A 51,465-nucleotide genomic window follows, 5' to 3' on the forward strand; every position below is an offset into this window, starting at 1 on the left:
CTGGGTCTTATTTTCCTCTTATGTGAAATGCGATGATAATTGTTTCAGGGAAGATAATAATTAGCTAAAAGATTGTAAGAGACTTACATGAAGTGAATGTAGCTCAACACCCCACAAATCCCTTGAGGCCAGATGAGCTTAGGAACTCAGAATTCACAATTAATAGAGGTAATAGGGTACATGTAACATATGTTACAGAATCCTCATCAGGGTCTGGGACAGTCTCCTAGGCTCAAACACAGTATTTCTGTACCACAAATAGGAAGATTTATACTGAGCAGGTAAATCCCACAAAAAAGTTTTAATTCAGTGTTGTAAATAAAGGATCGGGGCCCAGAGAAGTTAAGCAACTTCACACGTCAGGATTTGAACCCTGGAAACCAGCAAAGGGCCCTGTTCTAACCACTACACTGCACTCCCTTCAGTGATGAAACCTTCTCACCGGAATGAATGAAGGCATTAAGGGCCTGATATCTGATTTGCAAGGAAGCGAGAGATGCTGTTTGTTAATATCAGCATTGCATTTATACAGATTATTTCTCACAGAAGTAAAATTAAAGATACATTCATATTTGAAATACTAATGCCACAAATTATCTACCTGCAAAACAATAATACCTACTATTTCTTGAAAGTGTGCTGAATAGTTTAAATATATTCATCTCATTTAATCCCCACAAGAGCCCTTATACCAATCAGGTGGTTTTACTAGTATCAGCCTCTTTTATAGATGAGAATAGATAAGTGGCAGAGCAGGAGGTCCAATCTGGGTCTGTTGAAGCATGTGCCCCTCTGGCTAAACCACCCTGCCTCCATAGGGCAGTGTCTGCCACTGATGACCATCATGAGGTTCAACCAAGGTCATAGGCAAAGCCAGTGTCCAGCACCCAGTACCTGCGCCTCATGACCTTAGAAGACCTTGCAGTGATTGACTTCCCCTCTGGAAAGCTCCATAACTCAATATCATTTCTTTTAGCTGCCCACTCTTTGCACTCTGAGAAAAGAAGAGTGCCTAGTGTTCATGAGAAGATGCAACAAAATTGATCGGAAAGAAAATTTTATCTTATCCCAGTCCTGTCTATAGTGTTATACCAGTCTATATTTAGATAAATGCTCTGCACAGCCAAAGGGGCAATAAAATCAAGTTAAAAAGGTACTAGGCTTATTCCAGTAAACAATAAGAAGCTGCAAGTTCTTGTTCTTTGCCCAAGAAATGACTATTTATTTTTTATTTTTTATTTTTTTGCCGGGGCTAGGTTTGAACCCACCACCTCCAGCATATGGGACCGGCGCACTACTCCTTGATCCACAGGTGCCGCCCAGAAATGACTATTTAAAAAGCAAGAGAGGGCTGCTGTGCCTGAGCAAGCACCAGCCATCCCTTAATAAATCATTCATTTCATCTGCAGTGTCTGCCTCCGTGTCCACCCCAGGGTATGGCTGACCGAACCTGGTCGACTGTCTACTGAATCTCTCCAGTCTCAGACCTTAAGGATTACTAACACAAGAATCTGCCTTTATTGAATGGTGTTTTTTACCTCATAAAGCTACCAAGAAATTGCAGACTTATGTCCAAAAGATTGCTAGTCTAATTATCCAAGGTCGCCATTGACTTCGTCAATTAGTTGGACAAGATCCTGAAAATAGGATCAGTGCCCGCCTGGACCTCTGTAAGAGCTACATGGACCTCCGTAAGAGTTGCACCGCGACTGTGATCAGTGCCTGCCTGGACCTCCATCAGAGCTGTGCCATGACCATGATCGGCACCCGCAGGGACCTCAGTAAGAGCTGCGCCACGACCCACACCCACTGGACCTCCACACACCCTGACAGGAACAGCAGGAGCTGCGCAACCACACGTCCTCCCTCCTGTACCCTCCCTGCCTCCACACCGCCCTGCTCGTCTGGCCAGGAGCCCTCCCTGCCTCTGTGCGGAGCCCTTCTCCTGGCCAGAGACTGCTGGAGCCTTGGGCCCTCTGTGCCAAAGTCACTGGGCGCCAGGCACTCACAGAACCGTGTGCACCACCCCCCGCCCTGTTGCTGGATCCGAGTGTGTCACACTCCAGAGCTGCTTCCACAACCAGAACTCCCTGGCTAGGGCAGCCCCAGAGAAACTACACAGATCACTCCCTACAAAGATCCAGCAACAATAGAGTGATCTTCTGGCCCCAGAGAAACTACACAGATCACTCCCTACAAAGATCCAGCAACAACGGAGTGATCTTCTGGGGTGTAATCTTGGAGAGACACCTCCACAACTCTGAGGACAGCCAAAGGCAATGGTGAAAAACAATCATGAGGTGAAATCAACAGAAAAACTCTGGCAATATGAATAATCAGAGTAGATCAACTCCCCCAAGGATCAATGGGGCAGACATAGCACAAGATCTCATGCAAGAACAAATAGCTGAGATGTCAGAATTCGAATTCAGAATCTGGACAGCAAATAAGATTGAATTGGAATTCCAAGCAGTAATCCAAAAGATATCTCAAGAATTCAATGAATTCAAAGACCAAATGACCAAAGATTTTGACACATTGAGACAAGAAGTTGCAGCCCTCAAAGATCTGAGAAACACCGTAGAATCCCTTAGTAACAGAATGGAGCAAGCAGAAGAAAGGATTTCTGACACTGAAGACAAAACCTTCAAACGCTTCCAAACTCTCAAAGAGGAAAAGAAATGGAGGGCAAAAACAGATCACTCTCTCAGAGAGCTCTGGGATAATTCGAAGAAAACCAATATTCGTCTTATAGGGATCCCCGAAAGCGATGAAGTGGCTTCACAAGGCACAGTCTCTTCTCCAAGAGATTATAAAGGAGAACTTTCCAGACATGCCAAGAGATTCTGAAATTCAGATAGCAGACAGTCTCAGAACTCCAGCATGACTCAACCCAAATAAGACATCCCCTAGACACATCATAATCACTTTCACTAAAGTAAATATGAAGGAGAAAATTCTGAAAGCAGCCAGATGAAAGAAAACCATCACCTACAAGGGGAAGAATATTAGAATAACTGCAGATCTCTCTACTCAAACCTTTCAAGCTAGAAGAGGATGGTCATCAACTTTTAATCTCCTAAAACAAAATAAATTTCAACCCAGGATCCTGTATCCAGCTAAACTGAGTTTCATTTATGATGGAGAAATTAAATACTTTAATGACATTCACATGTTGAAGAAATTTGCCATAACTAAACCAGCTCTCCAGGATATTCTCAGACCTATCCTTCATAAAGACCAGCATAATCCTCCACCACAAAAGTAAACCCACCCAGAAAATTTTGATCAAATTCCAACTTCCACAGTCACAAAAGGATTAAAAATGTCCACCGGCTTATCAATATTCTCAATTAATGTGAATGGTTTAAATTATCCTCTAAAGAGGCAGAGGTTGGCTGACTGGATACAAAAACTCAAGCCAGATATCTGCTGCATACAAGAATCTCATCTTACATTAAAAGACAAATATAGACTCAAGGTGAAGGGATGGTCATCTATACTCCAGGCAAATGGAAAGCAGAAAAAAGCAGGCATTGCAATCCTATTCGCAGACACAATAGGCTTTAAACCAACCAAAATAAGGAAGGATAAAGATGGACACTTCATATTTGTTAAAGGTAATACTCAATATGATGAGATTTCAATTATTAATATTTATGCACCCAACCAGAATGCACCTCATTTTATAAGAAAAACTCTAACAGACATGAACAACTTGATTTCCTCCTGTTCCATAGTAGTTGGAGATTTTAACACCCCTTTAGCAGTGCTGGATAGATCCTCCAAAAAGAAGCTAAGAAAATAAATTTTAGATTTAAACTTAACCATTCAACATCTGGACTTAACAGACATCTACAGAACATTTCATCCCAACAAAACTGAATACACATTCTTCTCATCAGCCCATGGAACATACTCCAAAATCGACCACATCCTAGGCCACAAATCTAACCTCAGCAAATTTTAAAAAATAGAAATTATTCCTTGCATCTTCTCAGACCATCATGGAATAAAAGTTGAACTCAATAACAACAGTAATCTGCATACCCATACAAAAACATGGAAGCTAAACAACCTTATGCTGAAGGATAGAAGGGTTATAGACGAGATTAAGAAGGAAATCACCAAATTTTTGGAACAAAACAACAATGAAGACACGAATTATCAGAACCTCTGGGATATGGCAAAGGTAGTCCTAAGAGGGAGATTTATAGCATTGCAAGCCCTCCTCAAGAAAACAGAAAGAGAGGAAGTTAATAACTTAATGGGACATCTCAAGCAACTGGAGAAGGAAGAACATTCCAACCCCAAACCCAGCAGAAGAAAAGAAATAACCAAAATCAGAGCAGAATTAATTGAAATTGAAAAAAAAAAAAGAATTATACAATAGATCAATCAATCCAAAAGTTGGTTTTTTGAAAAGATCAATAAAATAGACAAACCTTTGGCCAACCTAACCAGGAAAAAAAGAGTAAAATCTCTAATTTCATCAATCAGAAATGGTAACGATGAAATAACAACAGACCCCTCAGAAATTCAAAAAATGCTTAATGAATACTACAAGAAACTCTAGTCTCAGAAATATGAAAATCTGAAAGAAATCGACCAATACCTGGATGTATGCCACCCACCAAGACTTAGCCAAAATGAAGTGGAAATGTTGAACAGGGCTATATCAAGTTCTGAAATAGCATCAACTATACAAAATCTCCCTAAAAAGAAAAGCCCAGGACCAGATGGCTTTACATCAGAATTCTACCAAACCTTTAAAGAAGAACTAGTATCTATATTACTAAACCTCTTCCAAAATATAGAAAAAAAAGGAATATTACCCAACACATACTACGAACCAAACATCACCTTGATCCCCAAACCAGGGAAAGACCCAACAAGAAAAGAAAATTATAGACCAATATCACTAATGAATATTGATGCAAAAATACTCAATAAGATCCTAACAAACAGAATCCAACAACACATCAAAAAAATTATACACCATGACCAAGTGGGATTTATCCCAGGTTCTCAAGGCTGGTTCAGTATATGTAAATCTATAAATGTATTTCAGCACATAAACAAACTAAAAAATAAAGACCATATGATTCTCTCAATTGATGCAGAAAAAGCTTTTGATAATATCCAGCACCCTTTCATGGTCAGAACACTTAAGAAAATTGGTATAGAAGGGACATTTCTTAAACTAATAGAGGCCATCTACAGCAAACCCCGGCCAATATCATATTGAAAGGAGTTAAATTGAAATAATTTCCACTTAGATCAGGAACCAGGCAAGGTTACCCATTGTCTCCATTGCTCTTTAACATTGTAATGGAAGTTTTAGCCTTTGCAATTAGGGAAGAAAAGGCGAGCAAGGGTATCCAATAGGGTCAGAAGAGATCAAACTTTCACTCTTCGCAGATGACATGATCGTATATCTGGAAAACACTAGGGATTCTACTACAAAACTTTTAGAAGTGATCAAGGAATACAGCAATGTCTCAGGCTACAAAATCAACACCCATAAAACTGTAGCCTTTATATATATCAACAATAGCCAAGCCGAAAAAACAGTCAAGGACTCTATTCCTTTCACAGTAGTGTCAAAGAAGATGAAATTTTGGGAGTATACCTAACAAAGGACGTGAAAGATCTCTATAAAGAGAACTATGAAACTTTAAGAAAAGAAGTAGCTGAAGATGTTAACAAATGGAAAAACATACCATGCTCATGGCTGGGAAGAATCAACATTGTTAAAATGTCTATACTACCCAAAGCAATATATAAATTTAATGCAATTCCTATTAAAGCTCCATTGTCATATTTTAAAGATCTAGAAAAAATAATACTTCATTTTATATGGAATCAGAAAAACCTCGAATAGCCAAAACATTACTCAGCAATAAAAACAAAGCTGGAGGAATCATGCTACCAGACCTGAGACTGTACTATAAATCAATAGTGATCAAAGCAGCATGGTACTGGTCCAAAAACAGAGAAGTAGATGTCTGGAAAAGAATAGAGAACCAAGAGATGAATCCAGTTATTACCGGATATTTGATCTTTGACAAGCTGATTAAAAACATTCAGTGGGGAAGATTCCCTATTTAGCAAATGGTGCTGGGTGAACTGGCTGGCGATCTGTAAAAGACTGAAACTGGATCCACACCTTTCACCATTAACTAAGATAGACTCTCACTGGATAAAAGATTTAAACTTAAGACATGAAACTATAAAAATACTTGAAGAAAGTGCAGGGAAAACTCTTGAAGGAATCGGCCTGGGTGAATATTTTATGAGGACTTCCCAGGCAATTGAAGCAGTATCAAAAATACATTACTGGGACCTGATCAAACTAAAAAGCTTCTGCTCAACCAAAAAGATAGTAAGTAAAGCAAGCAGACAGCCCTCAGAATGGGAGAAAATATTTGCAGGTTATACCTCCGATAAAGATTTAATAACCAGAATCCACGGAGAACTCAAACATATTAGCAAGAAAAGAACAAGTGATCCCATCTCAGGGTGGGCAAGGGACTTGAAGAGAAACTTTTCTAAAGAAGACAGACGCAAGATCTACAAACACATGAAAAAAAGCTCATCATCCTTAATCATCAGAGAAATGCAAATCAAAACTAAGATATCACTTAACCCCAGTAAGAGTAGCCTACATAACAAAATCCCAAAACCAGAGATGTTGGCGTGGATGTGGAGGAAAGGGCACACTTCTACACTGCTGGTGGGAATGCCCACTAATACGTTCCTTCTGGAAGGATGTTTGGAGAATACTTAGAGACCTAAAAATAGACCTGCCATTCGATCCTATAATTCCTTTACTAGGTTTATACCCAGAAGACCAAAAATCACAATATAACAAAGACATCTGTACCAGAATGTTTATTGCAGCCTAATTCATAATTGCTAAGTCATGGAAGAAGCCCAGTGCCCATCGACCCATGAATGGACTAGCAAATTGTGGTACATGTATACCATGGAATATTATGCAGCCTTAAAGAAAGATGGAGACTTTACCTCTTTCATGTTTACATGGATGGAGCTGGAACATATTCTTCTTAGCAAAGTATCTCAAGAATGGAAGAAAAAGTATCCAATGTACTCAGTCCTACTATGAAGCTAATTTATAGCTTTCACATGAAGGCTATAACCCAACTATAGCACAAGAATATGGGGAAGGGCCAGGGAAGGGAAAGGGAGGGGGGAGGTTCGGATGGAGGGAGGATAATGGGTGGGGCCACACCTACTGTGCATCTTAGAATGGGTACAGGCAAAACTTACTAAATGCAGAATACAAATGTCTACATACAATAACTAAGAAAATGCCATGAAGGCTACATTGAACAGTTTGATGAGAATATTTCAGATTGTATATGAAACCAGCACATTGTACCCCTTGATTGCACTAATGTACACAGCTATGATTTAACAATAAAAAATAAATAAATAAAAAGCAAGAGAGAATAAAAACAACCTCAGCAAACGCAATAGTCTCTTAGGTCTCAGGCATCTCATAATCTCAGGGCCATTGGAGAGGATAAGGATAGCAGGGCCCTCTTTTGTAATTACAGAAATGAGAGCCCCAGGGGCAGCCCATAGAGGCCTCCATGTAAGCCATTTCTAGAATCAGGGAAGAACCTGAGAAGGAAATCCTGCTCTGGCTTAAAGGGTTGGTCAGTGCCCGAGGGTCAGCAGGTGCTTCACATGCCACAATTGACCCTGGTGTTTCAGAACTGAGGTTCATTCATTCATGGGTTTGAAGGCTTAATGAGAAACCAAGGTCCAAGCTCCCCCCATCCTCTCAAGAACTCCTATCCTGGACTTTGCCAGAATATTGTAATTCTAGCATTATTTATAGCAATATGTTTCAATCATTCCCTGTCTTCCACTATAGTTATTCCTATACATACATTAGCATTTCTACTAAATTATAGCCTAAATTCTTGCAGGGCAGAGAATACAATGGTGTTGCTAGTTATTTTGTATCTACATATAGAAACTAATGTGGTATCTACTAAATTGAGGGGGTTTTTTTGTCTGTTTTTTTTTTTTTTTGCCAGGGCGGGTTTTGAATCCACCACCTCCGGTATATGGGGCTGGCGCCCTACTCCTTGAGCCACAGGAGCCACCCAAAATTGACTTTTTTTAAAATGGACCTATGCTACTTAAAGCATACACACAAACACATCTATCTATCTGGGGCTCAGAGAGGATAAATAACTTGATCAAAGTCACCCACTCAGTAGGCAGCCAGTCAATATGTGAGCCAGACTTGCGTCACACTTATGCCCCCTTCCCCTCTTTTTTCTTTTATTTTTTTGAGACAGAGCCTCACTCTTGTCTCCCTGCATAGAGTGCTGTAGTGTCATAGCTCATAGCAACTTGAAACTCTTGGCAATCCTTTTGCCTCAGCCTCCTGAGTAGCTGGAGCTACGCCATGTCATTCAGCTAGTTTTTAGTAGAGACAGGGTCTCACTCTTGCTCAGGCTGGTCTCCAACTTGTGAGCTCAAGCAATCCACCCACCTTGGCCTCCCAGAGTGCTAGGATTACAGGCGTGAGCCTCCATGCCTGGCCCCCCTTTCTTTTGCACCATGGAGCAGGAGATACATAGATGTGCTTTGAGACTGAATGTGGGAAAAATTTGGGACAATGAATCATGATGTATTTTTAAAAGTTATTATCTGACTAGCAAAGAAGAATTGAGATTCGATAATGGCATTCCTGGTTAAAGAACCATGTATACACATGTATAAGGGCAATGAAACCTGAATGTGCATAGTATGCCTACTGAAGACTCATAAATAATTATGATATTTATTTTTTTGTTAGATCATAACTGTGTACATTACTGTATTTATGGGGTTCAATGTGCTGATTTTATACACAATTTGGAATGCTTACATCAAACTGGCTAACACAGCCTTCACCTTACTTATTTGTGTTTAGACATTTATACTCTACTCTTAATATATTGACATGTACCCTTGCAATATGCACAATAAGTGAGGTCCCACCAATTACCCTTCCTCTACCTGGTCACCTCCTTCCTCTCCTCTCACCTTCCTCTTCTCTCTGTCATTCTAGGCTATATTTGTGTTTTATCATTTGTATGAAAGTGTGTGTGATTATATATTGGTTTCATAATAGTACTGAGTACACTGGATACTTTTTCTTCCATTCTTGAGATACTTTACCAGCTCCATACATGTAAACATAAAAGAGGTAAAATCTGCATCTTTTTAATGGCTGCATAATATTCCATGGTATACATATACCACAATTTGTTAATCCATTCATGGGTTGAGGGACTTTATCTAACTAAGGACATAAAAGATCTTTATAAAGAGAACTATGAAACTCTGAGAAAGGAAATAGCTAAAGATGTTAACAAATGAAAAAACATACCATGCTCATGGCTGCGAAGAATCAACATTGTTAAAATGTCCATACTACACAAAGCAATATACAAATTTAATGCGATTCCTATTAAGGCACCACTGTTATACTTTAAATATCTGGAAAAAATAGTACTTAGTTTCATATGGAATCAGAAAAAAACTTTGAATAGCCAAGACATCACTCAAAAATAAAAACGAAGCAGGAGGAATCATGCTACCAGACTTCAGGCTATACTATAAATCTATAGTGATCAAAACAGCATGGTACTGGCACGAAAACAGAGAGGTAGATGTAAGAAACAGAATAGAGAACTAAGAGATAAACCCAGCTACTTATCATCATTTGATCTTTGATAAGCCTATCAAAAACATGAATTGAGGGAAAGATTCCCTACTTAAATGGTGCTGGGTGAATTGGCTGGTGACCCGTAGAAGACTGAAACTGGACCTTCACCTTTCACCATTAATAAAAATTGATTCTCACTGATAAAAGATTTAAACTTAAGACATGAAACTATAATGATACTAGAAGAGAGTGCAGGGAAAACCCTTGAAGAAATTGGCCTGGGAGAGTATTCTATGAGGAAGACCCCTCCCCCCCACACACACCCCCACCCCAGCAAATGAAGCAACGTCAAAAATATATTACTGGGATCTGATTAAACTAAAAAGCAGCCAATTATGATATTTAGATGGTATTAACCCAAGGTTCTTAGGAATTCCTAAACCTAAACCTCAGCCACCCCTCTCCAAAATGTTCCTGAGGAAGCTATCACAGAACAATGATAAAGGAAAGCCAAGAAAATGTCCCATGTTCAGCTAAAGTTTGTCCCCTGCCCTTAATGGGGAGACCTTGTAAGCTGGCCTGGAACATGTAAGCAAGCCCAAGGCTCAGAGAGGGAACACCTTCTGTTCCCACAAGTCCAAACCCAACTTTAAGATTTCACCACACCTCATCTGCCATTAAGACAGAAAATCAAACAGATGGAAATATTTGATCATGCAAGGTAAGAGCAAAATGTTGGCTGGGCATGTCCAAAGCAGGAAGGCCCTGGTTTTTCTCCCCATTCAGGCCACATGGAAGCAGAAAGGAGAAGGAAAGAGAGCCAGGTCTATTGACATCTTCTGCAATACGGAAGAAAGAGAGAATCCACCATTGTATTTGACTTTTTGGTTTACATCAGCTCTACTAAGGTATATACATAAAATTAGATGCATCTATTTTAAGTTTGATGAGTTTGAGTTTTGAAATGATAGCCACATATGAAACCAACATCATAATCAAGATATGTATCATTTCCATCATCTCTCCTCCCCCCAAATTTCTTTATGCCATTTTTATTTCATGCTTCTACCCCTATGCCTCAAGCAACTTCTAATCTGTTTTGCCACCATAGATTAGATTTGCTTTCTTCCAGAGTTTCATATAAATTTGCATAGCATGACAGCACTGGGCTCAGACTTCCCTTGTTTTGCAGTGTTTTGTGATCCCTCATGGTGTGACACAGATCAGTAGCGTGTTCTTTTTATTACTGAGTAGTAGTGCATTGTGTGGATATTCTACAGCTTTTTTATCCCTTCACCCATTTATGGGCACTCAAGTTGTTTCCAGTCTGGCTATTATGAATACAATTGCTATAAACTTCATGTACAAGTCTTAGGGCGGACACTGTGCATGACCTTTTAGTGGGCAGTGACCTATCTATTTGCACTGTCCAATGTCCTATAATAGCACCCTGGCCCACCGATGGGAAAGTGAGAGGAGGACTGAGAGACAAGATAAGGAAGTGTCACCAGCCTTCCTAAGACTAGAGCTCCACATCATCCATGGGACACATGATGTGTTTCATTCCATGCGTTTCCCCCCTATTTTCCCTTCCCAGTGTTCTTGCATTTTCTCTCATCTCATTCCTTCTTCATTTTTTAAAAAAATGTTTAATTTTGAGCAGTGGAAAGAGTAACTTTTTTTTTCCTTTGTGAATCCTAATACCCTCATGAACAACTTAGTTGTTTCGTTCTGCTGTTACATATGGGATGTGCATTAAGTAACCTGGCAGCTGAGTAGAGGAGTCACCACCACAACACACTCAGTTGCATTATGGTGACTTCTCTCCTACCACAACTGTGAGCCTGAACCTGGCAAGACAATATGCCATTTTCTGTATGGTCTGCTGTTTTAAGTGCCTAAAACAGAAAAGGGTCTCAGCCCCTCACATAGCTCTGCTCATCTTCCAAACAAGAGATCAGTCAACAAATAGGCCTTACTCATTATATTTTCTCTCAGAGGACAAAAACAAGCACGCAAGCAAACAAAACCCAACATGGACACTGGAGGCAATGGCAGGAAACATAAGTACAATAACACGGTTAACCCTGACCTGTACGGTGACGTAAATGAAGCTTTCAGAATGATCAAAAACTGGTAGACTGTGGGCCGATTAGAGCCACAAACATGTTTTGTTTAGTTTGCAGTGGTTTAAATAAAATTGACTTTTTGTGAAGCTAAAAGTATTCCTATTTCACCAAAAAATTTCACATGCAAAAAAATTTGTATGCAAAAAAATTCACATACAAAAATAAAAATATCTGGCAAGTAGATCTGGGTTGCCCCTTCACAGGAAGCTACTGGAGCTGAGCAACAGCGGGTCCCTTTGACCAGGCGCGCGTACCGTGTGCGCTCATGGACGCCTGTGAACTGTCTGCCGGGCCCTTGCGTTATGACGTCACTTCTACTAATGAAGAGGAAGAGTCAAATGCCAGGCAGGGAATTCTGAACAACTTCTTCTTCTTCCCCTTGTTCTTCTTTCTCTTCCTCTTCTCCTACTCCTTCCTCTTTCCCCTCTTTCTCTTCTTCTTTAGTAGCAGCAGCAGCAAAAGATTCAGCTCATTAAACATGTTACAGGAGAGAGTTAGTCAAAAAGACCAAGGCCCATGTCATCACAGGGCTCCTTAGACTATTCAGACCTTTCTTTCTTCTCCTAGTCCCTTCAGTGAGGCAGCCCAGGGCTCTCTGGCTTTCCCGGCCAAGCCACCGACTCCTGCCTTGCTCTAAGATGCCTGCTTGGTGTAGTTCCTCTGACATTTCTCCTGCTCCTAAATACTCTGTTCATTCCGGGCAGGGAAAGCAGGACTCCCAGGCCTGTGCCCACTGCTCAGAGACTTCTCCCTGAGGTGGCCCTGAGCTCTCCTCCTCAGCGAATTCTGCCTCTACAAAGAGCAACTGGGCAGGCTGGAACTGTCCACAGCATCCTGTGGTTTCACAGCAATATTACATAAAAGAAATCAGCTTTGTGATTATTCTACCAGGAGCTTACATCTCTCCCCTAAGCTCCAGATTTATCCACCTAACTATCCGTTACATTTCTTCCACCTCATCCCCCACAGATCTCTCAACCAAAACTTTTTCAAATCTACAGTTGTAACTTTATGTTGTCACTTTGTCAAAACAAAATGTTCTATCTCCTGTATTTTCTTTTTATATCCTTTCAATAACTCAAGCCAGAAGCCTTTAGAATCATTCCATGATTCTCTATCTCCTGACCATCTACTTCCCCACCTCCACTCAGTAACTGGACCTGGTACAAACCACCTCCTTACTATCCCTCTTACCCTCCTCTCCATCTTTAGTTTAACCAACACTATTCAATTCCTGCATGGAATATCCCAACAGTCTTCTGATTATGTGTGTACATCTAGTGTTGCCCACTCCATCCCGTTCCATCCTACACCACACACAATCAGAGTGAACTGTAAAACAGAAGTCTCATCACTGTACTCTTCAGCTTAAGCCTTTATTGTGCCCACTATCTGCATGATGGATATTTTCTTAGCTTCAAGCCTAGCTATCTAGACCTGCCCTGTCAAATGCAGGGACCACAAGCCACATGTAGCTACGGAACTCATGAAGTGGTACCAGTCTGAATTGAGGGGTGCTAAAAACACACCAAATTTCAAAGAGATAGTTCAAAGAAAAAGCATGTAAGACATCTCTTCAATAATATGTATATTGGTTATATATTGAAATAGAGGTATTTTGCATATCTTGAGCTAAATATACATTATTAAATTACAAATATTGCTTACATATTTTAATGTAGTTACTAGAAAATTTTAAGTTATATATATGGATTGCATTACATTCCAAATATTTTCCTCATCACATCTCCTTACCCTCCATCTTCCCCATGCTGTAACCTGCTAATAATGGCAGGCATGTTGAATAATTGACAGTTTTGTAAAAGCAAGCCCTGGTATTTAATACTCTTACCTAGTCTCCTTTAAATAAAAATTAAAATGCCTTCAACTATCACACCCCATCCCACCTGTGATGATTGTTTTTTTAAATACCTACAGGGATACAATTATAAGAGGGACTTTACCTAACAAATGCAAGCAGTATAACCTAATTCTTTGTACCCTTGATGAATCCCAAACAATAAAAATAAATAAATAAATACATAAATAGTCATGGTGTATGGCACATCTCTTTGGAAAAGGAGACAATTATAAGAGAGCTTTATCTAACAACTGTAATCAGTATAACCTAATTCTTTGCACCCTCTATGAATCCTGAACAATAAAAAATAAAAGGCCTGATTAAAAAAAAAAAAAAAAAGTAGATTCTGGGCAGCGCCTGTGGCTCAGTGAGTAGGGTGCCAGCCCCATATGCTGAAGGTGGCGAGTTCAAACCCAGCCCCGGCCAAACTGCAACAAAAACAAAAAAATAGCCGGGCGTTGTGGTGGGCGCCTGTAGTCCCAGCTGCTCGGGAGGCTGAGGCAAGAGAATCGCGGAGGCCCAAGAGCTGGAGTTTGCTGTGAGCCATGTGATGCCACGGCACTCTACCAAGGGCAGTAATTTAGACTCTGTCTCTACCAAAAAAAAAAAAAAAAAGGTAGATTCTAATTCCTCTCCCCTTGTTATAAGAACTATACTTAAAGACTTGCTTCCAATGAATAGAATAAAGCAGAAGTGCCAGTTGCCAGTGGCATTGAAGTATTATCTTTCACTCTCTCTCTTTCTCTCTCTTCTCAGCCCTTTTTTCTTTCTTAGGTGATTCACACTGAGCTTGATAGGAATCCAGCTGTCCTATCATGAGGTAGCTTAAGCAGCCATGTGAAGAGGCCCATGTGACAAGGAACTGAGGCCTCCTGCCAAGAGCCATGTGAGTGAGCCATCTTGGAAGCAGGTTCTGGAGCCCAGTCAGCCTTCACATGATGGCAGACCTGGCTGATGTCATTACAGCAACCTTGTAAGAGACCCTGAGCCATAACCACCCAGCTAAACTGTTTCCAAATTCTGAACCACAGAAAGTGTTGTTTTAAGTAGCTGAGTTTTGAAATAATTTATTACCCAGCAAAAGTCAGCTAACATGCCATCCATACTCCACATTCTTCCCCACTTCCACCTGAGGACAGAGAGAAGAGAGAAGAGCAACTGTGAAGAGCTAAAACTTAAGTTTTTCTACTTGATGTCAAGATTTGATTCAAAATTATTCCCTTTAAGAAGCCTTTCCAAACAAATCCCAACCAGTTCCCATATGTCTATAGAATTTTTTAAAATCTAGAAATGGTTTTTATGCATTTTGAACTCAATGTCTTAACTGAAAACATATTTCCTATTTTTAAATAAACTTTTCAAAAATATTTTTTTCTGAATATAAAAGTGATAAATACACATGGTAGAAACTTTGGGACAGTGTAAAAGGAAGAGGATGTTTTCCTTTTTTGAATTTTATGTCAGAATATGACAGGGGTATAAACGTTTTGGTTACACAAATTGCTTTTGTGCTATTTAAGTCAAAGTTGTACGTATGCCCATCATCCAGATAGCGTGCATTATACCTGTTAGGTATGAATTTACTCAACCCCCCTCCCCTCCCGACTGCCTTGATTTCTGGTGAGTGTTATTTTCATGTGTGCACATAAATGCTGATCTAGTCACTCTAATTTAATAGTGGGCACAGGTGGTGTTTGTTTTTCCATTCTTACAATCTTTCACTTAGAAGAATGGTCTCCAGTTCCATCTGGGCTGTTGTAAAAGGTATTAGTTCACCATTTTAACTCAAAACTCTGCCTTTCCAGTCTCCCGAGCCTCAAAAGTCAAAGGAGCATAATTCTAATGGTGGATTAACAAAGTCCACGATTGAAAGGACTTTTTTTTTTTTTTTTTTCAAATAAGGGTAGAGATGGGAAGAGGGCAACAAGAGTGATGGTGAGAAGGAAATATCCATATGGCAAGATCCTTCAAACATAGGCTCACCAAAATTTAGAGCTGGAAAGGATCTCAATATCTGTACCAATCCCTTCATTTTATAGAATTGGGACATTAAGGCCCAAAGAGGATGAATTATGTTCATTTATATCTAAAGGACTGATATCCTACAATCCTGAAAAAGCAGGCCTATTTGATTAATTTACAGGAACCAAATTTTCTAATGCTCTTACTTGGGATGGGCAAACAGATGACCAATCTTTCACCCAATTTTCAAAACAACAATGTTCTTGTCTATGGTCATGAACAGAACCACCACCATGATTTTATAATTATGTGGGGGAAATGACCATTTCTACATAGAGTCTCCAAATTTAGCAGTGTTCACATCTTTATTCCCCCCAAAAATGTGGGATAAATGAATGCATTGTTTTTGCATAGGAAAGGATGTACAAAGAAATAGTAAATTATCGGGCAGATACAGGAGTCAGTACTGAAACCGACTATGCAGTGGTCTGTTATTTCACTTCCAAGAAACACAGTCCACAGCATCCTGATTCACCCATGCAAGTTCCAACTTGCTTGCTTATCAGTATTGCTAGGAGGGCTTCATTTGTTTCCATCCATGCCAATTTTATGTTTCTTGATTTTTATGTATCTCAAAACTTTTGTAAATACCTAAGCATATTTTGTTTAGGAATCCCTGCTTTGGTTTCTCAAAATGACTAAGACAAAGGATCAAAATATAACAGATCTCATAGAATAAGCATGCTTATAAGAGCATAAAGATATGATTTCTGCCATGGCCCAAGGAACACAGGGCTCTGCTTTCTGTATGAGGTGGACAGAGTCCAAAGGCAGCTGGTCCTTGCCCCATCCTTGGAATGACGGGGGTCGGGCTGGGTGAGGAGTGGTCCATTCATGACTGCAATCAAATAAAACATTCACTGAGCTCTTCCTCTGTGTCAAGTACTGTATTACCATTAGGTAGGAGGCAGTCTGATAGGTTAGATAAAACGTACACTCAAAGAATTAAATAGTTTTGGTGAGTATAAATACGCATGTTAATGGTAATTAACACCTTCTGTTTGCAAATGTAGCAGGGTAATATTTTGATATAGTAAGTGAAGTTTTCCCTTCTCAGTAATTCTTGTTACCTGTGAACTCCCCCTCCACCTCTTATAGGCTTTCTTGGCACACTGCCTCGGGAACGGGATTATACTACAGAGCAAAAGAGGCAAACTCTTGGCTTTTGAATTTCAAAACCTGAAATCTTGGCAAAAACAGCATGTTTGGAAAGAAAATAGATCTGGAAATGGCCAAAATTAGTTTTTTTCAAACTGGAGGGAAAAGGGAACAAAAGCAGAAGAGTTAACCCCTGAATGGGTCACAGAGCAGACACCCATGGGCTGTCCCCTCTGCCCTGACCCCGTGTGACTGAGCTCCTGGTAGAAGTAGAGACAACAGACACACCAGGGAAAACGGAGGAAATGCAAGGGGGGGTCTGTGGCCAGCACGCCTGCCACCCCTCACCTCCTGCTGCTGCCTTCAGCGCAGGTAAAGCTCCACAGACCCCAGGCTCTCAGGGTCTTTCACCCAGTGTGCTGCGGAGACAGCAGAGAACATCTGGCCATGAAGCATTATCCATGTGAGAGGACCCCAAACTGCCTGAAAGTTCCCCCACATGCCCAGGAGTTCAGAACAAATATCTTCCAAATGCCCAAGACAAACAGCCAAGAGAGACACAGATCTGAAAGCACGTGTGGCTGAGAATTAGGTGGTCTCGGAGTGCTTTATGCAGAGCTAAGGCACTGCAGGGGGATGGCAGTTCAGTCGATGCCAGTGTGACTGGGTCTGTCCCCCAACTCTCTTGCCCTCATCCTATGCTAATGCACCTGAAGCCCCCTAGATCTATATGAACACTCCAGGCTCATGATCCCACAGGGATCCTCATCCATCCCAAAACAGATCAGGCTTCTCATCAACCCAGCCCCATCCACATATCCTGTTTAACCAACTTCTTCATGAAAATTCTCTCAGGACCCAACTAAATACCCTAACTGTAGGCACATGTGATTTCTTTTTCCATTCTTGGGAAGCAAAGACCAGGACAACCTAGTCTGTGTAATAACTCCTGCTGCGTCAGGAGAGGGAGAACAAAGCCTCCAGGGACCCAAGGCCTCCTGATACACACAAGATCCCCCTTCGCAGTGCAGACAAATCCAGAACCTGAGCAGGGAAGTGGGGAAGACTCTCCTCTCCTCCCCTCCTCAGCCCCTGGGCTGGCCCTTTCCCCACCTCTATGGTGCTTGGGGCTCTTTTTGCCTTATACCGTCTTCTGACTATCTTCCCCCTGCAGCCTGACACTCACTCCCATCAAAGTGACCCAGAATAGCATGAAGTTTAACAACTCCTCTGTTCTCAAGGCTAGTAGGTCATTAAATATATCCTCTGGCTCTCTCCCCTCCCTTTCCATTATCTGGAAATGCAATTCTCTGAAGGTCCCTTCTCCTCAATCTGGGAACATGGTAGAATTGTATTTCCCCTCCTTCTTAATGTTCATCGTGGCCAGCCCTGTCACTCACTGGCCAGTGAATCGTAGGCAGGAGTGGCATATGTTGCTTCTGGTGGACGAGTTTAGTTGCCTTATGTGACGCTGAGCTCCATCTGCCTCCTGCCACTGGAACCAACAACATTCCAGATGGTGGAGGCTCTGTTGACCTGGTTCCCGGAGAAGAACCACACTTGATGTGCAAAGGACATGTAATGACAGCAAGAAAACAAACATTCATTAAACTAATTCACTTACCACATCATCCTCTGGCCCTGACTAACACACCTGGGCTACTGTTGAAGTACTCTCATCACTTCTCAGATGAGCTCTTAGCACCTGCTACTCAAAGAAGGGTCCACACCCAGGTGTCCTTCCATAAACTATCGCTAGTCTGCAATGAAAAATAAGGATAGAAATAGAGAATAAACATTTAAAATTACTTACAACAATTAAACCGATTAATTAAACATATTGAGTTTGATAATATTTGGGCTTACAATCCCCCAAATCTTAGTATTGTACCTTGCCCATCAGGGTGATAAAAAATATTTGTCAAATTAAATTGGATCATTGTTTCACGATTCAGAAGTAGAACAGCAGTTGGATTTCAAGCAATAGCAAGCATATTTAGGGGATATTTAAGGTGAAATCATTATTTGTAAGTTCCTGGAATCTCCCTTTGTGACATGACAAACTTTATTTCCGACAAGCAGAGAAACTTTATCAGCTCTTCCTCATTTGCTATTAAATGTTGTTTTAGGTTTACCTCCATAAGAGTATAGACATGAGTGTATTTATCCCCTGGACTAAAACTCTGTAAATATATTGCCTATGAATATGGTTTTCAGACTTACCCATAAACTGCTTGACATTTTGATACATTTGTTGGCGAGAACAAAAGGATAATATAACAGATCCCTAAATCACTTCCTAATTCCCTCCAGGACTGAGTAATTTTTTTTTCCTCTCAAAGACTCTTTGGCACACATTAATATATTTCGATGCTTCCTCATATAAGAAACAGGCAATATAACATTTTGAAAAGCACAGTGCAGAAGGTGTCAGGAGATCTGATTCTAATCCTTATTACCCACTCCACTCACTGCTTACTACAGGAAGCCATTATTTAACCACATGGTACCCTATTTTTTTTTTTATCTTATGAGGATATTAAGTTAATAACAAGTAACATCAACTCCATCTTGAGAATCAAGATAAAGGGTTCTGAAGGAAATAGTGAATAGAAGGCAACATAATTAAAATTTAGCCTTTACATACATTACTGTTTTGTAATGCCCTCAAATTATTTTATAAATAGATTTTCTCCTCTCTAGCCAGACAATAACCTCCTTAGAAGTGCATTGTGTTGTTTTTCTTTGTATCTTCTCCAATGTTGAGTCTTTTGGGACAAATACCACATATATGATGAGTATTTGAAAACTACTTAATTTTTCTAAAGTTGTTGAACCCCTTCCCTTCACCCTTAAGTAAACTACATGTACTTCATACATCGCAGGACAAGTGTTCCTCCATTCATGATGACAAGATGCTCTGAGCCTGTGGCTAAGGAGAATGGTAATTAGCTGAGTTCCTTGAGGGCAGAGGTCATGTCTCATCAATCTTGGTGTCCCCTAGTATCTGAGCATTTAGAAGCAGCCCAGTTGTTAGGGACTACATTATGTACTCCTAATTCATATGTTGAAGCCTTAACTCATGACATGACTGGATTTGGAAACAGGGCCTTTAGGGAGTAATTAAGTTTAAATGATAGGACTCTTGTTTTCCTAAGAAGACAAGAGCCCCCCGAGATCATGCTGGCACTGGACTTCTCTCTCTCACACACACACACTCTCTGTTACCTCTCTGTGCGCCACAGAGGAAAGGTGTGAGAACACAGCCAGGCTTCCATCTGCAAGCCAAGAAAAGAGCCCTCAAGAGCCCCCTGGCACCTTAATCTGGAACTTCCAACCTCCAGAATTGTGAGAAAATAAATTTTTAAGCTACCATTAGCATATGGTATTTTGTTACAGCTGCTTAAGTTAACTAAGACATCAGTTAATGTCTGAAGAGGAATTCATAAATAAATGGACTTTCATAAAATATTTTTAATATTACTTCCACTCAGTATCCTGAAACCCCAAAAGCCAATCTTTGACCTTGCTTAAACTGATTTGTGAAAAATTTCCAGAATCATCTAAACATTATAATAGCACACCTACTCAACAGACATATGATTTTTCCATTCTCTTTTCCTTAGTGAGCACAAGCAGTGCTTATTCGAAGATCATTAAGAGGATTAGGCTGTGGGAATGAGGGTGGTAAGAAACAGAACAGTTATTTCCAAAAAGAAGGAAAATTGTACTATTAATTGTTCAGAGGATAGCACGTTATTCTACCCATGTAAACGGTCAAGGCAAAATGCAGCAGATGAATAAAGAGGTTCTGTAGAGAGCTAGGAAGTTTGGCAGGAGCCTCTGTGCTGCAGTGGTAAAAAGGCCTCCTGCTGGGAGCTGCAATGGAAAAAGTGACCTCAAAGAGAAACGCAGAACAGAAATGCTCAGAAAGAGATGAAACACCACAAAGATTGTGTTAAGTCATTTGGTTCCAGGCTTATACAAGTATAAGGCTTATATTTAAGCCCCCAAATGCAGATTATTCGAAACTTTGTAGATTACTTTCCTATTCTAGTAGAAACTTTGAATTCCAAAGAGGCTCTACCCACAGATTCCTTACAAGAGATCTATAATGTTCAGAAACACTTTCTTCTAAAGAGGTCTGGGCAGGAGAAGAAAAATACCTAGTCTGAAGCCACCGGGCTTAGATTCCTCAGGGTTCCACTGAGCTGTCCCAGCACAGAGGGCATACTGATTAGGGACTCCAAAAGAGGGAGCACCAAAAAGAAACCCTTGCATGCCGTTTACTTCTCTTGTTTCCCCTGCTAGAGGGGGTGCTGCTTTTACAGAAACTTTTGTACAGACATACCTGGGGGATACTGTGGGTTCGGTTCCAGGCCACAGCAATGAAGCAAACATTGTAATAAAGCAAGTCACATAAATGTTTTTGCTTCCCGGTGTATATAAAAGTTACATTTACGTTATACTGTGGCCTATTTAATTTGCAATCTCATTTTGTACATACCTTAACTTAAAAATGCGTTCTTGCTAAAAATGCTAATGATCATCTGAGCCTTCAGCGAGCTGTAATATTTTTGCTAGTGGAGAATCATGCCTTGATGGTTGATGGCTACTGGCTGATCAGGTTGGTGTTTGCTAAAGGTTGGGGTTGCTGTGGTAATTTCTTAAAATAAGACAACAGTGAAGTTTACCATGTTTATCGACTTTGCTTTCACAAAAGAGCTCTCTGTGGCCCATGATGCTGTTAGATAACATGTTACCCATCGTGAACATTCTTCCAAAATTAGAGTCAGTCTTCTCAAATCCTGCTGCTGCTTTATCAACTAAGTTTATGTAAAATTCTAAATCCTTTCTTGTCATTAATACAATGTCTGCAGCATCCTTACCAAGAATAGAGTCCATCTTAAGAAACCATTCTTTGCTCATCCATGAAATGCAACTCCTTATCCATTCAAGTTTTATCATGAGATCATGGCAATTCAGTCACATCTTCAGGCTCCAATTATAATTCTAGCTTTTTGCTATTTCCACCACATCTGCAATTACTTCTTCCACTGAATTCTTTAACCCTCAAAGCCATCCATGAGGATTGGAATCAACTTCTTCCAAACTCCTTTTAATTTTGCTATTTTGACGTCCAATCATGATGGCATCTAGAATGGTGAATCCTTTCCAAATGATTTGCAATCTACTTTGAACAGATCTATCAGAGGATTTAATATCTATGGCAGCTAATGCCTTACAAAATGTATTTCTTAAATAATAAGACTTGAAAGAAAAATTACTCCTTGATATATGGGCTAAAGAATGAATGTTGTGTTAGCAGGGATGAAAATAACATTCATTTCCTTGAACATCTTCACCAGAGCTCTTGGGAAACCAGGTGCATAGCCAATCAGGAGTAATATTTTTTTTTGGCCAGGGGCTGGGTTTGAACCCACCACCTCTGGCATATGGGGCCGGCACCTTACTCCTTTGAGCCACAGGCGCTGCCAGGAGTAATATTTTGAACAGGATCTCTTCTGCTAAATAGTAGGTCTCAACAGTGGACTTAAAATATATTTAGCAAACCATGCAATAAACAGATGTGCTGTCATTTAGGCTCTGTTGTTCCATTTATAGAGCACAAGCAGGATAGATTAGTATAATTCTGAAGGACTCTATGATTTGGGGAATGGTAAATGAGCATTGGCTTCAACATAAAGTCACCAGCTGCATTAGCCCGTAACGAGAGAGTCAGTCTGTCCTCTGAAGCTTGGAAGCTAGGCTTTGACATCTAACTCTGTAGCTGTGAAAGTCCTAGATGACATCTTCTTTTAATATAAGGTTGTTTTGTCTACATTGAAAATGTGTTGTTTAGTGTAGCCACCTGTATTACCTTAGCTAGGTCTTGTAGATGGTTTGCTGCAGCTTCCTCATCAGCACTTGCTTCACCTTGTACTTCCATGTTACAGAGACGGCATCTTTCCTTAAATCTAATGAACCAACCTCTGCTAGCTTCAAACATCTCTTCTGCAGCTTTCTTTCCTCTCTCAGCCTTCACAGAATTAAAGAGAGTTAAGGTCTTGCTCTGGATTTGGCTTTGGCTTAAGGGAATGTGGTGGCAGGTTTGATCTTCTATCTGGACAGCTACAACTTTCTCCATACAGGCAATAAGGCTGTTTCACTTTATTATTATTCTTGTGTTTACTGAAGCAGCACTTTTATATCTAATTTTTTTTTTCACTCATAGTTTGGCTATTTGGCATAAGAAGCCTAGCTTTTGGCCTATCTGAGCTTTTGACATGCCTTCCTCACTAAGTGTGAACACTTCCAGCTTTTGATTTAAAGTGAAAGACCTGTAATTTTTCCTTTTACTTGAAGGTTTAAAGCCACAGTATAGTTATTAATTGGCTTTGTTTCAACATTTTTGTGTCTCAAGGAACAGGGAGGCATAAGAAGAGGGAGAGAGGTAGAAGGCTAGTCAATGGACCAGTCAGATAATATACATTTATTAATTAAGTTCTCTGTCTTCTATGGGCACAGTTCCCTAGAATCCCCAATTACAATAGTAACATCAAATGTCAGTAATACTAGATCACTATAAAAGATAAAGTCATTATGAAAAAGTCTGAAATATTTCAAAAATTACCAAACTAGGAAAGAAAGACATGAAATGAGCACATACTGTTGGAAAAATGGCATCAATAGACTTGCTTGATAATACGAGGTAGGGTTACCACAAATCTTCAATTTGTAAAAACCATAGTATCTGCAAAGCACAATAAGGAGAAGTGCAATAAAACAAGGTATGTTTGTATGTATTACAGCAGCAATTTATGTATTCCACTACCAGTCTTTATCCAGTACAAAGTACAGTACTTCAGAGTTGGGGTCTCCTTCTATGTGAGAAGATTTTGAAATGTATTTGATAAATTAGACTTATATAAGGTAAAAAAATGAAGTGCATAATGGATAAGAACAAAATCATAGTCTACATGCCACCCTCCCCACCTCACCCAAACAGGCTTTTAAATACAGAGCTACATTTTGAGCAAAGCATGAATCAAATCACATATTTAATGTCAGTAGAGTATAATTTTAGAGTCATGCCAGGAAGAAAAAGGGGGTGTAAACACATAAAACTTATTTATATTTTTATGTATTCTATTTCCCACAAATTGAAAATAAACTTTCAAGAGTACCATTTCTCAAGTTTAGCAACTCCTGGAATTTAAAACTCTTGTGGTTATCTAGCAGCGCCCTCTGGTGTTCAAATATATTATTTTAGTTTGCCTTGAGGCAAAAAGTAAGCCAGTATATAATGAGACCATTTTATAGTCAGCATTCTTTCATTTGCCAAATATTTACTGAGTATTTACTACATGCCAGTTGCTTGTGAGTATTGTTAGGATGGAAAGGTTATTTTTTAAAAGACACGGTTTCTTGTTTTGTTCTTAAGGAGCCCACAGTCTAACAAGGGAGACAAATGTAAACTCAATTACAAAATTATTTTTAAAAATTGCTTTACTAAATTTTTCACTAAAATGAGACATACATAGACAGGGTGCCTCCCTTTCCAAATTGTTCTCAATAATTAATATTCATGTTAGCAGGTATCTGGCCGGCTTTGGACACCACTTTGGTCTAGTACAGAGGGAACATTCTGAAATAAACATCATAGTATAGACAGAGATTGAGTCCTAGTTTTAAAGATTTGAGAAAGCAACTTTCACGGTCAACTCCAAAAAGACAGTTCTGGTTTTGGGTTTTGTAGTCATTTAGGAGCCTGCCAGTTACCAGATCAGACACACAAGTCCGACTCTCATTAAGTCTTACATTTCTTACTGAAAACACTGTTTGTCTAGCACTATGATGAAAGGCCTTAAAATGAATCAGACGAGAGACCTTAAGAAATCAAGAGTCCCTAAGTCTTTGTCATGAACTGTTTTAGGATTCTTAGGTCTGAAAATTGGTCACCAGAGTCACTGAAGCCATATTGTTCTGAATAGGTACATCTTCAAGTCTTCTAGAGAAGCAGAGGAAGCCTGAAGGAATTACAGACCTTCCCTCAAGAATAAAAGTAAAATTTAAATACTATCAAAGGAGTCAGGAATGACTACAGCCTAAGAATGATGCATTCTGCCGCTTTGTAATGTTACTTTTTGTCATTTTTCCCATTCTTATATTGTTGTTTCCTAATCAGCCATGAAACCATAGTCTGTAGGCAGGACCTGTAACTTGCTTCTAACAACAGAATATGGCAAAAGTGACAAGGTGCACATGATTACATTAAATAAGATTATAAGGTCCATCTTACTAAGATCCTCTCCCTTGCTGGCTTTGGAAAGCAACCAGTTATGTTGGGAAGGCCCTTGTGGCAAAGAGCTAAATGTGGCCTCCTGCCAACAGCCTGGAGCCCTCTCAAGGAACTGAGACTATGAGTGAGGAACAAAACCCTGCCCCAGTGAAGCCTCAGATAAGACTGCAGCCTTACAGAGGATTCGACTTGTGCCCAGACTCCTTACACACAAAAACTATGAGATAACAACTGTGTGCTATAAGTTTGTAAAATATTATCATGTAATGATAGATAACTAATATAAATTTCAAGATACATTTTAAGATGTTTTATTATAAAAGTAATACAAACAAGAACTGAAATAATGAGGAAAGACAGTCATCCATTTACTCCCCTGCCAACCTACTATAACCAGTTAGTAATTTGAGTTACTTTATCATCTTTTTATTACATGCATGATGTGTTATTTGTAGCCATGATTATATGCATTCATACACTTTAATTATATCTTGCAGTTTATACTTAATGTAACATTTTCTCATGTATTTAATGTATTCATTACTAATTTTTCAGGAGTATATGTTGTACCATTCATAGATTTCTGTTTAGTAACTATTTCCTAGACCAGGTGATGGCAAATTATGGCTCCATATTTGTAAATAAAGTTTTATTGGAACACAGCCATGGCCATTTGTTTACATACTGTTTATGGCTGCTTTTGTGCTACAAACAGCGTGTTAACAAATAATAACAGCGACAGTAAAGACCTGAAAAGCCTAAAATATATACTTTTTGTCCCTTTATAAAAAAAATTTGCTGACCCCTCCCCTAAACTTTTAAGTGCTTTATAATTTGGGCTATTAAAAGTAATGCCACTTGGGGCGGTGCCTATGGCTCAAAGGGGTAGGGCACCGGCCCCATATGCTGGAGGTGGTGGGTTCAAACTCAGCCCTGGCCAAAAAAAAAAAAAAAGTAATGCCACTTGGAACATCTTTGTGCATATAATTTTTCATACTTTGGACAACTTAATTGGAAGATATTAACAAAAGTGGAAAACTGGGTCAAATTAATAAAGACATTTTAAGGCTGACATTGTCCCACCCTATCTCTCTTGTAATATTCTAGCTATAAAAAAGGTAGTGGTGATAATAAGGGAAGGAAGTATAAGGATAATAATAATAAAGGAAGACCCAATATTCTTATAGGTAGCACTTCTCTGGGTCCCTATTAATGTAGACATGGAAGTTTATACCCTGAATGAACATATTTTTAGTTTTGATACAAAGTCAACCAAAGAGAGAAATAACAGTAATTGTAAAAGGAAGACTAAATCAAAGAATTCTTTTACTTTTTATTGGTGATTTAAAACAAAAACAAAAACAAACAGAGATAAATTCTCCAGGTGTCAAGGTATACATGAAATACTATTCCAAGCTAGCCGTAGTGGCCAAAAGGCCCTGGGAGTTGAGTACGAGAAAGAGGAGGCAGTCTCCACATGAGCTAGCAGTGGCAGTAATGGACAGAATCCACACGAGTGTGGGATGACAGAGCAACACATGGGTCCACCCCTCTGAACATATCCTAGGTATAACCGCGTACAACTACAATTAAACTGTCTCTAGATAAGAAAGTTCTACGAGCAACTACCCTGTATTTTTGAAGAAAAAATTTCTTCTATCTGGGGAAGTTTTATTCTGAAGAAAAAAAAAATTCTGCAATTGGAATGTCAACCTTGACTAGTCAACCTAAACAATCTAAGTCAACGCTGATTAGTCATCTCTGGAATAAAAGATGAAGCAGGCCAATCAGTCTCAAATCCAATCTTGTATGAATAAAATATGCATCAGGAAGTATAGAGGTCATCTTCTAAGGGAAATATTCTGCAATATATAAAAAAGAAAAGATTAGGACAGACCCATTCCCCTATAAATAATGTAATTTAAAAACAAAATTATAAAGACACTTAATATAATTATCCCAATTATGCCAACAATGTGTGTAAAGAAATCATATGTATATAACACATTTATTCTATTTAAATGTTCCTGTCAAAATGTCAACCAACTTAACATTTCCTAAAGAAGTATTCTTTTAGTTAAAACTATTATTAGCCTTTACATTCCACCTCAGTTACTCACTAAATAACTGCATGATGATATCACAAAATACTCTGGGAAACTATGACATTCTCCATAGAGTGAGGGAATCAAATTATTTTTGTAAAACTAACTAGGAACATACTTTGAAAAAAATATAGCCAGTTTTCTGAAGTATAAAATCAAACCATTTTTTCCCCTGAATTTTTCACATGGCAAAGAAAGTGGTAGTACTATGAATAACTTGATTCACACTTAAAAATCATGTCATAATTTTCTTCTTTTTTCACTGGTTACTGTCAGTGACCTTAAAACTGACCTGAGGGTCTGGCAGCATAAATCCATCCGTAAGTTTATAATAGACTATTGTAGAATCAGATTCCACTATGGCCAAAATAAAAGACATCGGCAAATCAGGATCACCTTGCAATTTTTGTGATGCCTTCAAGATCTCCCTTATCCTGAAAATAAAGTCACAAAACATTTAGGATTTACAGTCACGCCATAATAAGATCAAATGCTGTAAAACCTTGAGGAAAAAGGAGGCAATTACAGCATACCCATAATGCTGACTAAGGAAATGTCTGAAGGCTCAGATATAAATATTTAAAGCTACCTTCTTACATAGAAAATCCTGGAAATAAGAACTATTTATTGACTTCCAGTCTTTCTGAAAACCATTTTTCACCCATTTTTCCTAATCATCGTAAGTGAGAGAACCAGACAGTATTTAGACACATGTAAAATGGTACACCAATACCACTGGTTCATCTAAATTGGCTCAGGATGCTGAGTGTTAATTTTCCAATTTTTCAACATGGTATCTTATAGTGGAACAATTTGGTATTTGAGTTTGTTATTTAAAAAAATAGGGCATAATAAAGATTTTCCCCATGTTTTTACATGGGGTTAATAATTGCTACCTTTAAGCAGAAAGAGGGACGGAGGGAGGGGTGTGGGGCCTTGGTGTGTGTCACACTTTACGGGGGCAAGACATGATTGCAAGAGGGACTTTACCTAACAATTGCAATCAGTGTAACCTGGCTTATTGTACCCTCAATGAATCCCCAACAATAAAAAAAATAGTAATAATTGCTACCTTTAAATGGCAATATAATATTCCACCGACCACAATTTACCTAATCATTCCCCTATTACTGTGCAGTTCTTTAAGTTTATTTGGGGGTGGAGAAGATCAAAAGAGGTAGCTGCAATGATCATCTTTCTACATGCAATTGTTTCTCTTTAAGTATTTCTGTTTAGTTCTTCCAGTATCAGGAGTAGAGACATTTTTATGGTTCTCAATTTATATTCTGACACAATAAAAGCTGAGAGAGATAAAATTTTTATTTAAAAAAAAATTTTGGTAATGTCAGGATTTTGGTTTGCTTGTTGTAGAAAATAATCTACCAAATCTAATACCTATGTCTTCAAAGCATTATTAGCTTTTGTTTACCATGAATGAAAAATCCTTATTACCTACCCAATGAAGCCTGTGTTCAATAACTCAGGAAAGTGTAATCTCCTGAGAAGCTTTCTTTAAAAGCCAAATAAAAAATGATCAGTTGTTTTTTCATTAAGCCAACCAATTCTCCAGAAATTGAAAAGATATTTATTAGCCTATTAACATTCCACCAGTGAATACATAAGTAACACTTTATTCTCTTAGCAAAAGAGCAATTTGTTCCCTTAAGTTCTACTTAACTCAAAGTAAAAATCCCTACAGTCCTACTTTACTCATCCTCTTAGCTACTGAATCCACAACGAATCTCAAAAGAAAAGTATCTGGTTTGAAATGTTCTTACAATAATTATAATGCTTTTTATTTGTAGTAGAGACTGGAGACATTAAGAGCAATTTCAAACAGCAATAAACTTCTAGAAAAGCTGAAACTAAATTGTCCTTTTTAAAATACCACTGTATCACTGTGCAATATGTTAAAGGGTACAACTAGCTTAGTTAAATAGCAGTCATAAAAGGCGGCTTACCTATACCTATCGTTTAAGTTTTCACATAAAAATAATAATTTGAGAAGAGAATGAGTCTCTAACTTTGTTTCCTCATATTCAAACCAATTCTAAAATGACTTTGAAAGTCAAAAATATGCTAATACTCAGTTTTCAAGCATAACTGTCAAGCAACATTTCCTATGTAAATAAAATATGTCTACCTGGAAAAACATTAATTCCTTTTCAAAGGTCATAATAGGATCATTTTCTCTCTTCCGTCTTCTCTATCACCTTTCCCCAGCCTCTAGGCAAAGTCATATAGCTTACCTCACAATAGTACTTTGTGTAAACAGGTATTACTCTAACCACTATGTTATATTAAATATTTACATATCTAAGTGGTTTTTTTCCATTGGATTATAACCATTTTGAGGGTGAAACTTTTTAAAAAAAAATTAACGCCCAATATGTAGCAGAGTACTTGGGCAAAAATGAAGGAGATTTTTCTTAATAAAAGGTTTACATATGCTATAACTAACTCATTTAGGTATGTAAACTTTAAAATATATTTCTGACAAATATTTTTCTAAAATTTATTATACAACTCTATTATACCGAACAAAAGTTCAACTTGCCTTGACAGCCAAGATCATCATTTTTCATACTTATTATTGTAGATACAGTGGTAGACCATATGGCATTTGGAACCAAAGTAGATCCCAGAAACTTAACTTCTTGAAAGTGTCTATTTGCCTGTTTTTTTTCTTTTTTTTTGTAGAGACAGAGTCTCACTGTACTGCCCTCGGATAGAGTGCCATGATGTCACACAGCTCACAGCCACCTCTAACTCTTGTATTTGCCTGTTTTTTATTTAACTGTTTTGTCACTTGTCTCTGTATCTGGTAAACTAGTCAGTCACCTGTTCTTTTATGGTCCATGACACAAGAATGGTCTTTACATCAGTAAACGGCACATTTTTATTGGTTACAAAAGTACCTACATATAGCCTCAATATTGCGACTTGGTCCACAAAGCCTAAATTATTTACTATTTGGCCCTTTAAGAAAAAGTTTGCTCGGCAGTGCCTGTCGCTCAGTGGGTAGGGCACTGGCCACATACACCCGGGTTGGTGAGTTCGAACCCAGCCAGAGCCAGCTAAAACAACAATGACAACTGCAACAACAACAACAAAAATAGCTGGGCATTGTGGTGGGCACCTATGGTCCCAGCTACTTGGGAGGCTGAGGCAAGAGAATCGCTTAAGCCCAAGAGTTTGAGGTTGCTGTGACCTATGACACCAGGGCACTCTACCAAGGGCAACAAAGTGAGACTCTGTATCAAAAAAAAAGAAAAAAAGAAACAGTTCACTGACTCCTACTCTATACCACTCCTACTCTATACTTGGGTGGTGCCTGTGGCTCAAAGGGGTAGAGCGCCAGTCCCATATGCTGGAGGTGGCGGGTTCAAACCCAGCCCCGGCCAAAAAAAACTGCGCAAATAAATAAATAAATAGCAGTGAACTCTTCTTTTTTTTTTTTAATGCAGGATTTAATTTATTTGACCGCAGAGCCTTTTCTATTTTCTTTTCTTTTTTTTTTTCTTGTAGAGACAGTTTCACTTTATTGCCCTTGGTAGAGTGCCGTGGCATCACAGCTCACAGCAACCTCCAACTCCTGGGCTTAGGCGGTTCTCCTGCCTCAGCCTCCCGAGTAGCTGGGACCACGGGCGCCTGCCACAACGCCCAGCTATTTTTTTGTTGCAGTTTGGCCAGGGCTGGGTTTGAACCCCCCACCCTCGGTATATGGGGCCGGCACCCTGCTCACTGAGCCACAGGTGCCGCCCAGCAGCGAACTCCTAAAAAAAAAAAAAAAAAAAAAAAAGAATTATACTAAAAAGATACGATCCTCAGGGCAGTGAACTTTTTTTTTCAAAATTGTTGATTCAAAGGCAAAGCAGGAAGTGGTACCACTTCAAATTAGGATGTAGAAGATCTTTAAAGACCACCATTCCTACCATAAAAAAAGAGAAAACATGATTAACTTAAAGATAGCACATTTTTCGTTAAAGCCATGAAGGATATGTGAACACAAAATTTAAAGGAACTAAATTCTAACAAGAAATGAGTGGAGACCAACAGTTAGCCCCTTCCATCTCTCAGGATAGTTGCTAAGTCTGGGCACAAGCGGCTAGAGGAGTGAGCTGTTAATAGCCAAGCAACTTCACTGGGACAAAGAGAAAACAGCAACACAAGGAGAAACAGTCACGCATGAGCAGGCATGGTGGACTGGACGCTGGAAAGACCCCAATCCCTCCAGTTCAACACTTCTCCTGGGACTTCTGCTAATAAGCAACAGCATGAAATGCTGGGTAAGGAGCTAGAAAATGGCAAGCAAGCTCTAATCACAAGGTCCTGTTGAGGACAAGGGTCTCATCCCACTCTCAGATCATCTGAAACCAGAAGAGAACTGAGATAATTAAAGCTGAGGCTTACTCCTTAACCTTCCTTGACTTCTGATTAAACTGACCAATTCAGCCTCTCTACTTGCCAGATAGAGGAAAGAAGGAGTCGTTGGGGACAGGGAGTACATCAACATCAGTCTCTTATTACTTACAATGTCAGGTATACTGTGAAAAATTTTAAGCAATGTGAAGAAGCAGGAAAATGTAGTTAAAATTCAAGAGCAAAAAGTCAATATAAGAACTTTAGAAAAACAAGGTTATTAAAAAACTCAGATATTGGAATTAATAGCTAATGACTCTAAAATAACTACTATAAATGTTACAGTATTGAGAAAGAAACAGACAAAATGAGTAATAAGATGAAAAATTTAAATAGAAAAATGAAAATCCTAAAAAAGTGGATATTCTAATTACACACACACACACACACACACACACACACACACACACACTACTGTCCAGGCTTACTGGTAGACCAGGCATGACAGAAGAAAGCACTAGCAAACTAGAAAACAGATCACAAGAAACTGAAAAGATCAAAAACATCAGAGGCCTTTGGTACAATATCAAATAAGTATCATTGGACTCATATATGTGTCACTGAAATCACAGAAAGAAAGGAGAGAATGGTACAGAAGTAGCTGCAAACTTTCCAAAATTAGTGTTTCTAAATCTAAAGTGGGTCTTTTATGGACAGCATAGAGTTGTTTTTATATTCAGTCTGACAATCTCTGTCCTTTGATTAGAGTGTTTAAATCATTTGCACTTAAAATTAACATTGGTATGGCTGGATTGATGTCTGCATTTAACTGTTTTCTGTATATCATGTCTTTTTTCTTCTAACTCTGATACTGTTTTACCACCTTATTTTATCTTTCTTTTTTAAATTTTTTATTATTTTATTTTTCTTATTTTATCTTTAAACAGACATTTTCTAGTGCATCATTTTAGTTTTTTTGTTTTTTTTACTATAGTTTTTTGACTTTTTAGTGGAGCCACGAGAGTTAAATTTATCACAATTTTTTGTGTGTGTGTGAGACCAAGTCTCATTCTGTCTCCTGAGCTAGACTGCAGTAGCATCATCATAGCTCACTTCAAACTCCAATTCCTAGGCTTAAAGACTCCTCCTGACTCAGCCTCCCAAGCAGCTGGGACTACAGGCATGCACCACCACCAGGCCTGGGTGATATTTTCTATTTTTAGTAGAGATAGAGTCTCACCTGTGCTCAGGCTGTCCTCTAGATCCTCCCACCTCAGCCTCCCAGAGTGCTTGGATTATAGGACAAAATGAGTAACAAAATGAAAAATTATAGGTGTGAGCCACTGACCCTGACTAATGTATCACAGCTTATCTCAGATTAATATTAACTTGATTCTAATGGAACACAGAGACTGCTCCAATATAGCTTTAGTCCTTTCATAGCCGCATATGTTTATATATTATAAACCCATACTTACTCCTTTCTACAAGTTTATGTTCTTTTTAAAATTAAAAGGAAAAAGGAGAAAAATATATTAGAGTCTTTTTTTTTTGTTGTTGAGAAAAAGCCTCAAGCTGTTGCCCTGGGTAGAATGCCATGGCATCACAGCTCACAGCAACCTCCAACTCCTGGGCTCAAGTGATTCTCCTGCCTCCACCTCCCAAGTAGCTGGGACTATAGGCGCCCACCACAACGCCTGGCTATTTTTTGGTTGCAGCCGTCATTGTTGTTTGGTGGGTCCAGGCTGGATTCGAACCCGCCAGCTCAGGTGTATGTGGCTGGTGCCTTAGCCACTTGAGCCACAGGCGCCGAGCCTATATTAGAGTCTTTTATATTAACATACTTAATATTTCTGGTACTTTTCATTTCTTCTTCATTAACTTCTGGCATCATTTCCTCAGCCAATATAGTACCATTCCCTCCTCCACCCTTTGTGTTAACACTGTCACATGTGTTATTTTTTCACATGCTATAAGCCTGGTCAGTTGATTTCTGACAAAGTTACAAAGCTGATTCAATGGACAAAGTCTTTTAAGAAAAGGCGCTTTAACATAATGTGTCAAAATGTCAAACCTGGAAAAAAAAAAAAAAAGAAAAGGCGCTTTAAAATGAAGACAATAGAGCTCTATGCCTACATGTAGGACATAGTAAGACTCAATGAAGTGGCACACAGGAAAGGTCTTTGTGAATTGCCAGTGGTCACTGAATACAAGTATTATTAAGTGGTTCTTATACCAACTTTGCTACCTTGCAACTTGGGACAAAATGTTTGTATTCACCTCTGTCTCCATGGTCATTGCTAAAAACAAATACTAACCCAAACAAACAAAGGTACACTGTGCCATCAGCGGCAACACAGGAAATGGTCATTTCTAAAATAGATAGTCTGAATCCCAGAAATTGACTTAGTCCTTAAAAAATAATTTCCAATGTCAAACTGTATTACATTGGCTAGATTCTTATTCATAAAAAACCACTCACTTCAAAGAGAGATTCAGATAAAACAACCATAGATATTAATTAGAAACTTCGTTAGTCAGCACTGATTGGAAGTGATGCCCTGATAAAAGACAGCAAATTCTAATCACTTTACCAATCCAAATCCTTTAGCACAACTAAAACTTTTCCTTCTTCAAAAGTTGCAAACCAGAGAGCTGCTCCAAGAGCTCAGCAGAACCAATGGGGAGTCCTGCCTGCACTTCGCGTAGAAGCACCTACCAATACGTTCTCTTTGGGACCCAGGCTCTTTTGGGAGAAGTCTTTTGGCTGATCACCTAGGAAGAAAAGTTCTAAAGCAGTAAGAATAAAACATTTCAATCTGGGACACTTACTGCAGCTGGAAATGGGGAAGAGACTGTCAGACTAGATTCTATCCTGTCCAGCCTGCCTTCATTTCAGTCCTTCCACATTGTTATTCTGGGTTTGAACTGTGCTGGAAAGACAATTGTTTTATATAGGCTGCAGTTCAATGAATTTGTAAATACCATATTTACCAAAGGATTTAACACTGAGAAAATTAAGGTAACCTTGGGAAATTCTAAACCTATCACTTCTGGGATGTAGGTGGTCAGGAGAAATAAGGGCCACTGTGGAAGACATATGCTAGATGCACAGATGGCATTCTGTTATTGTGGACTCCATTGATGTTGAAAGGATGGAAGAAGCCAAAACTGAACTTCATATTTTATTTCATAAAATAACCAGTATATCAGAAAATCAAGGAGTCCCTGTACTTATAGGTGCTAACAAGCAAGGCTTGAGGAGCTCAACTCTCTCAGAAATTGAGAAACTGTTAGCAATGGGTGAACTGTACAATCATAGGAGATGGACTAAAGGAAGGACTTGAGAAACTACATGGTATGATAATTAAAAGAAGGAAAACGTTGCCACAACAGAAAATAAAAAGATGAATAATCTGCCTTTTATATCTGTGTGGAGTAGGTTTTCTCTGGTTTGATTTTGACAAATGGAAGAGTGCCTACAGTCTGGTTTGCCTGTCTGCCCTCTTGGATGCTATTAAAGCTTTGTTTTGTTGAACAATCAGATGCTCAACTCTGTTGCCTTGTGGAAGATGAGTAAATGTAGTGCTTCTTAAAGAGGTCATTTCTGCCCTACAAATCTTTGGTACTACTACCATTTTGGGAAGCCAAGCAAGGATAATAAACTGACCAAAACACAGTTATGAAAATCTGACGTGAAGTTAGTGAAAAAAAACTTTGAAGAGAGTAAAAAAAATAAGTGGCAAACTGATATCCAAGATAACAATCAAAGAAAAAAAAAATCAATTCTTATAGGCCATCCATCTTAAATCAATCTTTTTCTACAAAGATGGAAAAGAAGAAACAGACCATGGATCAATTAAAATTTTAATTACCTTTATCTTTTGTTGTCAGTATGATCATGAATGAGCTCAGAAAATTTCACTCCAAGATATGACTTCTTAGTATAAAGAATATATCGAATTGCAGACTCCTCAAGATCAACAAAGGACTGAAAGAAGTTGTCCTGCATAAACTGGACTACCCTTATCAAAAGATCAAAGGGGACAATGGACTTCCCTTCCTTTTCCTGTTATCCCAATATATTGCAGGAAAAAAGATCAAGAATGCAACCAGGCCTGGTTCAAATTATTTAAACCATAACGCCCGAAACCCTTCCCACACAGCCTTACGTATTATGTTTTAAATTATTTGGGCCAGGCCTGGTTTGCACTCTTGACCCATCAACTCATGAATAGATTAGTAAACTGTGGTATATGTACACCATGGAGTACTATTCAGCCATAAAAAAGATGAAGACTTTACATCTTTTGTATTTACCTGGATGGAGTTAAAACACATTCTTCTTAGTAAAGTATCACAAGAATGGAGAAGCAAGTATCCAATGTACTCAATACTAATATGAAACCAATGGAAAAACAACTATACACCTGCACAAGAGAAAAACACAAGTATATTCAAGTGGGAGTGGTGGAGGAGAGAAAGGGGAGGGGGGAAGGAGATTGGTAACTTCTCACCTAACATGCATAATGTTAAGGCTGGGTATACAGCACAAACCCTGAATAAAAGGTTCAACTACGACTTGAACTTCAGGGAGGCGCCTGTGGCTCAGTGAGCAGGGCGCCGGCCCCATATACCGAGGGTGGTGGGTTCAAACCCAGCCCCGGCCAAACTGCAACAAAAAAATAGCCAGGCGTTGGGGTGGGCGCCTGTAGTCCCAGCTACTCGGGAGGCTGAGGCAGGAGAATCGCCTAAGCCCAGGAGTTGGAGGTTGCTGTGAGCGGTGTGACGCCACGGCACTCTACCAAGGGCAATAAAGTGAAACTCTGTCTCTACAAAAAAAAAAAAAAAAAAAATCACCATCCTCAAAAAAAAAAAGAGAAATGCAAACAATGTAGCCTGATCATTTGTACCCTCATATTAATCTGAAATAAAAAAGTAACGGCTGGTTCTTAGGTTGCTTTACAAGTCTGTTTCCCTCATCTATTCATCCTCCCTAAGAACTGTTTGTCACCCCATACTCATTTTCCACCTTCCCCTTTGAATATTGTGTATAAAAACATCTGAACTTCATTGGGATATTGGGTAATCACTATATAGTTTTCCCCATGTGCATGGTATTGGTAAATAAACTTTTCTTTCACTAATCTGTTGTAACTGTGAGTTCATCTTTCAGCGAACTTTCTGGGGGAAAGGGAAAATTTCTCCTCACCACTACAGTCATAGTTACTTCCCAGTATGCAATATATACATGAAACCTAGTATATAACACTAAAAGTATCCAATGTACTCAGCTCTACTATGAAGCTAAATTATAGCTTTCACATGAAGGCTATAACCCAACTATAGCACAAGACTATGGGGAAAGGGCCAAGGAAGGGGAAGGGAGGGGGGAGGGTTTGATGGAGGGAGGGTAATGGGTGGGGCCACATCTACGGTGCATCTTAGAATGGGTACAGGCGAATCTTACTAAATGCAGAATACAAATGCCTACATACAGTAACTAAGAAAATGCCATTAAGGCTACGTTGAACAGTTTGATGAGAATATTTCAGATTGTATATGAAACCCGCACATTGTACCCCTTGATTGCACTAATGTACACAGCTATGACTTAACAATAAAAATAAATAAATTAAAAAAAAAAAAAAAGACCATGCAATGCCATAAGCTTGAGACAAATTCTTTAAACATCCCTAACTGGAACAGTTAAGGGCATGGATAAGAAGGAAACCTATTATGACAACTTTTATACATTTTCAGCTTCTTGAGATAATACTGTATAAATCAGAAGGTGTTGTTAGTATGTATATGTGAACATGTGTGTGCTTTTTTCCCTAAGGAAAATTGTATGGGGATTCTAGCCCCTATATTGGAATTTGGGATAGAAATTTCCATCTCATCCATTGCTCTTTTTTCATTCTCAATTGATATTTGTTTCCAGAGTTCTCTAATATAAACAAAAAGCATTTTTATACTTACCCAAAACACCCATGTGGGAAACCCTGATGCTTGAAAATTAAATCAGAGGTGTAAAGGGAGTTTTGTTTTCAGAGTTGAAGAAAACCACTGTCAAAAATGAAATGGAAGTTCCCATCTTTGAGCTCTTGTTTATCCTATTCGGTTGGGATGGGGTGGGTAGAGGGAACCATCAATGAATCTTCGCAGTAATAACAGAAAAAAATAGTTTATCTGCCTATATTATTCAAAGTACACTCAGGGGGTATTACAAAGTTTCTTGTTCAGAATCTCTGGTAGTCTATTTTTAATGTATGTTTAAAATAAAGCCATCATCTTTCCCCACTTGAGACCTTTCTATTATAGGTCTACATAAACTCCAAAAAATGTTCATTTTGCCTAATTCAACAGATTGTGCTTTTTCAATGTATTAATAATAGTAACGGCGACAACAGCAACAAAAGTTTCCAGAGTTCTACTTAAAGAATCACACACAACTGTAAAGATGCTGAGAATAGTAAAGCCTCACCAGAATACTTTAATCTCACTTAATTTCTAACAAGCTTACAAATTTGAAATCTTAACTTAGAAAACACAGAACAATGTTTCCTAATATGTGCAAATTTTTTTGAGAGTTTAAATGTTTATTTAAAACAGAAACACCAAATCATTCCACCAGTTACCTAGAAAAATATTGTGGAGATATTTCATCACACAAATCTAAAATAATAAAATAGATAATAAAATTCATTACAGTTCACATTTAATAGAAACCTACCTATGAAAAATATAATCTATGTATTAATAATAAGAGCTTTAAGTTTTCTACTCAGTTATATTTCAAGGGAAAGATTTCACCTAAAAAAAAAAAAGATATATCAGTAATGATCACAGCTACTGATCAACAGTAAGAAAACCTGATACTCGCAACAGGTTTTTTTCTCGTAACTGTTCAGAGAGGACTTCTGCAACTGATGGGTGATTCCAAAGCTCAGGCTAACTTGAAAACAAACCTGAAGCAAATACCTACTTAATACTACTTCTTGGCTAATCCCTATAGTCTAAGCAAGCTATTTCAATGCTTTCCATAAATCTTAGCACTGATTACTTTGGAATGATCCTAAAGCAGAGAATAAGTAATCTCCACGAGATTTACACAGAGAATAAGAAGTCAAAGACTTCTTTAACTTTTCAACTGTTGTTGAAGAGAATATATCATAGTTAAAATTAGTATTAGTTTCAATCCAAACAAAGTATTTCCTACTGTCCTCTTCATGTGGCCAAGCTTGGAGTGAGCCATCATAATGCAACTCTGAAATACAATGCAAAATTAACTTGGTGCCAAAGGTACCAGAGAAGCCTTATTTATCCACAGGCTCACTCCAAAGAGAAGTTTCAGGGATAACAGACTACCTCCTTGGGATTCGTGCCAATGGCTCCCCAGTAAAAAAAGTGAAGTCAGCTAAAATCCCAAGAGGGTTTACTGAACAATCAAGCTCCTGTGTGGCTATTCACCCCACTGGGAAGTCATTCTACTAAAATAAACTACTAGCTTTTAGAAAGAAAAATCTTGTGTCAGTTAAAAGAAGCTGCCAGAAGTGGAGGTTTCTAACAGAGGTAGGGTGAGGACACACATCCTAATTAATATGCAGGAAAGCCAAGTGACAGAAGTCATTTTCCTACTTATTAGACTTCGGGACTCAAAATACTTGTCATTAAATGAATTTGCAATACGGACTATGCTTTTGGAGAGTGGAAATATTTGTCAAATACAGGGAAATAATAATGGAATATCCTTCAAGAAAATATTTTTCATATGAGCATTAAACCTCATAACTAAGAATATTTTTAGAAATGTTATCAAGAAAGAACTCAGTTCTAGTAATCCTTCACTCCATCATTAATATTGAGTCCTTTTGCCAAGACACTAGGAAAAAAAAAGGGGTGAAAGGGTGAAAAGAATAAAGATGAAGAATTTCACTAAAAAGTAAGGCAGCTCTTCACAGCATTGACAGATTGCCTCTTAGGACGTGTGATTGTTCTCCATCCTCAGATGTACATTATAGTTGCAGCTTTATAAATGTAGGAAATAGTGATAAGTTCTGTAAGTGGATGGATTTTTTTTTTTTTTTGAGACAGCCTACTGCCAGGCTAGAGTGCAATGACATCAGCCTAACTCACAGTAACCTCAAACTCCTGGATTCAAGCAATCCTCCTGCCTCAGTCTCCTGAGTAGGTAGGACTATAGGTACTCACCAAAACACCCACCTAATTTTTTTATTCTTAGTGGAGATGAGGTCTCACTTTTGCTTAGGCTGATCTCGAACTCCTGAGCTGAAGCCATCCACCCATCTTGGCTTCCCAGAGTGCCAGGATTACAGGCATAAGCCATCACACCCAGTCAAGTGGATGGATTATGTAGACTTTCTAATTTTTAGAAATTCTTCGAAGGCTGTTTGTATTATATTCTTGCATTCTTTAAGATACTATTTAGTAAATCTCTGCTGCAGGAACATAGAAGCCTAAGAGAGTTCATTCAGTCATTCAACAATACTTACTTAGGACCATGTCGCAAGTACCAAGCTGGAACAGAGCTGAAACAATGAACAAAACAAAGTTCCACATTCAAGAAACTTAGTGAAGAAAGGCAGAGAGTAAATAATCAAAAAATCAAATAGACAATATGTTGAGTAGCATCAATGTGACAAATGTTATAAATGATGACCATTTAGGAGGTCCAGGAGGTTAGATGAAAGCAGTTTAAGCCACAGTGGTTAACAATTATACCAATGTGGTAACAATGGATGTTGTGAGAAATGGAAAGATTCTGGATATATCTTGAAGGAAGAACTGACAAGATTTGTTGATAATTTAATTCAGATGTATGAGAAATGGGAAGAATAAAAACTAAGAAATTATAGTGAAGTTACAGGATCCAAGGGTACAGGACCACAGAAGTTCGCAGAATGCCTATACACCAGTAATGAATACATAGAATTTGAAATTGAAAACAAAACACCATTTCTATTAGCATCAAAAAATGAAATACAGGCTCAGCGCGTGTAGCTAAAGCATCTAAAATAAATAAAATTTTAATTTTCCTTACACATCTCAATGTTTTGAAATAGTTTTTTTCTTCTCCCTGTAAAACATGAACACAATGGATTTAAAATTAAATAATTGGTCCACTTAAATTATCTTGATTACTGCTAACACTCACTTCTTATGTGCACTGAATTGTTTTCACTTTCCCTAAGGTATAAATTCCTTTAACTGTGCAAGAATCTTGCTCAGTCTTGACAAAAGTTCTTAAACTTTTAGCTTTATGGCAGCCGAACTAGCAGAGAAGCAATTTGGTATGCAGAAAGTTTACATCTTTTTCTAAATTTCTAACACAGTGGTTCTCAACCTTCCTAATGCTGCAGCCTTTGGCTCCTGTGGGTCACGACCCACAGGTTGAGAACCTCTGTTTTAATGCAATACTCAGATTGGAAGGTATCAAGAAAGAGAATAGCTGACAGTTTTCTCTCAGATAAAATGGCTGAGTGTATTCAGTTTAGTTACTGATTATAAAAAAAAAAAAAGGCCACAAATTTGTGGGACTGAGGGGATGAAATTACCATTGGAGAGGCAGAGGCTCCACCCTTCACACTCACTACTCTTCTCTGACACTGAGAGGAGTGAATCATTTACAATTTAATCAGGTTTGAAAGGATGAATGATTCACTAGTATTACTAAAGAAGGAAGGAACTCTGATCTTTTATAACAAAGGAGATTAATAGATCATTTAAAAAAAAACAGTATCTTAACTGTCCCTGGATTTTATAATTGTATAAAACACTTCACCTATAACCACAGATAAGTTTAAAATATGTCAACTATGATCTTCCCATCTCTTTCATCTTACTGAAGAAACTAAAGGTAGGAGATGACATAGGTTCTACCAGGGGGAAAAAAACCCCCACTGACAAAGAACAAAAAATCACTTTTTTTTTCTTCTTAATTTGGGTCCTTGTATAAGAAAGTTGTAATATTATTACCCTAACTTTTGTGTAATACATTTCTCCCATTTAGGGCACTCAATATATACCAATGACTAGAAGGTCCAAAGAGAGTCTATTCAAGCTATCTGAACATGAATTTGACTTCATTTCCAATCTTAGCACTGAAAACAAATAGGTCTTTAGCATGAGATGGATTCTTCTTGTCTCACATTTAATTCCACAAGATCTCCTTGATCTCTGTGAATCTATGAATACAATATTACACCATTGCTGTGTCTGAGGAAACCATGCACACAATTTTATAGTCATTCACCAAAGCTGCTCCATGGATTCCCTAGATTTACTTGAGCAAAGAAACAATCTGGAGTACTCTAATGTGGATACCATCCAAATATATAACTTAATATGACACTTTATAGTGCAAACAAAAAATTATTTTATATTAGCTTTCGGAAGTATTTTAGATGAGAGAAAAAGTAGATAAGCCCTTCTCTTTAGAAACACTAGAAATTAATCACTTCATACTCCATTGGCATAATTTTCCCACCAGATAATCTGAAATGGGCACTTTACCAATTTTATTTTCCCAATGGAGATTAGCATTAGTATTAAATCAATACTTTCCGAAGGACTAGTACACACAATACCTTCTGAGACTTGAAAAACATGACGGTTTTAACAATGATCATATAGTAAGTGTACTTACTTTCTGCTTTATAGAAAATGCTAGTAACAAACTCCAAGTAATGCATTCATTCACAGCCATTCAAATACACATTCACCCTGTAATGGAATTCCTCTGCACTCCTGCCAGAAACTATGTAAACAAAATAACCAGGTCTAAAGCCTGGGAAAGTAAGTGGGAAATGGATACAAAAACTGTTCAGGCATTCTTAGAAATGCAACACAGATACAGTATTAAATTTTGCCTAGAACTATTACCTTTTAAGGAGTCAGCAAGTACATATGAACTATAAAATAAATAGAAAGATTAAGCCATCCAAATGTACATGTCACTCGGCCCCCAACAGTCAAGGGCAAGACTGTTGTTATTTTTACTTTTAACTTATGCACAAGGATTGTTTGTCAAAACACTAGGAAAATGCTTTATAATTAAAATATAGTTAACTGTGTAAATGACAGAGTTTCCAGTTTTACAAACAACAGAAACTTGGGAACTTCAATAAAGGAGACCATTATCAGGTTATATATGATAAGCTCTTTATAAGGATAGGAAATTATACCTCCTGCAAATTGTCAACTCCTCTGACTCCTAGGCTTTCCTATCCAGCTTTCTTGTTAACAAAAACGTTATTTAAAATTTTGAGGAAATACAAAGCATTTTTTTAAAAACACTATACTCCAGCAGCTGAGCAGCAGAATCTAAGATGGTGACTTATAGCTGGTATACTGATGGTTGCGCAGCGGGGCAAGCATTAAATAGCTTGTTTCTAGTAATAAGTACTGAAGTTGGTCCGTTATTTTTAATATAAAATTAATATTCCTGATAATATATTATCATTCTCATCCACTCACATTCCAACATGCTATCTTGAGTGGTAGTCAAAAGGGAAAACTAGCATTAAGAGGTCCTGGGAACAATAGATTGTAACTGCAGAACTGGCACAATCTGGCCCAACTTTATGTAATAAAATGGTTATGTTTCAGTTGCCTTAAACCCCCAAGTTGCAGGTCACATAACCTGAGCATGCCCAGATGAATCAATTGTGTTCAATTCCCTGGAGCCAACTGTAGCTAAAAAGTCAACCACAGGCAGAGCCAGTGCTTGGATTAAGGAACAGGAACCAAAGTAATAAGCAAGACTCAGCATCTTCTCACGGCATGCTGCAATTAGATCATGCCTTGTTACCCTCTGATTCACAGGCTCACAGCCCAGGGAGACAGAATTGAGTATTGCCTCCTGTCTCCACACCAGCCAACTCACAATAAAGCCTTGGCATTTATTGGGCACAGTGGCTCACTCCTGCATTTTTGGCCGGGGCTGGGTTTGAACCCGCCACCTCTGGTATAGGGGGCCAGCGCCCTACTCCTTTGAGCCACAAGTGCCGCCCGACTCACTCTTGTAATCCTAGCACTCTGGGAGGCCAAGGCAGGTAGACTGCCTGAGCTCAGGAGTTCAAAAATAGCTTGAGCAAGAGTGAGACCCCCATCTCTACTTAAAATAGAAAAACTAGCTGGGTGTTATGGCAAGTGCCTGTAGTCCCAGTTACTTGGGAGGCTGAGGCAAGAGAATCTATTGAGCCCAGAAGTTTGCAGTTGCTGTGAGTTACGACACCAAGGGACTTTACCCAGAGGAAGAGTGAGACTGTCTCAAAAAAACAAAAGCCTTGGCATATGTGTGTGTTAGGCACTGAGTCTATTGCTTGCTTGGTAACAATTTAGGGAAAAGCCTATATTATCATACAAGTAAGAATGGTGGTTACTTTTGTGGGAAAGGAAAGAATTCTGATTGGGAAAGGCACATGGAAAAGGTTGTGGGATGGCTGAAAAAGTTCTATTTCTTGACTTCACTGTAGTTATAAGGGCTCAAGATGTTTGCCTTATGCTTATTCACTAATCTATACATTTGTATTGTGTGGTTTTCTGTACCTGGTTTTATTTTATAATAAAAGATTTTAAAAACACTAATAAAGTAGGAAGAACTCTAATAGCAAGAAGACTGTGAGAGCTTGGTGCAACTCACTTAACCTTTTATTACTTTTAGAAAAAATAGGGATACAAATAAAAACGTTACCTTAAACCTCAGCTGTTTTTATGTAAAATGGACAAATAGTGTATAACACTTTGGATTTTAGTGCTAATGAAATTAAAGTATACTTCTGAAAGTACTTTGAAATATTCTAACATTCTCTACAAATGCAAAGGATTCTTAAAACCACAAAGAATAATCGGTAGTATCACCTCTCTGCTGAAAGCCCTTCAATGACACCATCCACTTAGCAGTTTTTAAAGTGTTCTCTGTGGAAACCTGGGACTCAACAGACATGCTTCAGGGATAGAAGCTAGGTACAGTTGTACATGCTTTGCACAAGGGTGTCTGGCACAACTTGGTCTGAAATCCACCTCCACTGTTTGCCAAACCTTGAATCTTAGAGACTTTTTTCTTTGTTATGCCCAGAGGTGGCACCTTTTTTCTAATTTGTTCAAAAGCGCTGCAGCCTTGTTCAAACATTTGCCATAAACTAAGTACCTTGTTTTTGCCAAACAATAAAGACATAACCTTCTGCAAATCCTCAACATTTAGAAAGACCACAAACATATTGTATGCTTATGTTTGCCTGATTTACAATAGATTTGGGAATTTGAGTTCCTCTTCTGTGAACTGCCTGTTCACATTCTTTGTTCATTTCCCACTGGGTTGTTCTTCTCTTGAGTCATAGAACTTATTTATATATTTTGAATTAATCTTTGCCAGTTATACACATGGTATGTCTTTCTCCTAGTCTGTGAACATTTATACATAAGTCACTATGAAAGTTTTGAGATATACAAAAGTGAAGAAATGTAAAATTCATATGGACAAAAACAAATAAAGCCCACTGATAAAGCAGAACAAGCTGAAACTTGCACAGGTGAATCAGAAAGGACACTGTAGAAAGTGTTTTTTAGAAGTGAAATAATGAACCATAACAGTCTGTCTCAAAATTTCGAAAGCGACCCATGTATATTGCCAGTGGGAGTGTAAGCTCCTAACCCATTTGAAAACAATTTAGCAGTTCTTACTTTACTTTAAAAGTTGAGATGAAGTTTACACCTTCTTCTTTACTGATTATTTTTAATTAAAAATAAAGGTGTAAATCTGATACATCCTAGCCACTCCTCCTCTCGCCTTCTTTCTTAGGGAAAATCTCATACATGAGTTACAAGGAGATACATAAAAGGCTATTTATTAGAGTACCATTTGTAATAGTACAAAAGTGAAAGCAGACCATTTTCATAATCTAAATAACCTCTCTCATCTTTCCCCTCTTTCCTCCTGAGTTCTATTCCTTCATTTATTCATTTACCATCTTAAGTAATATCACTACACCCCTACTCTGACTAGATTCCATGCTAGACAGGCAGTCATGTTTAACTATTTTAATTGCCCTACTAAACCATGGTCTCTTAGTGGCTTCAGGAGACTTTTCCTTTCCTTCCTCTGGATGTTGGCACAACTTTTACATGTCCCTGATAAGTACTTATCAGTACTCCATTATCCCTGCTATTCAATTATCTAGCAATGAAATAAGTGAAGGCAGTCCAAAAATCACACATTGAATTAAATAGCTGAACAAAAGACAACTCTATTTTTTCTAGATCTCATCCAATAATTACCAGAAAAAGAAAGAAAATTTATTTTCCAACTGAATGTTCAGCGCTAGAATATTACTTTCATGACTATGTTTTGTTCAACTTGAAATCCCCAGTAATTAGATTATTGTCTGACACATAAGAATCACTCAAAAAATACTTCTTATGATGGAAAAGCCCAAGCAATATTATCTGACAAATAATGATCCTTAAAAGTAAACATAGGATGACTTATTTTTGTAGCTGTTTTGTTATTGAATAAATAAAAACTATTTGCCCTCAAATAGCCGGGCGTTGTGGCGGGCCCCTGTAGTCCCAGCTGCTCGGGAGGCTGAGGCAAGAGAATCACTTAAGCCCAGGAGTTGGAGGTTGCTGTGAGCTGTGTGAGGCCACGGCACTCTACCGAGGGCCATAAAGTGAGACTCTGTCTCTACAAAAAAAAAAAAACTATTTGCCCTCTTAAATAAAAAAATATATTTTCTTTCATGGTGAGTTATCCTCACATCTTCCTACTCAAATACATTTAGGACATGTCTCAATGAATACCCTCTCTCTACAAAGCTACCAAAGACTCAAAGTCAATAATCTTCTCTGTGTTACTAATGTAGGAAAATTCCTACATTAACCACAGAAGTCTGAAATCACAGAACCACTGTAAGATATGTAACATTTTGTACTACAAAGAACAAAGTAAAAGTAATGCTCTTATTAAAGACTGAAAAATGAAATCAGACACACACACAAATCTCCATTGGTTAAAAAGTTATTTACATAGTTAAAGTTGAGAAAATTTTATATCCTAAAAGGCATAATAAATTTAGTAAGGGCCTCATTTTTGCTATTTTCTATGTTATTATTCCACTACATAATGTAATTATGAATATTTCCATAAAATAAGACATAAAGATTTAAGCACTCTGAGTTATTAATTGCAGAATCATAAAAATTGTTTACCAAATTGTCAATTCAATTAATTCTAAAATAAAATACTGTTTTTTCAACCAAAAAAAAAGAACCCCTAATTAAGTAAATAAATAAAAGCCAGGCATGAACTAATAATGAGACTATGCCATGAAACAAAGACAGGTTTAACCTAATTCTGTGCACCTAAGATTAAAAAAAAAAAAAATGTCCCACAAGCTACACAAAGCTTTCTTTGATTTCAATTTGCATGTTAACCATGCTTGTCACCAACTCCTGTAACAAATATGATTTTTATTATATGGTGCATTTTATAATATCTGTTGTTTCTAATGGTCTTGCTTCCTTACGGGAATAAACTTCCTGTTTCCTGAAGGCTAGTATTGCTATCAGTTATACTTTCTCTGAAAAGGTATTGACCATAGAGTAAGTGCTAAATAAATACTTGTTAAACTTCCATATTTAAATTATTCTGCAAATTATCAAAGTACACTATGACCCTTGTACCCTAAATTGCTTTAAAAATATTGTATTACCATCTTTCATTTAAAGATTCCTAGGGAAATACTCAGTAAAATAACTAATTGGTTATACAAAGATCAAAATCACCTGCTCACCTGTTATGGCTGAAGGAAGCAGTAATAGAGGTTGGCACCACAGTCTGTAACCCTTCCCCTTCTATCTCAGTGCCCACAAGGCAGATGAGCTGGAGTTCTGGTAATCCCACACAGTTCACTTCATGCCAACTTTTACCTGCAAAAGCATCATTGAGTGGACAATAATAGTTATCAAAAAACAAAAGATAAAATCTCCAAATTTCCACCTAATACTCATCTGAACAAACATCACTCGTAACACTACCTTCTCTCTTCACTTTCCTAGTTTTTTCTGTTACCTAGTAATACCCAAAGTAAATAAATGAAGAAATTACAAAATGTAATTGATAAAAAAGCAAATACATAAATGATTATTATGTCAACAATGCTATATCCCAACCCAAGCCTCCAAACCCCCACCATAGCCCCAATAACGAAATAATATAAACAAACAACTTACTCTCCATGAGGTCCAGGTAAACCAAAAATGCTACATAAACTTGGCTGGCATCTCCTATAGCTAATTCCATCATTTCTAAATACTGAAAATCAAAACGTAATTGTCAAATAGAGAAGGAAAAATCTCCTAATATTTTCTTTCAATCAACAAATATTCATTAAGTATGTAGGTATACCTAGGTACAAAGTTAAAATGCCATATAAGGTCTTATCTCTGTCTCTAGAGAAACTGCAACTGTTAAACATACACATACTTAAAACTGTTAGGCAAATAACAATATATGACAGTAAGTGATTAAAAGCCATATGAGTGGAATAAAAAAGCATGACATAACAGGTCAGAGGAGCTCTATTCATGCAGAACGTTGAGTAGAGAAATTTGCTAATAAGATTTTGGTTGGACATGTTAATGGGAAGCCTCTATTTCCCCAGCCTCTGATTTACATGTGGAGAGAGTCTCTACAATACTATTCCTAGACTCTCTCTCTAATTGTTCTCATCAATAGGCAGTTATTTCTTAGATTTTAATGAATAAACTAAGCAAGCTCCTAAGTCAGCATCAGGGAAACATTTTTCAGGGGCCAACTCCTGTAGAGGAAGTCTAAGGCTGTTGGGCTCTGTCAGTAACTAGGTGGCTGAGCAGAGCTAACACACAGGTGAGGTATGAGCAGATCCACTTGGTGGCAAATCTTAAGTCACATTCTCCTTTCGGCTTCACTGTACACATACAGGTACAGGAGAACAGGAGTGTTATTAGTTGGCCATCTCAAACCTCAAATGCACTTGAAAATGACAATGAATCTATAAATTCAGACCAGGTGACCAACTTAAAAGTTTGAATTTATCTGTAAGGAAGCACTGAGGATTTCCAAGCAGGAGAATATAGTAAAATAAAAGTTAGATTTGAGGATGGTAAATCTGATACCATTTTACCAGATGAACCTCAGTAATTTTCAAATTGAATCACAAAATGTCAGAACTGGAAAAACAAACATCCACTATCAATTCTTTTCTTCTATTTAAAAAAAAAATCAATTTGGTCATTTAAGAAGAATATGCAAAAGGGAAGATTTGATGGTCAGAGTCTACACAGCCATTAGTTTCAGAGAGAAAAAAAATCTGAAAGTACTCACATGTAAACTACCTCACTAGCAACACCAAATAAGTCTAGATGAGATTTAAAAAATTTGTCACTGGTGTTTCACTTATTGATAATTATATTGTGCTTTCTATATACATTTCACATCAAACACCCTACAAATATTAACTGATTTAATCCTGTAATAACCCTATGAGGTAAGGACATATAATAATATCACCATTTTTCAGATAGCAAAATTGAGGCATAATGGTATCAAGCAAGCTGATCAAATCACAAAGCTTGTAAATGACAGAACCAGGATTCAAACTCAGGGAGTGTGACTTTGAGTCCATGCTTTTAACCACTGTGCTGCATTCTCCATGTTAATTTTCTTTTTATAGCACTAAATAACATTTTATGTTTTTTTTTCTTTTTCTCATCTTTTGGGGAGGACAAAGCAGACAGAGCAAGAGGATAAAAACAAACAATATGCAAAATGGTTAACTCTTTTAACTCTTTTCAGAGTTTTTACCTTCAAAATTTTCCTTTTCTTGTCTTTAGATGATTATCTATGAATTACCGCTCTCAAGGGGAAAAGTGAAATTCTATCATTTTACTACATCTGGGATTTCTGAAAAACCCAGATCTCCACTGACTGCTTGGGCTGTTAAGGCAGCGATTTCTCAAACTGAAGCAAAGGGTCTACCTCTCGTTACTAATACAGAAAAATACACTCACAATATGAGTAGCTCTGCTTTGGGCAAGAACCTATTCAAATTTTCCAATAAATCTGAAAAATTAGGCATCTGAACCTGTGCAAAATAAAGATGCTTTGGATACTTAGGGTCCAAAGCTAAGTGTAAACGTTACTGTGCCCAAACCTTTATCATTAAGGATGCCGGGTCTTATCTATGGTCCACAACTGCCTTACATTACTCTGAAGATTAAACAAGTTCATCCCCGAAAAGAGCTCCTTCTAGACAGCAAAACTCAGCTATCAGGAGAGCGCTTATTAGGGATCTCGGGTTTGAAAGAAGCGGGGTTTAATGTCTTGCCCTCAGTTTAAGAGTGGCTGGGGATAGGGATGGAGCGTGGTACTGGAAAGGTATCAAAGCGATAGCACAATTCGTTAAAACAAGCAAAAAACGATACAGCTTTCTGCTGGCAGAGGTGCACTGCGGTCCCCGGCGGTGAGGGCGGCGCGCATCCTCCTCAGCCATCCCGCCGGCAGAAAGCGGGAGCGCAGCCCACGAGTTCCGCCCGGAGTAGGAGTCGCGACCGGCGCGCTGCTCTCTTCGCGCCTCCTGACCTTAGGGTGGGAACCCATCCAGGCGTCCTCGGGGGCCCACGAGTGAGCGCCGCTGCCACCTCGAACGCCGCCCGGCCCCAGCCCGCTGCAGCCGGGGACCGGCTCGGAATCACCGCCTTCCTCCATTACGGCCGGTGCGGCGCGCCCGTGGTGCACCAGGACCCGCGCCCGGCCAGAAGCAGGGGCGCGCGCGCGCCTGGGTTCCGCTTCCCGGCCGCCCGCAGCGTCCACGAGGGCGGGCTCAGAAATTGGGAGGAAAGTGGGATTAGCTCCTCCCTCTAACAAAGGTAACCGGAGCTGCGCCGCTGCTCTTTAGTTTCGCGTTGCTTTTATTCGAACCTGGGCTGATTCCAATGTGAAAAATGTTCAAAAGTAGCCTGAGCCCGGGAGCCACTAACCCTTCTTAATTCAGTGCTGTTTGTAGCTCATCTGAGAAGGTGGGGATACTTAAGTTCTCATAGCCTTCAGCACTGGGGTCCTGGTTTCCGATTCCTGGGAACGGGAATGCCCTGACATAGACGTCTAAAAGAGAACCGTAGTTTTAGAGTGAACGCACCTTTAAAGATTAGATGAGCACTTGGGCTTTTTCCATGACTTAGCTATTATGAATTGGGCTGCAATAAACATTCTGGTACAAATATCTTTGTTGTGTTGTGATTTTTGGTACACAGCCCTACTATGAAACTAATTTGGGACTCTCACATGAAAGCGATAACCCAGCTACAACTTAACAATAGGGGGAAGTGGGAAAGGGGGGTGGGTGGGTAGAGGGAGGAGGATCGGTGGGATCACACCTGTGGTGCATATTACAGGGGTATTTGCGAAACTTGGTAAATGTAGAATGTAAATGTTTTGGCACAGTAACTGAGATAACGCCGGAAAGGCTATGTTAACCACTGTGATAAAAATGTGTCAAATGGTTTATGAAGCGAGTGTATGATGCCCCATGATCATATCAATGTATACAGTTATGATTTAATAAAAAAAAAAGAAGATTAGATGAATTACGAGCTGAATAGGTGTTCAGAGAGACAGATACAAACCAGAAAAGCATGTGACCCAGGAGCCAAGGACAAGGTGCTCGGACAGGCAGGACAGGTAGGATATTTTTAAACATTTTAAAACTTACTGAGTGAAATGGGAAGCCACTGGATGCTCCTGTTATGTCAGAGCCTATCTGACCTGTTTCCCCAAGTAGTAGGAACTCTAGCCAACAGAGTTGTACATTTTCTGTTTCTTGGGAGGC

At 38.5% G+C, this 51,465-nt stretch overlaps 1 protein-coding gene and 1 pseudogene across 2 annotated transcripts; one reads left to right on the top strand and one right to left on the bottom strand.

The window, feature by feature from the left end:
- Positions 1 to 24,314: 24,314 nt before the first annotated feature.
- Positions 24,315 to 50,438, bottom strand: TSEN15 (tRNA splicing endonuclease subunit 15). 2 transcript variants are annotated; one of them, XM_053604900.1, is made up of 5 exons: positions 50,220 to 50,438; positions 47,831 to 47,912; positions 47,392 to 47,527; positions 27,507 to 27,648; positions 24,315 to 26,971 (listed from the first exon to the last, which is right to left on the bottom strand). In XM_053604900.1, the coding sequence occupies exons 1-5, from the start codon at positions 50,343 to 50,345 to the stop codon at positions 26,951 to 26,953; spliced, it is 507 nt and encodes a 168-aa protein (XP_053460875.1). In that variant the 5' UTR covers positions 50,346 to 50,438; the 3' UTR covers positions 24,315 to 26,950. The 2 variants fall into 2 exon arrangements, with proteins under 2 accessions (XP_053460875.1, XP_053460874.1); XM_053604899.1 differs by lacking the exon at positions 24,315 to 26,971 and having other exon boundaries at positions 27,459 to 27,648.
- Positions 31,413 to 34,987, top strand: LOC128595606 (ADP-ribosylation factor-like protein 4A; annotated as a pseudogene).
- Positions 50,439 to 51,465: the final 1,027 nt, after the last annotated feature.

Source organism: Nycticebus coucang, chromosome 10 (assembly GCF_027406575.1).
Source record: "Nycticebus coucang isolate mNycCou1 chromosome 10, mNycCou1.pri, whole genome shotgun sequence".
NCBI lineage: Eukaryota > Metazoa > Chordata > Mammalia > Primates > Lorisidae > Nycticebus > Nycticebus coucang.

Bases quoted from the DNA above. Each gene is read 5' to 3' on its own strand.
- TSEN15 (XM_053604899.1), bottom strand. From the start codon at position 50,345: ATGGAGGAAGGCGGTGATTCCGAGCCGGTCCCCGGCTGCAGCGGGCTG. The intron at 47,528-47,830 runs GTAAGTTGTTTG...ATGCTTTTGCAG, and splicing joins TTACCTGGACCTCATGGAGA to GTAAAAGTTGGCATGAAGTG. The intron at 27,649-47,391 runs GTGAGCAGGTGA...CTTTATTTTCAG, and splicing joins GCTTCCTTCAGCCATAACAG to GATAAGGGAGATCTTGAAGG.